Here is a 72,089-nt window from a genome sequence, read left to right as displayed (position 1 = left end):
TGTCTGCTCTACACCCTCTGTGAATGAGCTGTTACTATGGAAACGATACGTATAAGAACAAGCACCGAGCTCACTGATATGAACCTGCTGTTAGAGAAAATTTAAAGCCACCAATCAGGTTGGAGAATTCCGCAGTGCCGTGCTGTAGGTTTATACAGCAGAACCTCGAGATGTGAAGTAATGTTAAAGCAGTCCTTCCATTGCAGCCCCCTAAAAATATGACCGATATTACTCTTCCAAAACAGGCTTTCGCCGACTGAAAGAATATATTTTTTAATAAATTCATTTGAATCATTTGTAAACTCGCTTCACTTGGCTTTCCACCGATGCAAACAAGTTTTGAACGGCCCCGGCTTCACTGTATACTGTATTTATATATACAGGTAGAGAGAGAGAGAGAGAGAGAGAGAGAGAGAGGGAGTCTCTGTCAAAGGTAAAGTGCATGTTAATTTGTTTCATTTTTACTTTATATTTTGTATTAATATTTTTTATATGAATATTTTTGGGTTCATACACACAAACACACACACACACACACACACACATTTAAATAGTTCAGCTATATCACACAAGAGGATATACAAAGATAACACAATTGTGATTATTTTTAGATCAACGGCATGACATTGAGTGTGATATTTCCTTTATAAAACAGTTCCACAAACAGTTAAAAAAAATTATCAACAAAAAGTATAGGAGGTATAGGGTATATTTCCACTTATTATGCTTTAGAATATCAGCTTCATTGACTTACGGGTTCGAACCACAAATACTATTAAATAGAAAGCTAGTGCTCCATGTACAGTAGGGTGTGCAATCTATTATTCCACACACCAAGTAGTGCCCTTGATCAGGGGTTATTGATTGTTAGAACACTGGTGATGTAAAATGATACATATAATTAAACATCCCAGTGCTGTTCTACACTATCAGCACTCATAATCTCTCTCTCTCTCTCTCTCTCTCTCTTTATTAAGTGGTGTTTTTTTAAGTGCTTAAACTTTTTTTATCATTTAGCTTAATTTCACTTTACTGGTATTGTGCAATTTTTATATATAAGAGCTCAGAGCTGGGCAAAGTGAGAAATATTAATGAGCTGATTCCTTGGGGAATAGTCGATCCCTCTGAAATCCACTTTACACTTCATATACAACCAACCGAAAAATACATAACAGAGAGAAACAACACGCATAATTAACCGAGAACCACTTTTATTACTAGAACTAGTTTATTATCATTATTTATTTATTTATTTATTTATTTATTTATCTTCTTGCTCATGAAACTCTACAGTTTCTAGAGTTCAAGGTGGATGTGGGTCTGCATCAGGGATTGGCTCCGAGCCCCTTCTTGTTTGCTATGGTGATGGACAGGATGGTAGATGGGGTTAGACAGGAGTCTCCATGGACAATGATATTTGCAGGGAATGGGTGGAAAAAAGTGTCAGGTGTGTTATGTGACAAGAGTGTCAGCGAGAGTGAAAAGAAAGGTGTACAGGACAGTGGTGAGACCAGCTATGCTCTACGGCTTAGAGACACTGAAGACAGAATTGGAAGTAGCAGAGATAAGGTGTTGAGGTTCTCTTTGGGAGTGACAAGGATAGATAGGATCAAGAATGAGTTCATCAGAGGAAAAAACCCATGTTAGAGAGGCCAGATTGGGGTGGTTTGGACATGTTCAGGAAAGAGATTGTGAGCATATTGGTAGAAGGATGCTGAGGCAGGAGGTCTATAAGGGAGACCAAAAAGGAGATTTATGGATGCAGTGAGAGAGGACATGAAGTTAGTTGGAGTGAGAGAAGAGAATCCAGAGGATAGGGTTAGAGGGAGGCAGATGATTCACGGTCGCGACCCCTGTGATGACAGCCCGGTTGGGGGGGGGGGGGGGGTGTTTCTGGGGTTCATTTATTACAAAAAGTTTCTAAATCAAAGTTGTGTGCGCGAGCTTCCGTAAAGGGGAACAAGAATATGTTGAAACTAAGATGTGTGACTACTCAGGCAGCTAAGGCTCTGGGTTGGTGATCTCAGGATCCGGGTTCGAGCCCCGCCGTTGGTGGGTTTCACCCTCATACTACCAAGCCACACTTGCAGCGACGGGCCCGTTAAAGAGATTTTAATTTAACTTTTGTTAAATGTTAATGTTTGAGATATTATAAAACTGCATAATGTGTTTCCTCTAACCAGTTTGTCATGCAATTTCTTTATTCCAACACTGCACATTTATAATACAAGTAAATCTAAGTATTTTTAAACTGTAATTAAACTATGACTGTGATTAACTATAAAGATTAAAAATGCTAACCTATCGACAGCACTAATAACACAAATAAGCTTCATTAGATTTCTTTATACATTTGGTGTTACTTTGGAGAATTGAGCAAAACAGTTTTATTTTATAATGTACAAAGTTCCAAATAGCAAATTTCCCAAGGAAAAGATTTCTCAATATCTATAAAGAAATAATGATTTTCCATTATCAGACTCATTCTTGTTAGTACAGTATGATAATAATAAATGCTTATATTTTTCCTTCAAGGGGTGGAAATGTCCTCCACCATGACAGCACTGACTGTGGTGAGAAAAAGATTATGAAACAATCAGAATAAAAAGTTAAAGAATCGTCTCTTGTGAATCCATTACCTGTTTTTCATGATGGTATTTTATTATATGCACTGTTAGGAATAAACGTTCGACTTCAGCAGTGTTCATGGATTTAGGTCAGGCAGAACAGCAGAGTCTGAAAGTTATCATACTTAATCCTTGCTATAGGCTACGATTAGGGCTAGCTCAATTTAGCATAAGAGCCTCAACCCTGTGATGCTTCGTCCTGTCCACTTTTCCCCTTCCACTTAAAAAAATTCATATAACGAGCATTGGGGCAGCGTTAGTCCCTCCTCAATGGTTGTCCATTTGCAGTTCCCATATTTTACCACCTTGTGAATAATAACTCTAGGGAGCTAAATGCACGTTATCTAGAAAAATGTGTAGGTTGTAAAAGTGTTAATGACTCCAAATACAAATGGTGTATTGGTATAATTGATGTATGTGTAATGATTATTTGTTAAATTGCTAATATAAATAGTAGGGACTGTATCGCTTTCTCTATGAATGAGGTTCTCGTTAAAGGCACAGTCAAGAACGCTTACATATGTGTTTTAATCAATAGTCTTACACACTTATAAATGTTGGAATAATATTCTGGTCTCTCTTGCTTTAGCTCTTCAACAGACTCATCTCTTTAACTGTCATAAAATATGACTTGATGTTTAATCATGTTTATTGTCTAAACGTGTTTCAGCTAGCATGACCAATTCTCGCTCATAAAAATCTCAGCTGTTTGCAGTAAATCTCTAGACATCCACAAACCTAATTTCTTTTGAAAAAAAGAAAAAAAATCTTCTGTTCATCTGGAAGAATGCTTTAAGGCTTTCCGTTTTTTTCCTCCAAAGTTAGAGTGCACAAACATCATTGCGTTCATGTGGTTTAGTTTGTATTATGCTAAATGATATCATTGCCGTGAGCTGAGAGTTTGATGTCTAGTAAAATTTTTAAAGAAATATAGTACAAAAATAACTGAGTTTTTGTACTATAACAGAAAAAAGAAAATTTAACAGCATGTGATTTTACTCACTGAGTTTGTTAATAACTGATACTCACTCATCGTCTATACCGTTTTATCCTGTATTAAGGGTCGCGGGTGGCCTGGAGCCTAAGGAGACTTAGGGCTAGAGGCAGGGACACACTGGACAGAGTGCCAATCCAACGCAGGGCACACACACACACACCATGGGCAATTTGGGAACGCCAGTTAGTCTAATCTGCATGTCTTTGGACTTTGGGAGGAAACTGGAGAACAAGGAGGAAACCCACCAATCACAGGGAGAACATGTAAACTCCATGCTGTCTGTCCACACGGCCATGTGCTCGAGAATAAGTGAGAAACCGATCAAAACGATTGCATCCGTGTTAAATTTGATAATTATGATGTAAATCTTATGATGTCTTTGAATCAAATTAAACACAGAGCTTGGTCACAAACTGTCAGTCGTTCTACAAAAGAGGCGAGATGTACAAGATGCAGCCACCGTATTAAGGTTTAAATCGTATTTCTCAGCAGTGCACTTGTGTCTCCTCACATCCCAGTCAGTAGAACTTACTTGCTTAATGACACCCAAACTGAGAAGAGGATAATCTGTGTGTTTAGCACCAGGTTCAGACACGACGCTGTGTTAAACCGTCTTTGAATGACAGCCCTCACAGAGCTCAGACGGCGACCCGCACAAAATGATGTTTGCTTTACAGAGCCGAATGGTTCTGAATGCTACGCGGTTGCCATGGTTGCGCCACTAACCTAACACTGCTACATGCTAATGGGGTCGTCTCTCAGTCGTCCTCCCGATGGGAACTTCGGGGCAGAGAGAAACCCATCGAAAAATGAGCTATTCATGGTGGGTTGGCTGTTTGTTTAGGATGATAAAAGGCCATCGGGATGGACACTAATACCCTTTTTGTTTTTTTTAGAGATTATACAGATAAAACAGAAAAAAGAGTACAAAAAAACGCCACTGGATTTCTCAGCGTAGTATCCCTGAAACAACATTGAGTCGCTCTGTATTTGTCTAAAGGACCTTCGGTAGGCACCTGCTGCCTGGTTAATCTTCTCCAAACAGAAAATAACTGAGAAGCTGAAACAAAACACGACCGTCAAAGATCACCAACAGGGCCATGGGATTAGAACCTGAAATCTGTATAAGCCGTGTATAAGAGTGTGTCACTTTAAATCAGTACGAACATTTCTATCGTAATGGGCGGATTTTCTTCCTTGATGACTCGCTCACCGTTCACAATGCACAGGAGCTAACTGAATAGTTCGATGTAAATATGATATCTCCTTCAAAATCATCCAATCTCAATCCAGTTAAAGATTTTAGAGCGATGTGTTAATCAGAGCCAGCACGCTCGCCCATCATCAAAACACCAATCTGATTAGGGAACAGTGTTCAAACCTCGATACGATAAATGACAAAGGCATTAAAGCTGTTTATGGTGACTCATTTTGGTAAGCGTTTACTTAAGACGCTTTTCCTTTAATTCGTCACGAAGAAGAAACCAAAACGTTCAACTGTGTGTGCACAATTAATAAAGACAGCATTACATTATTGATTGCAAAACCCATCACAACTGGGTCTCATGAAGACCTTTCCTGGAAAGCAAGACCAAAAGTTACCTCTGCTCCGGAGAAGACGTTCATTGAGAGTTATCAGCCTCAGAAATCCCCAGTTAAAAAACAGCACCTCAGATTAGAGACGTTAAGCAGTCTTGACTGGTACTGTACACATTTCCCAAAAAGATTCAGTCCATTTGCAGATAATGAAGAAATAAGGATTTGACAAAAATCAGAAAAGGTTGCAAAACTTTCACAAGCCCACCACAGATGCTATTTTTTCATGTAAGTAAACGCAACAAGAGGCCCAAAGGTGGTGTTCCAGATGTTCATGGCAGCTGTTTATCAACTTGGAATGTTTCCTCTTGTCTGTAAACAGAAACTAAACACTGCTTTAGGTTTCTTGCCATTTCTATGGACAATACAGTGTTTATACAGGTCCGTTAATGATGTTTGTACATTATTTTATTCCTGTGTGATTACAGTAATAACGTATATTTAAACAATCAAGCAGATATTTCTTCAGATTATTCAATGTTTCCTCACGTCGGCAAGTCTTATATAACTGTATCTTTATATCATACGCCAGTAAAAAGTAAAACATCCAGGAATCATAATTCACAGTGACCGAGTGTCTGATCGACCAGCCATGATCATCACTGCAATGCAACGTGTCTTGTACGTCTTGCGACTTTGAATAGTAGAGGGATTTTTTTATCATTTTGATTCATACACATTCACATTTCATACAAACTTCCATAATTTCTTATGATTGTGTAAAGCTGCTTCGTGACAATAACAGTTGTTAAAATAAAAAAATAAAAAATTAAATTGAATTAAAGCAAGAAAGAGAGAGAGAGAGAGAGAGACCATTTGTGTGATGTGAACACTGTAACCATGACAACCTCCAACCAATATTGGCTATCTAACTATTCCTAGATTGCATTCAAGATCTGATCAGTCATAAAGACAAACTTGACTGAAAAATTAAAGAGAAATGTCACATTGTGTACTCGTGAATGTCATGTACTAGACACAGTTTTATTTTTAGTTACATCGCAACATTAGGAAATGTCCGCTAAATAAAATAAGCACTATTTTTAATACAGTAGGTCATCCTCATACTTAAGATTTTTATTTGTTACGCCTGCTCACTCATCCAATTTGGAACCCGATTAGTCAGGAAGTAAAAAAAATGCATTTAACAAAAATTTCTTTTTGCTTTTTTTTATAAATACTGTAACGAACCAAAAGAAAAAAAGTAAGAAAGAAAAACATGACATTAATATCCACAAATGCAGTTTTAGACTCAAAATAGATTTATGAACAGCTGCTTTACATCATTACAGGGACATTGCAGACATTTGAGGCAGACCACAGATACAGTGAATAAACCCTAAAACAAATATTAGATACAAAACCTTCACAGTCCATTGATATATGAATATGAACAACAGAATACTGTTTAGTGAAAACACTCCAACTTGTACAAAAACATCAAATCTTTCCTACTTAAGTACCGAGTGAAAAGCATGAGGTAGGTCATCAAATGTGATATTTTATACATGTACATTACTATATACTGTAGAAGCAGAAAGGAAAAGATGATCCAGCATTGTGTTGCGTCTCAGTTAAAGATATGCTCCTGATACTTTAAAGAGAGACACTACAGGTAGGAAGGTTGTTTTATCAATTTAATATAACATCATAGTTACCTAAACAATACAAGGACAAATATCTAAAGTTGACAATAATCGGCTACAATTGGCAATTCATAGCTTGTGCATTATTATCTTTATTAATTCATTTTTTTATTTTCTGTTTTTAGAGCCCAAAAATCTAAGCCGCCATCAGCAATGTCAATATTTAAATTTAAAATTTTAAACATTTTAAAATACAGTATATCGCAGAGAAATTTAAAATGTTGTTTATTTGTGCTGTTCATGGTGCAATCTATTTTTGAATAAATAAATTTGAAAATATTAGCAGTTATAAAAAGCTAAATATTCAGTTTTTGAGACCCTGTAGTGTCTCGCTTTACATCATTGGAGCGAACAATACCAGTGTTGTGATATCATGACATCATAATACATTTTTCTATGTATGAGAGGCGTTCAAGTCAAACCGGGACTTGTGTTGAAATTTCTGGTGAATTGACATTTACAAAAGACTTCAAGCACAGTACGGTGATGAGACTCTCAATCACAGTAAAACATCTGAATGATGTAAATGTTTTAAAGAAGGCGAGGTGGCTCAGAGCACACGACAGTATGGAACAGAGAGGAACGTCTGATCCGTGAAAACTGATGGAAATATTGTTGCTTACAGAAGAGACACATCTGTCCATGGAAACTGTATACACAATCATTCATTAACACCACTTGCATGTTACAGGAACTCAGCTGGGTGTTATTGCCACATTCCCCGTACAGACCTGACCTCACTCCCAAGACATTTTCACATGTTTGGGGCATTGAAGGTGTTCCTGTGAGGCCAGCGTTTTAGACGTGAAGCAGAGAGTCCTGGGAAAACTTTCTACCTTAATGGTGTCCAAACACTAGTGAAACACTGGGATAAGTGCTTTAGTGTAGAAAGGGATTATATAGAGACATATAGGGTTACAGTATATACAGAAGTATACAAGTGTTCTGTACATACTGAACAATCAAAAGTCCCACTTTGACTTGAATGCCCCTTTAGTAAGCATTGTGCTTAGACTCCACTGTTACTGGACATAGAATGTTTTATTTTTCCCCATTTCATGGTCTTTGAAGCTAAAGCTGAACTGGAGAGCTTTCATGGCCCGTGTTGGCACTTCGTTATACAATAATATAACATTAGCAAAATTATATACCCTAAAGCCATCTAGTATTGTGATATATTTTAGCAACATCGCTCCTAGCTGGATAAATATTTCCACAGGACCCTATGTAGTAAATCTGTGATGCTATTCACAGTGTGTAGAAACTAACAGTGTGTGTGTGTGTGTGTGACTCAGATGCAAATCCCTGATGCGAAACAAGTAATTTAGTAAGCTACTTTGCATTATTTATTTTTCAAAATACCCTAACAACGGCCTCTGGTTCCCAGGAGGTTACAGAAACCGAACTAGTGATGCGGATGATTCATGTGTCAAGGCAAACTGACAAGGCAAAACATATTTAGCATAAAACACAAGAAGTTTATTTTAATAGTGGTAAGAGTGGATGAAATGATGCCAAGGGTGCCAATACTTGTTTGTTTGTTGTGGATAAATGAAAAAAGATTTTTCAGTGAATCTGAAACATTATATTGCATTGACACTAACATTACCGAAAAAAGAAAAAAAAAAAGGCAGAGGGGATAAAACAAGAATTTTACCCGAAAACAGAGCAACAGTTTTGACCAACCAGGGACGTCAGGTTTTTAATGGTTTTGATGCAAATTCACAGGTTAAAGTACACCTTAATAAAGTCAGAATTAAGCAGAAGTAATGAATAACAGCAACTAATGCATCTCATGAGACAGTTCCTGGATTTTTTGTTAACCATGAACAGAATACAAATACCCTTCATTCTTTACCCGCACATGGATGTAACCTCTCACTCATTACTCACTCGTTCTCTGTGACTCTTTCTCTAGTTTTTATCTCCTGTATTTTATAGAAAGTGGACAAAAATAATAAATCGTAAAAAAAAAGTAACAACTATTGAAAAAGCCATTCTTAAGACAGAAAGATGATTCTGATTGGTTGACATTAGCTCCACCCAAAAGTCCCTGGTTGGAATACTCAGTACCCTAACAAGAAAAGTAATCAGTTATGACTTGTCACTTGGCAAATGTAAATGTTTCACCACAATGTCTGGTGAAAAAAGTCATTACTTCTTCACATAAAGTTCATCAAATACCACTCACTTATGATGTAACTAGCTGTGTAACAAATGGTGTTTTTGAGACAGAAACTGTACAAACTACCAAAAATATCTGGCACTAAAACAATCACAATCGTAATTCTATAGGCAACAACCTGACTCCTTAGTTTGCTGTACAGTGTAACTACAGTCTACGCTGATAAATACAGGCAAAAAACAAAACAAAACGTGAACTGGAACATTCACGTCGCAACGGCGAACAGCACTTTTGGTCCTGGGTTTGTTTGTTTATTTATTTATTTACTTATTTATGTTTTTTCTCTGTGGCAACCAAATGTCCTGAGGGAGCCAGAGCAGCACCAAGCAAGAGACGAGAGCTTCATGGGAGCGAGAAGGAAAATCACTGAGCAGTGACCGATCAGACGGCTTCGTCTGGCGCAGGGTCTGGTCTCGTCATACAGTGGAGTCAAATGCACGGTGTAATAGCTGTGATCCGTGATTCGTAACGCAAACTGGAAAATGTAACGGGAATGGGATTTAAGATGATGTGTGTGGCAGCCTGGGAAAACCCTCCACATGGTAAAATTTCAACATGTTTTACTATACTGTGTAATACTCCAAAATCTTTAAAATACACATAAAGATGCATGCACTGTTTTAGCATGTTAAAGTCTCTTTAAACTGTATTTAACGATGTCATTCCGTCTGCGTCATGTGTATTTCGACAGCTGGTACATTTACACACTGAGCTGTTGATAATGATGTCTGATTTTCTACAGCACACATACAGTACAGTAGTTTGAGCGAAGTCTGACATTCACTGTGTGAGGAAATCACACTCAGCTTTCAAGGTTGTACATGTCTTTTATATCTGTTAAACTAGCTCCATAGTGTGTTAAACTCTATACTCTATATGATCTTTACAGAAAGAAAGAATTGAATGTAGCTCAAAGAAAAATATTTGCTTCTTTGAATTTTTTTTGGTAAAATAAATTTGTGTTTTCTTCTTTCCTTATTTTAGGTTATGTTTTTAGCAGAAACTTTTGGTCAAATCCTGATTTTTAAGAATTTTTTGGCTGGCTTCCAGAATCAAGCTTAGATTAAGGTTAAGCTATAATTTCTTTTTTTTTCTGACAAATGATAGTCTTTTCGCAGTTTTTTTACTTTGTGGTTTCTCTGTAACATAAGCTGTGTTTTTTATTTTTGTATTTTTTGGCTTATTCACGAACTGAGAAAATGTAATAAGAGGAACGATCCTATTCCCAAATTAATACCAGGGTACTTCCTGTTTCAATAAACATTAAATGTGATCAATATAAATTGATCAAAATGAGAACATTCACTATTGACAATATAAAAAAAGATAACTGCTGGTACGGTATATAAATGAAAAAGGACATACAAAGTAGAAAATTAAAAATATATTATTGACGTCTTTTTTTTGGTCAAATTTGTTTTTCCTCAAAAATAATTTATCACTTTTCATCATTCTTCCAAAAAGTTTGCCTAAAGGGTTTTCCCAGTCCACCATACTGTACAACTTGCTTCTCTCTTTTTTTTTTTAGCAAGATATGTTTAGTGTTATAAATGTTGGCCAAAACGTGTCCTGGCGCTTTGTTTGAAAAGGACACAACAGATCAATTTTATGTAAAAATCTTTACTGGAACATTGTTTGTACAGTAGTTCGCTTCCAGAAAAATGTTCAGATAAAATCAGATTAAAAATGTTTGCAGTTTAGTGACACGCCCCCCTTTTCTAAGGAGATGCTTATCTTTTCCATAATGTGAATTTACTGGCTTAAAATATGAACACATCCTAAGGATGTCCATTTCTTTAATATGTCCGATGTTATTGTGTATTTAAGGTGTGTGTTATGCATCTCTATTCATTCTCTCATATAGTGTTGGGGGGAGCTTTTCTTGGCATTTGATGGACGGATCACGCACTTCCTGTCTGCCCTGACAGGTCAAGCTGAATGGGTTTATTCGTGTATTTATTCCTGATGGAATGATCACCCGGTCACGTTGACGAGCTGCACGTGAACGGCATATCAAAATCACGTTACTGACATCCTGCCATTTTACCGGGTCTCTATTTCCACCGTGATAAATCTGTGCTTGGCTTCCACTATAGATTTCTATATCTACACATATAATATTAACCGCTCCCCACTGATCCCGTTGTCGGACAATACAACCACAGACGTCCACCACACGAATGTTTGTACATACATACATACAGTGTTCGTGTCTGGTATACAGTATCTCATCTTCTCTTTAAAACATGGTGAATGGAATAAGAACTGATCCTGAAATTATTAGAAGTGCAATGCATCTCTAACAGTCTTTAGACCCAACTAAATTGTATATTAAAAAAAAAGAAAAGTACAAAAAGACACATAAACCTTACACAATGTCAAAAAGCAATGTCAGAATTTATAATGATGGCATCTGTAAAGTTGAATGAGGTACACATACCAAAAAAAAAACTGAGAAGGAAACAGACAAAGCCAAAAAAACTAACAAAAAAATGAAATATGTTTCATTATGAAAAACAAAGCACGACGACAACAACAGTGTTGTTATCTTGAGGTAGAACGTTGACTTCAACGTTTGGAAGTGCTATACGTTGGATACTTTTTCTCGTTTTTTCCCCCCCATAAACGAGTGTAGATGAACAGTGGTTCTTGGTGTTTGAGGTAGGGCAGCACCCGTTCTTCTTGTTTTCTTCTTGTTTTCTTCTTGTTTTCTGACAGAACACTCCGCTCGACACGTAAAGAAACCGAAACACACCGAACTGATGCAGAAAGAAAAACAAAATAATGCTTCATAAAACACATTCGTTCCGGCTGAGGTAGGTTTCTGTTGTAAACCCCAGGATTCGTAGGGGGATGCCGCCATGATTTAAAATCCGGAGGCCGTTTTAAACAAAAATATATTGATATTGTGGAAGAAAAACGTCCTGAGATAATAGGAGCAGTTTCAAATCCCTGGAGAAAAGGCTGAAGTCTTCGCTGGATGGGGTTGTGAAATCATTGGCAGGCTGACAGCAGGACTCTTCTTTTCTCTCTCTCTCACACACACACACACACACACACACACACACACACACACACACACACTCACAATAAAACCAAAAAAAAAAAAATGTGTCTTTGTGCTGCTGGTAAAAAAAATAATCTCACTTTATTTCCCTTCCAATGATGAATTCAGTCCGTGGAAGAATAACGCCGTACTCCCCGTTATCGAGTCCAGCGAATTCCCTGTAAATGTGTGTATTTAACTAATAAACTCTATGCACAATGAAAATAAAACAACTGAAAATAGGATATTTTTCAGTTGACCTGAGAGTGAGGAAATTTACTGAGTGGAATTTATTATTATTATATATATATTTTTTTCGAATGATGTTCATCCTTCATCCGCCCGGACTTCGGGACGATAGGGTACCTGGGGTTCCTCTATCAGGCTGAAATCATCCAGAGGAAGTGTGGACATCTGAGTTTCATTAAGTGAACTGGAGGCTAGCAAGTTTTCCATCTAAAAAGAAAAAAAATGTATACGAATATGATGCATAGCTCAACATCTACAACTGCATAACAAAATTATCAAATAACAATGGCAAAAAATGGCAGTGTTATACTTTTATACTATACTTTGGTGTTTAATTTAAATCTAGTATGCTGTAGGGTGGATAATCCCTTGTCCCTCACACCAAGTAGGGCAATTGATCAGGATTTAGAAACCATTCGGCCAGGTCCCCCAAGCGTAAAGTAAATTACATGTCCTAGGCAATAAAGGCACCGCTTTCGAGTTATGAGGATCCGTTTAGTATCGGCGCCAAATCACGTTGTAGAGAGCTGGGTCTGTCTCCTCTGATGTTTTTCATACAGTCGGAAAATGAGGTACATCACACTGATAAAAAATAAATAACACCTTCAAATAATCGGGTTTCTACAGCGGACAAACACTGATTCAGCAAAAAAACTACCTCTGGCCCTCTCTTGCTGAGGCATGCACAATGTTGCACAAAAGCTCACTAAACTTCTATAAAAATCGAGAAACTTTGGAAAAATGGAGAAGATTAGTCAAAGCTTTGGGGATCTATGAAGCTTTGCACTTGAATATAAAATCCCTAGCTATTTTTATCTATTGCTACAAAGACAGACTCTTGTAGTGGTGACAAAATCAAGATCATCTCTCTCTCACCATGTGTGTGGCATCGCCCGGACCTGAGACGAGTCTTTCCCTCTCATACGATCCAATGCACTTCACGCCGTTGCCAGCGATGCTGGACGCATGCAATCCATTGAGGGGCAGAGCTCCCTGTGAAGATGAGGAAGACTCCAGAACCACAGCTGCTGCAGGGACGTTTGCGTCTCGTCCCACCTGAGGAGCAGCCTGAGCAGTCTTACACACCATTAACCTGCAGAAAAAAGAAGAGAGAGAGAGAGAGAGAGAGAGAGAGAGAGAGAGAAATTGGCTCTTTTGTTGTAGTATAAATTAGCATTTAATACAATTTCTGAGGAAAATGTTGATATTGTCATTAATTTTATCTTATTTTCAACGTTACAGTACGACGCTACGCCTTTCCATTGTTTGTTTTCACATACTAAACAAAAGCTAGCTATAGTAGCATGTATACATGCAATATTTTCTAATAAAAAAATAATTTTTAATTGTTTAAATTTTTTTTATTTTCACTAACATTTCTGAGGAAAATGTTGATATTCTCAATGATTCTGTATTAATTTCAACTCTGAAATAATTTTTTTCTTCCTAAACTAAATACTAGCTAACCTGTTTACATACAGTAATACTCTGACATGATATACAAGATATTATTCTAAATGAATCAAATGTTTTTTTTTTATGCTTTTTGGTTTTAATTTTTGTTGTACTAAATTTAAATAATAAATCAAAGGAAAATGTTAATATTTACCTCAGGTTTGTCTTGTTTTATATGGCTACTACGCCTAAACAAACAACTAATGTACTGTTTATGCTAGCTAGCAAAACTGTGCAGTTCCACATCATACATTTTTTTAACGAATTAACCAAAATAATTTTTCAAATAACCTGTTTTAATTTAATTTTGAATTTTAATCATGTGAAACTGTTTGTTAGCTATATAGCTAGCTAAATCACTAGCCTCTCTAATTCATGGTCAGCATTCAAATTTTTTAGTTGCCTAGCAACAATGCGTTCATACGTTCAGCCATTAACCTTTACTCCAAATGCTAGACAGCTAGCTAAATTGAGCTAGCTAACTACAGTGTGTGTGTGTGTGTGTGTTTGTTTGTTTCCTCACCTTCCCCGGTAACTAAACATGAGAAAGAGGACGCAGAAGACAATGCAGGTGACTCCGATGTGGATACCAATAATGATCCCAGTAGCAGAACTTTTATTCTGCTCTTCCTTGACACAGTCACATGGAGTGTTCGAGACTGTACACACACACACACACACATTATAAGAAAGGACACGTCACAGCTTTTGTGCAAAATGTTCTGTCTCTGGAAACTTATATAAAATATAACAGCAATGTATATGCTTATGTAAGAGTGTGTGTGTGCTTGTGTATGTGGGTTAAACAGCCTACCTGACTTCTCCACTGACTCCTTCAGAGATACAAAGCGCAGAGTTGCATTTCCGTCTCCGTATTGATTAAATGCAAGAACCTTGATCTCATACACGGCTGCTGGATCTACAAAGAGAGAGAGAGAGAGAGAGAGAGAGAGAGAGAATAACAAATTAAAAGCAATTAGCACACAAGCTAGACATTGCAAAAGGTCTAAATGAGATCTTCTTTGTGTGAATCTTACAGTGCGTGGGAGTGTATTTTATGGGTTATGTATAAAATATCATATTCCATCTTGCAACCTTTCATCCAGCTTCTCCCCTGACTTTTTTATGATCTGACAGTTTTCTGCTTTCATAAAAAGTAAATAAGCATATCTTTACCCATTTTCTTTATCATGTACTGTAAATGACAGATACTCCCTGACATATGAAGGTTCGACTGACAATTTTTAGCCTTTACGATTACCAAATTTTGAATTGTGATTTTCTTCTTCCCTCCTTCGGTCTAATCAGAACCTAGAACACAACAGCGCTCAACAACAATTGCTGACTTATAATAACGATTGATAATTTAAACCAACTAATTAAAAGAAATAAAAAGGTATAATAACATATACAATGGCTTGCAAAAGTACTGTATTCAGCCCCCTTGAACTTTTTCACATTTTGTCACATTAAAGCCACAAACATGAATCTTCCACGTCAAGGACCAAAAAAAAGTGGTGTACACGTGAGAAGTGGAACGACAGCGTTTGTGAACGGCAGTTTTCAGATCTTGCCACAGATTCTCGATTGGATTTAGATCTGGACTTTGACTGGGCAATTCTAACACATGGATATGTTTTGTTTTAAACCATTCCATTGTTGCCCTGGCTTTATGTTGAGGGCTGTTGTCCTGCTGAAAGGTGAACCTCCGCCCCAGTCTCAAATCTATTGCAGGCTCCAAGATGTTTTCTTTCAAGATTGCCCTGTATTTGGCTCCATCCATCTTCCCATCAACTCTGACCAGCTTCCCTGTCCCTGCTGAAGAGAAGCACCCCCAGAGCATGATGCTACCACCACCATATTTCACAGTGGGGATGGTGTGTTCACAGTGATGTGCAGTGTTCGTTTTCCGCCACACATACTGTAGCGTTTTGCATTTTGGACAAAAAGTTCCATTTTGGTTTCATTTGACCAGAGCACCTTCTTCCACATGTTTGCTGTGTCCCCCACATGGCTTGTGGCAAACTGCAAACGGGACTTCTTATGGTTTTCTGTTAACAATGACTTCTTCTTCCATAAAGGCCAACTTTGTGCAGTGCACGACTAATAGTTGTCCTATGGACAGATTCCCCCACCTGAGCTGTAGACCTCTGCAGCTCGTCCAGAGTCACCATGGGCCTCTTGGCTGCATTTCTGATCAGCGCTCTCCTTGTTTGGTCTGTGAGTTTATGTGGACGGCCTTGTCTTACAGTTGTGCCATACTCCTTCCATTTCTGAATGATCACTTGAACAGTGCTCCGTGGGATGTTCAAGGCTTTGGAAATCTTTTTGTAGCCTAAGCCTGCTTTAAATTTCTCAATAACTTTATCCCTGACCTGTCTGGTGTGTTCTTTGGACTTCATGGTGTTGTTGCTCCCAATATTCTCTTAGACAACCTCTGAGGCCGTCACAGAGCAGCTGTATTTGTACTGACATTAGATTACACACAGGTGCACTCTATTTAGTCATTAGCACTCATCAGGCAATGTCTATGGGCAACTGACTGCACTCAGACCAAAGGGGGCTGAATAATTACGCACACCCCACTTTGCAGTTATTTATTTGTAAAAAATGTTTGGAATCATGTATGATTTCCGTTCCACTTCTCAAGTGTACACCACTTTGTATTGGTCTTTCTTGTGGAATTCCAATGAAATTGATTCGTGTTCGTGGATGTAATGTGATAAAAGGTGGAAAAGTTCAAGGGGGCCGAATACTTGTGACTTTTGCAAGCCACTGTAAACATAACTTTGTATAAACTTCTTCTAACCTTAAACTCCTTAATGAGGTCATGGAAATACTTACAAGTTTGCATGCTGCTGCTTTTTTAATTTTGAGGTACACAAAAAAAATCAAGGTGACAACTACCAACCAGGAAGGCGGAAGACTATCACGTTTTCAAACAGCTGCTCATGCAATGTTGGGGACAGCATCGGAAGTCCATCCCTTATCCTTGTGTGAGCTTATAAAAGCCAATGATAGCCTAGCGTCACTGTGATTAATATGTGACTATGGATATGCCATCCCTCCCCCAAGTAAGCATGGTCAATCTGCTCCCACTACACTCACGGTTCTGGCACACAGTAGCAGTATGATTATAAACAAGGAGTATAAAATGATACAGAGAGCAGCAGTGTGACTGAGTTTATATTTAATATTCTCTTTAATTACTTACCCATCAGAGAGATGTTGTAGTGCGTGGTGTTGCGTGAAAAGGTGACGGGACCCGTGTACTGTGTTTCATGGGCTTTGCGGTAATAAAGCTTAAAGCCGTCATGCTGACCCATTTTAGTGGACGCCTCCCAGGCCGCCTGCACCACGCTGGAGTTTACCGTCTTAGTGTGGAGATACGGAGGAGCGGGCACTGCAGGAATAAAATAAACACACAACGTACAAAGTGTTAACCAACGTACAGTTTAGTGAGAATAAAAAACATTAATCTGATAACATAGAGATTTTGGTAACATTTAAAAAAATATAAAGTTTCATTCAGTTTATTTTGTTAATCCTATTTAAGAAATGTAACTATAATAAACTTAGACCTCATCAGCATAAACAGCATTTTAGTGCCATTTATTTCCTAGACTGGGTTTATAGTTACAGACAGCAGTGGATCCTAATCCAGATTCCTTAATCAATGCCTATAAGCTTAAATATATTTATATATTATTATCTTGGACTTTCCTCCCCTCACTGTGTTATTCATTTCCTCATCCGGCTTATCCTGTTCAGGGTCGTGGGAAACCTGGAGACTGGAGCTGGGCACATGGCGCAGTACACACACAAACACACACACTTTGGAGAATTTGAAATTGCCAATTAGACTAATCTGCATGCTTTTGGTCTTCAGGAGAAAACTAGAGGAAACCCACCAAACATGGGGAGAGCATGCAAACTCCCCACATACAGACCAAAGGCTGGAATTGAACCCTTGACCATAGAGGTGCGAGATGACAGTGCTAACCACCATGCCACCGTGACACCTCCTTGGACTTATTTCTAAGTTATTGGCATTTATTGATGTTTTACACTGGACGCCCTTCCTGCCGCAACCCACCCATTTCTCCATTTGGGCATGGGCATTTACATGAGCATAGGCTTAGGGGCGTTGATGGGGCTCAAAACCCCTGATCAGCACCCTAGAGCCTCAACCACCTGAGCCACCACTCAAGTTCCCAATGCCTTTAAACTAAAAATTGATCAATTTAATTCAATAAAATTTAATTAGTACTAGGCTGGAGTCTAATGAGCTCTAATTTCCCACTTTCACAATTTTCTATCTGATTGCTACGAATTTACAAGATAAGTACTGTTGCTTACCGTAGTAACAAAATGCCATGATTGTGTTATTTAGCGCTGGTCTCACTGTAGGGATCCGTTGATCTCATAGCATATTTTAGAGCTACAGTACAGGTAAATAATAATCATTCTCTCTTCCCTTTTTTTTTCTTTCGCCTTAACATAGGAAGGCACGGCTCTTAAACTATAATGATTATTTATAGCAAAAATCGAGAAAGTGGGAACTGGCATAAACAAGTCAAATCAAATTTAGTTAAAAGAACCCATGCCTGTTTAAATTACAAATAGTATGAAATGTTTATTTCGTCACCTCTTAATATGGACGTTTTATAATATAATGATTTCTTCAGTAAATCGAACAGAAAAATAATTTCATAAATGAAGTAAATAAAGGCATGCATGCACACAGAAAGAACTTGCTCTGTCTGTTCTGTACGGCACGCTCCCGAAACGAACCCCTGTGGCTACAAGCAACATAATTAACTCCTCATAAAATAACATGCTATTTATTTAATGGCTTCAGTTATGCAATAAAACATGTTTATGTCTGGCCTTGATTTTACACTCATGTGTTTACAGAAGCTTATTAAAACAGAAGTAAAATTAATGTTGTGTAGACACGGTGCAATCAAATAACTTGCTAATTTTGCCTTTTTTTCTTTCTTTTTACTTCTGTCTTTTACACATGTTTCACACACATTGTGGGAAGCAAAACAATTTAACAAAAAAAAGAATATGAATTTTAGTTTTTAAGGGTACGAAAAATCCTCTTGGTCTGAAAATGAAAGCTAATTAAATTTAAGCAGTTCACACAATGTAATGTACTTAACCATAATTTTCTTCTGTGTGTGTGTGTGTGTGTTTGTGATTTACCTTCTCCGAGTGTGCTCTCCTGGGCCGTGGCCGAGGCTTTGCTCGCTCCACGTGAGGTGTAAGCCTTGACATAGAAGCTGTAGCTCGTGGAGGGTTCTAGATCAGCAACCACTTGCTGGAGGGTGACTTTACTCACCGCCTCCTGATACTCCATTTCTAGCGGGTCTGAGAACGACAGAGTGTACATGCTTTTATATCGAATAAATATATCACACATATATATATGCTGTTATGGGAAGTAAATCAACTAATCTCCCTGGGATAATAATAGGGAGAAACCTTTAGAGGAATCAGACTTACAGTAACAGCGAACACATCCTCAGATAGCAGGGATTGTTCAGCGGTCACCCCCCATCAACACATTTATTATGTCTTATACATAGTGTTTGTTAAAAGGCTGAAATTTCAGAGAGCTGTTGAAGTTAATATGCAGTCCACTCGTTATTGGAGGCTCAGGTACAAAACAGTTTATGGGAAGTTCAGTCCTGAACTATTGACTGACTGCAGTCACAAGCCATTAGAGAACAGCTGTTTGCATCAGCCGAGTCCAAGATCATCTTTATGGCCAAGTGGAACCGTCCCCAGCGGAGCAGTAATTGTATTATTTCCCCATTGTTTATGGGAGTCTTAGTGCTGCATCAGACGGTAATAAACGGTCTCGAAGCCGGCAGCGTGGGAGTCATTTACTGCGCTGTACTAAAACCGCGGCAGGAAAAAAATGAATTCTTATGCTTTTTCATTTTCCCGAAGTGTTATTCATTAAAAGTTCATAAAAGATTCATTACCGTTCACTGACAAATTCATGAAAGGTTCCAGCTTCTTATAGACGTTCTGCAGTTTGACACACATATTCCCTCTTTTGCTTTGGCCCCTTTGGCTCTTTAAACGACTAACGACCTCAGGCTTAATCCAGGGTGAAAAATATTTTAACGCACTGGATCTGATAAATATTCTCAATTACGATGCAATTTAACTGTTATTATTTTATAGACGACTCATCAGGGCTGAGTTCATCAAAAAGTGCCACAGTAATTATCGTTTAATAAAAAAGCAAGGAATGTTCCGAACACTCTTTCATCCTCTTTGCTGCCAAACTGATCAGATTTGGAAAAAAAGAAAAGGGTTTTGCTAAGATTTTCTAGCCTTATAAAAGTATTATAAATGTCAGAAGCACTCTGCTGTTTGGGTTCTTCTAAGACGTTTTAAAGCAGCAGTGACCTGGACATACATTGCAAATACATGTGAAGTTGAATTTAAACAAAATGGAGACCAGGGATACCATAGCAACCAACTATCAGCACCCTAGAAATCATCATAGCACCACCTGGAATACCATTAAAAACCACATACCAGCACCGTAGCAAAACCATAAAAAGTAAACAAAACCCTAGCAACCACCTCGAATACTTCAACACTCACCTACTGTAGCACACTTTACCAAAAACATTGACAACAAAGAACCACCTAGCAACACACAACCATCCAGATTCAACCTGCCAACAACGCGGCAACACCTATAATACACCTGATAACAATTACCTCCCAACACACTAATGACATACCCTATGTTATGTAATACCATATTTATATCAACCATCCAGCAACACCCTACCAACCACCTAAAATACTAGATTATTAGCAACCCTTTGCAATGCCCTAGCAATACAATAGAAAATAATCTGGAATACAACGGCAACCACATAATGACATAACTTAGCAACCACCCACAACCTAGCACACCCTAACAACCATTTTAGCCTCCATATGCCATCTCCCTAGTAACCATCTGGAAAACCATACTAAGTGACCTCTAATACCACAGCAACCAACTAGCAATCTCCTAGCAACTATCTGGAATACCACATTAATATCAACCACCAATCAAAAACACTAGTAACAATCATGTGATACCATACAGCAACACAACAGCAGTCACCTGGGTTACCATAGCAACCACCTAGCAACAGCCTGAAACGCACATACCATCATCCTAGCAACCATCATAGCCACCAGCTTGTAACATCAGAGCAACCACCTATGAAAACTTCAGCAACCACTTGGATGACACAGCAACGATCCGAGTGAGAGACTCTCTGGCTTTGTACCTGCAGTCTTGCGGATGTGCAGCACGTAGCCGATGATGTCCTGTGTGTTTTGGGCCGGTTCGTCCCAGGACACTTGTATGGACGTTGGCGAGAGGGCATCGGCGCGCACTCCGGTCGGGATGCCGGGTAACCCGTCGACCCACAGGACAGTGAGACGGGCGCTGGCCTGAGACGAGCCGGCGCTGTTCTCCGCTATACACTGATATATCGCTTCGTCCTCCTGACTGATGCTGGAGATGGTCAGAGTGCTGCAGAAACAATAAGAAGCCAAGCAGAAAGAAAAGAAAAAGAGAAAAAAGGCATGGTTTAGGTGCTGTATGTGCTTCATTTAGTTTAGTGCTTATAGAAATACGAACATCTCCCTATAGTGGATCTGCCTCGAGCTGCCTCGATGATGGATATTGTGTTTGATGTATTCACACGACTCGGATCGACACGATCAATTCTGAAAGCGCTGCTGCTGAGGTCACGTTTCTGCCTCTGATTTAATTCAGCGAGAGAGTGAGCGGGAATGTGACTGTGCTCTCAGAACAGCTAGGACATCAAACAGGCCAAAAAACTCTGATAAAAACACATGTACCTGAACCAAAGAACAAAACTGAGTGTGTGAGTGTGTAGTGAGAGGAAGCTACTCATTAATGCAAACAGTTTTAAATCAAGAGAATAGAGAGTTTCACTGGAGATGGATTAAAATCAGCCAAAATGTTCAAAAATTACAGATTTTTCCTAAAAATTTTTCACTATAATCATGATCTTAAAAAAAAAACATGTAGAAATTTTTAATAAAAAAGACAGAATTATAGATAATAATAATAATAATAATAAGTATTATTACACTAAGGCCTGTAACTCTCTAGCTGATTTAACTCCCGAATTATTAACCTTCCTTTTTAAAAAAAGAAAAGCCACAACGGACTGAATGTTATTTATTGTTTTTACAGAATAAGGTTTCACACGGAGACCCTCTAGACAAACTCTTAAAGGGGTAGTTAGATTTTTTCCCAGCCTGTTTTAAATGAACATTGAGGTGCATAAAAATACATTACAGTAATTCTTGGTGGTAAAAAAATTTCCTGTTCTGCACACTGATGATCGTGAATTTGTCAACAAGTACAGTGTAAGTAATAGGGGCCAAATTCTACAACCCTCTCTTACTTACAAATGATAAACTTTACAGTCGGTTTGCAAAATAGGAACATTTATAACAACCAAGGCCCTCTTGTACAGTACTTATGTGGACCTCAATTTTCGTTAAAGACAGATTTAAAAAAAAAATATTGAAACTATCCCTCTAAGAATGTAGTCCATGTACCTGTATATTGATGAATATCCAGCATTTTACCATCATTTATTTATTTCAATGCTTGTGCAAAAACAAAATACAACTTAGAAACAGTGTTTAATGCATCTGTAAGAACCATATGAGGAACAAACTATCACTGGGATAATTGTTGTTTTAATTATTTTAGGATTTTAAAAATTTACAGAGTACCCACAGCCTCTTATTCCTATGCATGTTCATATGTGATAGAGTATTATACAAATATGGAATAAATATATGAAATTATGATTAATTGATGTTTTTTGGTAATCCTGAGACAATAAATAAAAAAAATAAAATAAAAAAAGCTTTTGAAAGCGTTGATCAACACAATAAGATTTAAGAAAATTAAGGTGTAAAGTTAAATAGATTCTACTGTAGTTATAACTCAGCACTGTTGAACCAAAGCCATGGAAAAGATTCCTGGCTCTTTCACAAGGATTCTGAGAAATCTTCTAGACTCCTTATAAAAACCACCACATCATCAGCATCACCGGACCTCCAACCCCACCGCATGACCGACACTCACACACCACACAGGAAACCTGATAAGGAACAGCACCACTTATATCCTGCGATCTTTACAAAGCACGTTATCTCCCATGTGTGGCGTAAACTAAAATCGTTACAAGCCCGATACACAGAGTCAGCGACGTCTTATTTCAGCTATAACTTAATACAGAGCCTCAAGAGAAAATAAAACTGTCCACAGACGGACATTTAAATTAATGAAATTCTAATGCAAGTCTTGGGATTCGATCTAGAAAAGCCTCGGTGTCTCAGCAGAATAAAATGATATCCATAACTAATATAAAACAACACTCAAGTCAATCATCAGCACTCAGACCGTTTGAGTCGACTGTACGTGTCCTGACCTGTTGTTGTTCCTGAGCTTGACGTGGCCTCCAGGTTCCAGAATCTGCCCGTTCTTTAGCCATGTAAGCTGAGGGGTAGGCTCGCCCTGTGCCAGGCAGGTGAAGATGGCGGTGGTGCCCACGGGGCGTGCGATGGACTGAGGAGGCTGAACAAACTCTGCTGGAGCTGCACACACACACAATATCATTTTAGGTTTATTAATAAAACCAAATCTTACCATAAAAAGCTTTATAATGCAAACATAACTGTTACAGAAATTAATCCACATGGAGTAAGATGTATCAGAAGATACGTTTCATTGATACTATGTTTGCGATTGCATTGTTGTTCTGTGTGTGTATATAGACACTCATGTGATGCTGTTAATCGACTTTTGATTTTTGTGGCTTTGCCCCAGGTTTGATTCCCTGAATTAAAAATACGGGTTTTGCATCAGGAGGGGACCCAGAGCAAAACCTGCACCAAATCAAATGTTCAGATCGAAAGATCTGCTGTGGCGAACCCTTAAGTAGAGCAGCCAAGAGAAAAACAAGTAGATTTGGTCACGTGGTGGCTGCTGAAACGGCTACAACACAGCGCTCTTAGTCAGTGACCCCGCATTGACCTTCCTGAGAACCTGGAGGCAGTTTAACACTTAACCTCAAACAGTCTTCCCTAGTTACTGTAACCTGCGGTGTTCCTCAGGTATCAGAGCTTCAGCACAGACGTACTGCATCTATAATAAAGAGTTTTATAGACCACCTTATACTGTACATCACTGAGCAGTAAAGTCTTAGACACATGCAAATAAATGCTATAAAGCAAGTATGCCTTAAAAATATATATAAACTACAAAACCCAGAAAACAGCAACTAATGCAACAATAACTAATGAAACCTTTTATAAGGATATTAGCCACCAAGTTTTACTAAGCATCCTGCAGAACCACCTGAAGTTCTCCTGAGGAATTTATACATACATTTGTATTTAGGTATTTGTTCTGTAACATTTAATTTGTGGAATACTAATGTTTGGAGGACAAATTTAAAAAAATGTAAATGTACATTTAAATAATGAAATAATCCATATTTATTAAAATTTCCTCCACGTCTGATGACATTTTGACACTCTCGCAGTTATACCGCCTGTTCGTGTAAAAACAGCCCCCATGGATTTATCTCGAATGTACTGAAACAACCAGCCATAAGGAAATTGACTTACTGGAAATTGAAAAAAGATTTTTCAGCATCACAGACATTTCGCTGTTCAGGGCTAGCAGTACTGTAGCCGGCGGTAAACTAAGTTCATTCTACGGCTCAGTTAAACAAGATATTGCCTCTGGTCGAGGAGTGAGTTGAGATTCTGTACAAATCCATTTAAATTAAAACCTGACTTGGGCTTTAGGCTTTTCCTGGCTTCTATGGCAGTGATGTGAAATAAGCTTCCAGCTTCTTAGCATCGCCTCTGGAGTGCGACACCTCGTCTCGAATACAGTCCCGATCTCGTTTCATTACCTCCACCCAACCCACGTTAATCCAATACCCAATTACTCCTTAATTAGGTTGCATTTAGTTTAGGCGGAAACGTGCAATTGCCAGCTGATTAGCAGCTGCTTGTTTGATATTGAAATTTCCCCTCCTGCAATTAGATCTGCATTATATCATTTGCATCCGTAGCCGTATAACACAACACATTGTCAACCATGCGCGTGGTCTGATAGGCTTAATCAGTGATGCGATAAAACTCATACCAAGCTACATTTGCAATGTGACGGACACCATTATAGACCCATCAGATTTGGTTTAGTGAATAAGGCTCTCTTAGAAAAAGGGATTATGGTCGAGGGGCTGATAATGAAGATTCGCACTGAGCTTCTTTTCTTCTTCTTCTCTGGAAATGTCTGCTTTTAGTCGGTTGTCGTTCTGATTATTGTTCCTGCCGAGCCAAAATCTGACAGACATGCAAAAGTGATATTAGTTTGCCATGAGTCATATTTCAGTATCTGAGTTTAGCTTTTCATTTGAATTTTCTGCCCTGATTTATTTCCTAACAGACAAACATTAAAATCTCATTTTATCATCGCCAACTCGCTTTGCGTCCAGATTCTGCGGTTAACAGTTGTCAGGAATCGTCGCCTTGGTGAGGTCCGTTTTTAAAATGTTCGCTCCTGAAATGAGCCGAGTCGGTCATGTGACCTGCTGTAGGGTGTGGTGGTTGGATAACTCCGCTCACCCTGCACCACCAGGTGACCCTGAGCTGTTCGACGCAGACGTGTTCCGGGTTTGTTGGCTGCGCAGACGTAGACGCCTGAGTGTTTCACACGGACGTCTGAGATCATCAGGTTGCCTGTACCCAACACCTGGATGCCTTCGACTCCGATTGGACGCCCATCTGTCAGGGAGAGATAAAACGGGCGAGAGAAAGATGAACACAAGAAGCATAAAATAAAAAAGAAGAACATCGTATCAATCGGTTTGGGTCATGTTTCAGTAAGAGTACGGATAATCCTGCAGGGACGTGGAGAAGCTTTCATTCATTCATTATTATTATTCATTCATAATTCTGTTAATCATTTTTTCAGTCATCCATTCAGTAATTTATTAAATCAGGAATAAATTCATTGTCATTTATTTATTCATTTTCTTACTCATTTATTTATTCATTTATTACTTTATTCGCTCAGTCACTCATTCATTCTTTCATTTTGTCAGTCAGTCAGTCATTTGGTAATTCCCTCATCCATTCATTCTGTTACTTATTTATGTACTTATTTATCTATCAATCACTGTATTATGTCAGTCACTTATTTTACTTTCTCATTCATTCATTTTGAGACTTATTTATTTATTCATTCTTTTATTTTGTCATTTATTAGCTCATTATGTCAGATATATAATTCCTTCCTTCATTCCTAAATTTATTCATTTATTCATTCAGTCAGTCATTAGGTGTTTCATTACCAAATAGTTTAATCTACTGCCTCAGTCTTGGTCAGCTGGTTCTGTAAGGTTTGAGAGTTCTAACGCCACTGTACTCAGAACCTCTCTCTCTCTCTCTCTCTCTCTGCTTGATTGCTAAGACACTGGGATCCATTTGTTCTTTATGATCATCCTCTCACACCGGCACACGTCTGGACACAATCTCTGAACACTTTACTGACAGCTAGAAGCACTGTTCTGTACGATCTCGATCCTCCAGCGCACTGTGTCGGACTCCTTCACACAATTATTTAATTTCAATCAGTTCTTCTCCATCTACAGTATATAACGAATGAAGGAGTTGCATGGATCACAGAGACTAAAGACTGTATCTGTAATAAGAGGCCACCCTTCAGCTCTCAGCCCGTGTGATGCACTCGGTATGTTATATTTCAGTACGCACTGAACAAACGACGGAACGGAGGGCGTTGCTGAGCCCTGACATGCCCCTCCCTGTAGGTTACCGTTCGGGACGACGTTGCCCTGCACCACTCGTCGTGTGAGTGAATGGTTTGCAGCACACTCGTGTTTGATGCTGCAGGTGCATACAGCACGCTCCCTTCCTGAACCTGATTGAGGAGGTTTTCTCCACTAGGAGATGGAAGGTGGTGGACTGATAATCGACTGACCGCATGACCAGATGTCCCTCCTGGAGGCAATAAACACTGGTTGCCTGGCAATAGGTGCAGAGGGATGGATCCAGCATGGGAGGAGTTCAGTCTAGATGAGGAACTATCAGGAACGAAAAATGCTAAATGGGATTGTTTCTGATTTCTGTATAATAGTGTAAACAGTGCAATAAAATACATGTACACTCTAAACGATGTCTAAATTCTAGATATTTACATATCTTTGCATGTAAAAAACATGGAATTCTGGGATTGATGAGACCTGCATACAGGAATACCATAAATAAAAAAAAACTGGCTATTTTTTTTTAACAGCACATAATAAGTTTATATAGAATGTATACGGCGCTTCCTAAAAGCTGTATTTTGTATAATTTTGTCCGTTGGGTAATGACTGATTAAAAGGGTTTGATGTAAATACTGCCATAAAAGAGATCTTATACCATGAGATCCATCCAAGCTTTTCCCCTCAAGACAGTAAATCTTAGATGGATTTCACGGTTTAAGATCTCTTTTTACGGCTAGTAAAAAAAAACACAGGCTGGTTGATGCAGAACTCAGGAAATATGAGATTTGCCTGGTGAAACACTTAGACTAAAGGGGACAAAGGCAGAGAGAAGGAAAGACAGAGAGAAACACAGAGAGAAAGAGAGAGAGAGACAGAGAGAGAGAGGGGCTCTATGAGGCAATGCACAAATGTCAATGACGCAAGACAATTCCGTTGCCATGGCGACACTGCATTCTGTCATGTGATAAGGATACACTGGTGTGGGTGTGCGAGGTAGGGAGGGTGGATCGTTAAATTAGATTAATGTTAGATTAGGCTCCTATAGAATGTTTTCAATCAAAAAGAAATAATTATAAATATTGAACATGGCTTCTGTGCCACAGAGAAACAAACAAACAGACGGATACTATATATATATATATATATATATACAGGACCTGCCAAGAAATTAAAATTGCAATACAAACTTGTGTAATTATCTATTCACAAAATGATGCAATTTATTACATAACACACGCAGAGTCATTAATTCATGGAGTTTTGCCGGAAGGTCAAAACTGAACTGTATACTGAACATGACCTATAAACTCATAAGCATTGTTTTTTTTCACATGTGAGTGTGTGTGGTTTTGCTGACCAGGTGCTGCTTTTTAAATATTAATATGAATAATTAATATGAAGCACTTCATAGGCTGAAGTGACATAAAAATCCGAGCTGCCGTCACACATCACTCAGCGCAGGTCATGTTGTGAAAGACGCATTTCAGGAACGAATAAGCACACGAGATCAGAAATATATGAATTGCCTTCACGCAACTACTTCTAGTGCTGTTATATGCTTTCAGTTTACATTTAATAGTTAAATATTATAATTTAAACTTTAAATCGCAATAGCAATGTGACAAAATAATCACGAAGTGAACTTGTGCTGGGTGAAGGTTCAAATCCGGCAGCCACGTTAATATTACATTTAATATCACCAGTTCCTTTTAAATGGAAAAAAATATTTAGGTGTTCTTCGTTATAACGGCCTCTTACTTAAAAGAATATATTTTGCAGCAATTGACATTTGTTGTTTAAAGTAAATGTAGCTAGAAAAAGGTATTGTTTTGGATAAATGATTATGATTCTGAACTTAAAATGGTTGATTGTAGTTTTTGGGAACGTTGGAATGTTGATTATTTTTACATTTCTTTATTTGTCATTGGAAAGATTTATTTCTAAAATGCGGAAATGTCCCCCTTCTGTGGGCAGGGGGGATACAAACTTTTGAATGGTAGTGGAGATGTTTATCTGTCTGTGCAGTTTGTGCGCATAAAGCACACGTAAAACACACAGACACCTCCAGAAAACAAAGAAGAAAATACTCTCTCTCTCTCTCTCTCTTTCTCTCTCTCTCTCACACACACACACACACACACACACGCACACACGCACACTACTCTAGTCTAGTGTGTCTAGTCTGTTTCTCTCCCTCTTTGTTTTTCTTTCTCTCTCTCTAATCTAATGCACTCAAATCCAATCTCATTTTGTTCGCATTTAATTTGGGGGACGCCTGTGAGGCTCTGTGAGGCGATGTGAGACTCTGTGAGGCGATGTGAGGCGATGTGAGACTCTGTGAGACGATATCCACAATCTGATTTACCTCTGCAATCTCAGACGCCCAAGAGTAAGCGCGCCGGATCGGGTTAGCGTTAGGAAATCTCACACAGCGTCGCACCATGATTAAGTGTAAAGCGTGTTAATGATATAATCAGAGCCAGGAGTGTAAAAGTGCACACTTCAAAAAAGAACCAAATTTTTTCATTTGTTTTCATATAAAAAGCTTTGAAGAAGCTCTGAGGGCGTGGACATGTGCTACTGTTTCACTTAATTCTTTAAACAGTTACAGTCAGTAATAACCTGTCTACCATTTATATTGTATTTTTGCAAATTTCATTACATGTTTTTTTTTAGTATTAGGTTTCATTTCATTCTATTTATTCATGTATTTATTTATTTATTTTTATTGTATTATATTGTATTATTGATTTATTTATTGTATTTGTAATACAATAAAATGAAAGGAGCAAAAAAAATTGTCAAACTGAAATACATATCTGAACATGCTGCAAATTTTTAAAAGGTCATATTTTAAAAAATAAATAAATAAAATTAAATTTCCCCCATTTCCTGAAAGTAAAAAACCATGATAAACTTAACAACAATAAGAATAAAGTTATCATCTGATTATTAACTTATTACAGGCATGGTATGTTTTTTTTTTTTTGTGGAAAAATTGCAATGTAGATATAAAATTAGGGAAACAAATACATAAATAAACTCAAATCCAATGCAGATAACGCGTGATGTCAGATCGTTTTCCCTTTGACCGCTACAAAGTGCTGAGACTGGAGACTCCTTCAATAAATGTAATATAATAGCAAATCACAAAATATCCTCCTACAAAAAACTTCACCAATAAAAATTTATTATAACGAGTGCATTAAGAGTGATTTCAAGCTGTCAATCAACACCTTCTGACCAATCAGGACCCAAAAATCAACGGATTTTAAATTAGTTTATTACTGATCCCAGAGGATTGAAAGAACCTTTTAAATGAGTTCTTTAAGAATGTAAGACTTTTATAAATAAGAGTCTCCAGATATTTAACTGATGTGAACATCGAGGAATAAAACGGCCTTGCTCACCGAGGCGGCTCCAGGACACGATGGGGCGGGGATATCCCGTAGCCACACACTCCAGGATGGCCGTCTGGTGCACGGTGAGAGTCAGGTTCTCAGGGCCGACGAGGATCATGGGGTCTTTGTAAACAGAAGACTGTGAGCCTGCAGAGAAAAGACACAGAGAGAGAGGGAGAGGGAGAGAGAGAGATAAGGTTAAGGATGGAAAAGACAAATGAAGGCAGATAATAAAGTTAAAAATAAGAGGAGAGAAACAGAGGAGGTGTTCTGAACAGTTTAATGTTAAAAACAGGTGCTAAAATATAGAGATGGTGGAAAACAATAATTTCAGCTACATATCACAGTTCTTTCATGTGGCAATTCATTAATCGCTACAATGACAAAAAAAATCTATTTTTTAAAATGTATTTTTTTGCATTTGAAGTAGCAACATTTTGCAGTCCCTCTATAATCCTACAGGGGGTGCACTCCAAACTATTCTCACAATGCAAGAAAACATCCTGTGTGGGAGAAGAAAATTAGTTGCGAAAGGTGTATAGAATTGTAACAAAATGTTTTGTCTAATTTAGCGCAAACCGTCTCGCGACTGGCTAGCTGTCAACAAACAATCTTGTCCTCGTACACAGCTCCGGCGTTGTGAACTGAAAATAAATAAAGTGGCTCGGGCGTCGTCAGGCAGCAGTATTCCAGCCAATCAGCAGCAGCGAGCGTCCATGCTTGATAAAGTGTTAGTGCTTTTTAATATAAAATGTGTTTACTCTCTTTATTTCTTTTGATCTGATATTAATGTGCCCATGTTCCCTTTCTCAGTCTCTCTCCATCCCTCTAGTCTGTCTCCAGGGTCTCACCAGGACGTGTTGGAATGGTTTATGCTCTTTGAAGTGACAGATGTATGTTACTCCTCCTTTAATATAGTACGTAACAAGCGCTTTGTGTGTGTGTGTGTGTGTGTGTGCGTTACTGATCCATACCTGAGACAGTGAGCCGAGCTCCAGCACTGTGTTTGACTCCTGCACTGTTGTGAGCGACGCAGCAGAACACTCCACCATCCTCTGGGCGAACACCCGTAATCTGTAACACCCCTGTGGGTAACAGTGTGTACCTGCACAACAGAGAGAGAGAGAGAGAGAGACAGAGAGAGAGAGAATGATTTACAAGGGCATGATTGCATTCGACAGCTTATCAGATCAGCGTCCATGTAAACAGTGCAGATGGAAACTAATCACACTGATCTCAGTCGGATTTAATAAAAATATTCTATGGAATTAAAGCTAAAAAAAAGAGAGAAAAAGAGAAAATGAGTCCTATCCTGTTAGTAGATAGTTAGTAAGACTTGGCCGTAGTCTGATCTTGTAACAATATTCTGACCTCAAACGCATTTCCAAATATCACATGAACAGATACTGGAGACAAAATCCTGTTCAGACTCAACACTGTAAATAAAATGTCCAGTTACAGCGAGCTCTGTGAGACACTGTGTTGTAAACATTGTCCCTCTGCACAAAACCTGTGTGTGTGTGTGTGTGTGTGTCGTCATACCTCTCGTCACCTGTATCCACAGCACGCCCATCTTTCTCCCAGCTAATGACCGGCTCGGGCAGCCCGTGGATTTGGCACTGAAAGCGCGCCACACCTGTGAGGTCGGTTCTCACTGAGCGCGGGTGCACGTGAAACTCCGCCATCGCTGAACACACACACAACACAAACGGCGAGGATTAATCACTCCGCTTTTATGTGTTCTTATTACAACTAATATACAGAGACAGAAATAACCACTTTGTTTGCACTATGCAAAAAGACCCATTTGTGTGTGTGTGTGTGTGTGTGTGTGTGTGTGTGTGTTTGTTTTAAGGGATGTAATTTGGACCTATATGGGTTGTAGTGACATAGTCTGTAATTACAGAAAACACACACACACACACACTCATCCACAGTTGGATTAATGGAGGCCAGTTAACCCCAAAAGCAGTCTGTAATTAACAAATCTGGAGCAGCGACACCCAGGTGGCACCTTAACAAGGGAGCGAGATACACACGCACGGATAGAAAGGAAAAGAGAGAAAGAGAGAGAGAGAAAGAGAGAGGGTAGGAAGTTAAGAAAAAAAGAAGACACAGGGAAGAAAGAAAGAAAGAAAAAAAGAAATGAATATAGAAAGTAAATAGAAAGAAAAAATAAATAAATAAATAAAAAGGTAAGAAAAGGTGAGGAATGTAAGAAAAAGGAAGTTACACTTGAAGAATGAAAGGAAGAAAGAAAGATATGAAAAAAGGTGGGAAGAAAGGAATAAACAAAAAAAAGAAGGAAGGAAGGATCAAAGAAAGAAAAGTCCTCAGCATCAGTGCGACACAATCCACACAATAGGGTGGGGCGAGGTCAGGGGCGGGGTCAGGGGCGGGGTCAGGGCGGAGCCCGAGAGGAGGATGTATGACAGTACTGGTGTTAATTGAAGGCTGATCTCAGAGCTGTGTTAAAGGCCTGACTGAGTTACAGATCACACAGCATCTCTTGGCTGGTCTCGGGTTCGCGGCTCCACGCTCTGTCTCTGGGGGAGGGGGCGTGACCCGGGGGAGGAGCCGCCACACAAACCTAATTAGCACCAGGCCCGGCTCTTCGCAGCCTGCGACACAAGTGTGCTTCTCCAAATGTCAGCTATAATTACCTCGGGCTGAGCAGACTCACTCGCCAGCGCTCTTAGCCTAACTAGAGCTAAGCACACACACACACACACACACACACACACACACAGTCTATCTCTCTCTCTCTGTCTGTAACGTTCTCATCTTCAGACTGGTTTAGATTCATGGCTACAATAGCTGGAGATTCGGTTAGTTAACAGGACAGGACGAGAGCGAGAGGAGAAACAAGAGCGAGAGGAGAGACGAGAGCGAGAGGAGAGACGAGAGCGAGAGGAGAGACGAGAGTGAGTTCTCAAAGGAACAAGAAGAATTTCATATATACTGTAGATATAAACTGTATATATAATTTGATGCAGAAGCAGAATTCTTTGTTTGTTCCTTCCTTTTTTTTAAATTACATTCTATTAACATATAGATAGATAGAGTTCTTTCATAGTTTGTACAGTTTATATTTATTTACAGATATTTTATACAGATGTTTATAGATTTTATACAGATGTTTATTCGACTGATTAATTCCACTAATCATCATTCCAGCAGTTGTATTTTATTCACGTTATTACATTTTGTATTTACACTAATAGCGTATTTAAATCACTCTGCGTGGGTTAAAAGCCCATAGGGATAAATCATTTTTTTTAACTTGACTTAACAAATATTGAGTGTTCAATTTTTCTGAATTTTTTTTTTACTCCCTTTTCTCTTATGGGTGGAGCCAAGCAAAGTGGGTGTGGCCTACAGTGTGCAGTTCAATCCTGTTTTGGTCCAAAAATAAAACCAATCTCATCATCTTATTGATCAGTCATACACACTTTGTCTTTAAAGTTTTGGCACCTGTGTTGCAACAGATTCACAAGACAAGGAAGCTGAAAACTGAGTAACAAATGTACACAGGTATACACACACACACACACACACACACACACACACTCTCATAACCCCTCTCCTGGGCCTCGGCCTCTGCCCTCATGCATAAAACATTCAGCCTGCAGAAGTTCACTTTTCTGCTGCCATTATAAATCCCTCTGTCTCTGTCTCACACACACACACACACACACACACACACACACACGCACGCCTACACACGTCAGTTTCAGGTTCGATGAATAGTCTAGAAATGGCAGCCTCAAAATGCTATTTTATATCCTTTATTATTATTCATGTCACAGGCACACACACACACACACACACACACACACTAATTTTATATATAATACATATATATAGTAATGTATAATGTATTTATATTGGCCTCATGTAATTCTGGAGAAAAACTGAAAAAATAAAGAGAGAAAGAAAAAGAGAAATAGTTTTTAATAAATTCTTAATAAACACTGTTGTTGTTGTTGTTGTTGTTGTTGTTGTTTTTCAAAATTACATGAGAAACTTTCAGTCATTTAAAAAAATATATATAGTGACAAAAGTATCAGCACCCATAAAAAATTTACATGATAAACATATTTGAAGATGAAGGAGAAATGTGTTTCTTTACAATTTATGGAAGGAGTCTCCAGTCTCGGTGTATCGTTATGACAGAGGAATCGCCTCGTGCCTCTGGGCGACAAGCTGCGGTTTTATTTCTTATTAGCATCAAAGGCGGGGACAAAGCGAGGGATGTGAGGGAAAGATTGTTTATACTGTAGACTGTTTATACTGGAGCTGCCACTGCATAAGCGAGAACTTACATTAAATGTGACTTTAAACGGATTTAAAAAAAGTATTAGATAATACATTGTAAAAAGTAATTCTTGGCTGAATTGCTGATGTATATTTGAGAGATAAAGACTTCAGGATGTGCTGTTATGGGAAAATCATAAGTAATAACAGTAACAGTGCAGCATCACATCATCACATCATCACATCATCACATCACTGTGTTTATTGTTTCCTGATGACAAAATGGCACAAGTGGTTTATTAATCTTTCACGCATTAGATCGTTTTAATGGATGCAATGTAAACAAACAAACAAACAAATATAAAATAAATAACGATAATTATGATCTCATTATTTGATCAACATGATCACTCTCTATCCATCCATCTATAACCACTATAATCATATTTCTGTATATATTTTTAATACTGGTGTCTATACTGATAGTATGTTTTACCAGCTTAATAATAAAAATCGCACTTTCATTAGTTCTTTGTTAAATTACAGAAAAATGTAATATTGTCTGGCAATAGATTTTTCATCAGCCTTTCTTTCATTATGCCTCTAAAAGCCCATTAATGGCTAGAGCAGCTAAGATGGTTAATATCAAGGACTAAAATATACAATGTGTGTGTGTGTGTGTGTGTGTGTTTACTCTTCACATGTCTTCCATTAGCAACAATACGCTTTTCACACATTCGGTCATGGTGTAATGCGTCTTCCTTTATTTGTGTTCTGTCTATTCCTCCCGTCAGACAACCGGATCTTCATTTTCCTGCGCGGTCGCCGTTGCTAAAGCGTTTCTTTTCGGCTCTGTGTGAGCTCCAGTGTCCTAAACACACTTATATACTGATTGATTTGACAGCGCTGGAGCGCTATATGCTAAATAAAGTGAAACAGATGCATGCCATTAGGACTGTCAGGCTGGGACATGGGAACCTCAATAACACACACACACACACTCGCACACACGGGTTGCATGCATGCACACTGAATATAAATGAGCGCATGCATTGTATTTCTCATGCAGGTGGCTATAATAATAATAACAACCTTCATTACTGTATGTTCAAAAAGTGTTCAAATAAATTGTTAACCTGTATTTAAACAATTATTATATTTTTGCACATGAACAAAGACTTTTCAACTTTTTTTACAATTATTTTTATAATGTTTTATTAATTCATATGACTAATTAATTAGTTTAATAATTAGTTTTTATTTAAATAATTTGTTTTTTCAATGGTTATTTTTAAAAAAAGAATGAAAGGAAAAAAACTATTTTATGCTTGAAATTTGCAACAAAAAAGTTTTAAAAAAGTGTTTTTAATTACTGCATAATTATAAAAGAAAAATTTGTTTGAATAATCTTAAACTTAAAATCTAATTTTGTGTCTATTAAACTGCACTTGTGTTTAAACTATTTCCATTGTTTTATGATAATATTTTAAAATGCCAAGAAATAATTTTTAACAGTGTTGATAACAAAAAAAAGTATTACTTAAAAAAATATTTTACTGTCATTGTTCCATTAAGTCAGACTTAAAATGAATCCTGATTATCCACAAGAGTGCAAGTAGGAAAAAAAAAAAGAAACATGCTTTTCTTTATCCAGCCTCGAGAGCAGCCCACATTCAGCATTCAGACCATTAAGAGAGCAAGGCATCATGGGAGAGCCAACTAATTAACACCTTATTGAAATGAGGCCCATTTTACACAAAGGAGAAGATAAATGTTATAGAGTTTTTATTGTATTCTCTCTCTATAATGTAAATATTGCCAGGCGCAGACTTACACGAATTTCATATTTGGTTAAAAGAGAGAAGAGTTACTATAATTAATTAAACAGAATAAACTGGATCTGTAGAGATCTTTTCATTATTCATTATAGCTGCATGAGTCACAAGTGGCCTTGTAAGGCGAGAGAAAAACACTAGGCAAGAGGGAAAGACAATGAGAGAGAAAGAGAGAGGGAAAGACAATGAGAGAGAGAGAGAGAGATCTGGTTGTTCTTCCTCCACACTAACCCCGAGACCCTCATCACTTCCCACAGCACACTGCTGTAATTACAGGCTCAGGAAATCAACTGACAGCTAAAATGCCTGGAGGATAAAAAGGAGACCTGACTGAAAAAAAAATATACAAATTAGTTCATTAAGTGGGATTTTACATAAATTGTGGGTGGTATGTGAATACTGAATACTGAATGGTATGGAATACTGAAATGTACAGCATATGAAAGTGAAGTGAGATTCAACGAATACTGATGTGCATTGTTTACTGACGTACAGAATCCTGAAACCTACGAGATACTGATATGTACAGAATGCAGATGTGTAAGGAGTACTGATGTGATTGGTAACTGAAGTGTAGAGTATGTGAAAGTGTACCGAATACTGAAATATACAGACTACTGATGTGTACTGAATCTAAAAGTGTACAGTGGAAGAAAGGGTACTGAATACTACGGTGTAGGGAATACTGTGTGGAGTGTGTATGGAAGTGTACAGTGTGTTAAAGCGTACAGAGCTCTGAATCGTACTTAATCATACTTAAGTATACAGAATAATAAAGTGTATAGTTTACTGACATGTAATGAATATTGAGGTGTAATGTAGTGTAGATGTATATACAGTACTGAAATGGTCAGTAATGAAGTTTAAAGTATATAGAAGTGTACTGAACACCGTAGGGTAGAGTGTGTTATACAGAATTATACTGAAGTGTACTGCATAAGGAGATGTACAGTATAGTGAAGCGTATGGAATGCTGAAGTGTACAGAATATTAAAGTATAGAGTGTGTGAAGGTGTACAGAGTACTGAAATGCATAGGGTACTGAAGTGTGGAATACTGAATTGTGAAATATCTAAAGTGTTTTAAACACTGAAATGCACAGGGTACTGAAGTGTACTGAATACTGAAGCATGCTGGACAGTGAAAAGTCCTGGATGTTTGAACTGTACAAAGTACTGAAGTGTACAGTATATGAACGTGTACAGAATACTGTACAGTGATCCTGGAGGACTGCCAACGCAGGTCCTCTATGATTTACTTGGGCATGTCTCTGATTCTTTTATAATCTAAGGGAAATTCACATGTTCCATGTTTGTCTGTGATCATCCCCATCTCCACACACTTAGCTCTGTATTTCTCTCCCCCGCTGCAGTGAGATTCGCTGAGCTCAGTGATACAGCCTCTGAGAAACAGCTTAACAAATGGTCCCCATGCTTTTTTCTTTTCTCCAGACTGTCAAATATTGAAAATGCAGGAGACAGCTGGAAGCGAGTCACTATTTAAATTCAAATGGAAGATTCATTACTTTCTCTCGTTCCCACTCGGTTTGTCAGCTCGGAAAATGAAAGGCTCGAATCTCACGGGCAGCCAAAACACTTTTGAATAACAAAGCGGACGGACATTTGGCATCACAATCCTCCATAGCAAAATTACTTCCCCATCATTAGCGCTCCACTGGTGAGATCTATTCACACACACACACACACACACACATACACACACAGACATTAATTGTGTAAATCTCTATTATCCCCTTCTGTGCTGGACTGCGTGATGTAATCACTCTACTGAAGAATAAACACCGATTGCTCAATGTTGCTAATATTTTTGACAAAATAACACTAGGAGCAATTTTAGGAATGAAGCAAAGCTGATGTACTGGGGTGTGTGTGTGTGTGTGTGTGTATGTTAAATCTGATCTTACCCTCTACCTTTACATTTACATTTACATAACATTACATTTTCATTATTTGGCAAATTTTACATCAGAATTACTGCAACGTTAAAACACCATAAAGCCAACACTGTGACCAAACAGATGAAGCACGGAAGTAAAATTAAAGCTTAATTCTAACGGTAGTTATCTAATCAATCAGCCACTTACAACAAAGCAGCGTAATTACATATTTACATAATTACATAACGTCCACAACATTCAAATTAGTTCCATTCCGAGAGCGAGAGTCCAATTGGTTCGTCCAACAAACATTGTCTAGGTACTGGGATATGGAGTAAACTGGCTGTACACAGTATATTACAGTACAGTGTTCTTTAGAATCGTTAGAACATCTCATGTAAAAAGAATGAGCAATGTCTGCCATCTTTTCACCCCACTTTTTGTCTGCATCGTTATTACTTGCCGCTTCTCAGCAGTACCAGCTTCATCACCGCTACTTTTACGCTCCCTTTCGGACATCCTGGGATGCACGCATGTGACAGTGTATGCCGGACATGTGATATAACTTAACAAAATCATCTTTTTAAATTGATTATTTACTTTATTTTCGTTTTCATTTAAGGGGTAAAATGTCGCAGTTCCTCTATAATCCAACAGGTGGTGCACTCTAAACTATTTACACCTTGGCAGGCAGCATGGCGTTCTGTGTTGCAGGAGCAGATTATTTGCTATGATTATTTAGCATTGTAACAAAAACTAATAAAAAAATCGTGATACTTACAGAATCGCAATACAAAGCGAACCGACATCTAGGTATCGTGATGATATCGAATCAGGTGATCCCTGGTGATTCCCTTCCCCATTGATTACTACTAGTTTCGGATGCAGAGATTAATTTAAAATAAACCTAGCACTCTAAGTATAAGCTGTTAAAATATGAAGTGTGGGTGGTGTGTGTTTAGTCAAGCAGGAAATCCAAAGTGCTGTTCTTTTTCCCCCCATTAGCACACTACTGCTGCACATTCACTTATACACATTCACACCCTTAACCATCTGCCACCCGGACGAGGCAGTATGAGGCCAAAACGGCACAGGACCAAACCACAGAGCCAGAGACGGGATGGTGTGGGCTTAAAAAGAAAAAATCCTGGTCTGCTCAGTGCATTATTGTATTCAATGCAATGAAGCAAATTTTAAAAAGATCTAAATACGTGTAAAATATGTGTAAATGTTGGGTTACTACCGACTGTGAGCGTTGTGAGCGGAAAAACATCTCAAAACATCCAGGACCAAGAGGTGTGTGTGTGTGGGGGGGGTCGGAATCTGATGTTACAGTGGACAGAGGATCACCAAAACTGGCAGCTGGGAAAAAAATAAAAACAGGCGACAACCAATACACACACACACACACACACACACACACACACACACACATTCACGCACACATTTATACACTCTCTGAGCTTATCAAAACCTCTCCTCCTTCCCATACTTTTCCTTTCACACATATCCAACACACACACACACACCCTGGTCTGCTCCGTCAGCTGAAATGACAGCATTAATGAGCTTCTTCTCTGTTCCTCTCATCCTCTCAGCCCGAGCCAACTGGCACACACCCGAGGGAATTCTTTACGCTGAATTGCAGTCATTAATCACAATCTAGGACAACGTGGTGCCATCGTGTGTATGTGTGTGTGTGTGTGTGTGTGTGTGTGTGTGTATGTATGAGAGTGAGAGAGAGAGAGAGAGAGAGAGAGACCAGGGACCCCGGAGATCACCAGGAGATGGGCCAAACTGTGAGAGAATGAGAGAAAGAGAGGAAAGGAGGGAATGACAGCAGGAACCCGAAATGACAAAAACCCACCCAGAGCACCTCTCACCAGGATCTCACCACAGCCACACAATACACACCCTTCCTGTGTATGTGTGAATGCACAAGCTACTGCCTAATGTATTCCCGCCACACATATTCAGCACACACACGTACTTCAGCGTGAATGCTTCATCATCAATAGACCTTTCGCAGTCACCCGGCTAGCGTGACGTCCGTCAGGACAGCGGACGGCAGAAACGCATTAAACCGATGTTAAATACGGGATACTGGGTATTTTTCCGTTGATAATTACGCTCAAGGTGTATTCGAAGCCCCAAATAAATGATATACCTATACTTGATTTCCCTTGGATTTTATTTCTTTTGTTAGCGTTAGCTTTAACGTTAGCTCATTCAGTACTTCTGTTGCAAATGAGAAGATGTTATGGTGCACTATGTAGGGTGTACAATCCCCTGTTCCACACACCAAGGAGTGCCCTTGACCAAGGGTTAGAGAGGAATTTGGGATTCAGCCTTGTTGGAGAATCTAGTTAGCTTTGTAGCTAAGGCGATTCAGAACGACCTGTAAGTGATGGCTAGGTGACAGTGTGTTGTTTAGGATGACATTGACATTATCAGGAGTGTTTTCTTGCTGAAAGAGCTTTTGTGTCTGTTTATTTTATTTGGGTTTTGGCGTTGCCATCCAGTAAATAACGTCACTTTTGCTGTTCAGAAGTGGGCGGGACCAACCCTGACAGATGTCATGACGTCATGTCCAGAAGGTCTATAACTAATATATTTGTTTTTTTGCAACATTGTTAACAATTTTTGATTGGATTTTTATTTTAAAACTATTTTATATTTAATTGATAAAATGTAATTATTGATTTATTATTTAAATATATAATTATTATTATATATTATATAAAATACATATATAATATGTTGTGTTTATTGTTAGTTTCTATAAATTTTTAGTTTTTCTGTATCATAAAGAGCTGTTTGCTTTTTCATTTTCTAAGATTTCATTAGTTTGTATTAATATACTGTACTGTATATGTCAGTTTTCTTCATTTCGGCTTTGACCTCCCGTCAAAGGGTCGCCACAGAGGACCATCTGATCTGTACACAACTTGGAACAGTTTGTTTGTTTGTTTGTTTGTTTGTTTGTTTTTAACAGGCTTGGAACCCAGTGACTGTGTGTGCGGCATGTCTCACACCCGGATCTCAGATCTTTAGATCAACAACCTAGAAATTCGTCCAATCAAGAAAAACATTATTAAAGACGTCATTAATGGTAGTCAAATGTAAACACTTTATCTAAAAAAATATATATATATATTTTGCATCATTTTCATTTTTTCCTCTATTCTCAGAGACTGTTTTCTTAGGTTTTATTTCAATTTAATTTCATTTAGATTTACAAAATGTTTTTGTGATAATAGTGGCTGCGACCACGTGCTGTGAAGCCGAATCTCTGATGAGTCAGGTTCAAATCCAACCCAACCTGAACGTGTAGCGATAAACACTGTCTTGTTTTGATAATATCATAAAGCGTAATCTGTTCCTGACACGAGTCTCACGCGCTCATAACAAAATGCATTTAAATGCAAAAAAATATCTAGATTTAAATTTGAAAAATTACAATAAAATCTGCTGCACCATTCTGCACCTCAATCCTAATACCTCCACCTCTCTTTCCTTCTGTCTATCAGCCCGAGACAGCTGGGTTTGCGCTCTCGTGTTTATTATTTTTCTTTGTCATCCCGTTTTCTTTTACTTCGTCGAGCCCCCGAGCTGCCAGCTGACGGAGGGCACCAGGGAAATCATCTCAAGGCTACGCCCCCACACATACCACTTAATCCATGTGAATTCATGCTAATGCAAAAAAGCTCTGCCCACACACACACACACGCACACACACACACACACACGCACAGCATGGGGCCTGCCCTTGCAAAACCACACTCCTTTGGGAAAGCGAGACAAATCAGACAGCCGGGAACAAATATAATACATGAGCCAAATGTGCGTTCACATAAGGTGTATACAAACACACACACACATACACACACACACACACATAAACACCATATAGATGCTCTTTGTACAGTGGGATTACAATAACTGACCACAGTCCATCTGTTGTGAAGAGTTTCTCAGCCACTCCTCCACACCACCTCACTCACATTAGAGCTCAACTCTTCAAACACCTTCAGTAAATATATTTTATGTAAATATATATCAAATCAAATCTGGAGCTAATGTATTAGTTTGTGCTTTCTTATCATGATCACGTTGTTACTACAGTAGAATAACGCATGACATTCCCACTTTAAAACAGAAAAAGGACAATTAAGTCAAGGCAATATAGTGCTCAGAAATAATAAAAGAAAACTATGCAATATTTTCTTAATAATTTTGTCAGACCTAAAGCATTACAGTCAGTACTTTTACAGTACATGCACAGATACTGTAAGTGAGGCGATGGTTCTACTGTGGCTGGTTTCGCTCCTCCCAGTAGACAAGCAGAGCAGCGGGATCAATTTATTGACCGAAGTACGTCAGAGTCCGCGACCATCCTGTAGGTGGCGATATGCTTGTTATTTTTTGTGCCCCTGGTTGACCTATTACATCACAGACCAAAACATTCGACAAACAAGTTATATCTAACAGACATGGAAACTTTACAACGCTGTACATTTCACACTTGTTACATTTTGTCAAATTACCTTCAACAGACACCTCCAGTTTATTTAGCATCGCAGCGGAGATATCAAGATCCTACAATTGACACAGCTGGAGTTTGTGTAATTAGCGAGCTGTGGTTCATGTCAAGACTTTTCTTTGCGAACTCGCTCGTAGTTGGATCGTTTGATTTTATTATTTATTTAATAAGCTTTACAGACGTTTGTGGGTTCATTCCCTGAAGATCAATATTTTCAGAACTAAAAGGACATCCGGGTGGATTTATTACAGCCAAGGATCAGCTGTACAGTATAATCAGGTCGTTGCCCTCGTCATTCAAAAGGAAAAGAGGAATGATTTTGCTTTCAAGTAAACACCATCCGCTTTGTCTTTTGGTTCCATCAGGTGGATTTTGAATAGTTTGTTGGTCTAGTAGCTCATGTTTTGGGGCTTCTCTAATAGTTTTTTCTTTCCTTTTCTTTGGAATATCATGCTCGAATGTTATGGTGATAATATATATTTCAAAACCTACAAACATGGAAAACACATCAATAACAGAGAGATGTTCTACAGTCAAATTAAAACATGGTTTATTTACACGTTTTTCCGTTTGTTTAAAGAGTTAACCGCTTTGGAGATCAATCAAGGCTCAAGTATGAAAAGCACAGTTTGTCACAGCTTTCCAGCAAAGTTCAAGGTTATATTAATGATTTCCAGCATAGAAGCAGTGCTGCAAACTGTGCACAGAAGAATCCCACAATGCACTGCAGCTCTGGATGGCTTAGAGGTCTACAAGGCTATTAGCGAACGCATTAGAAGCTGATCTATTCGAGCAAAGTGTACTGAAAGCTCCATAGACTGAAGGACTAAAGCGACGCTGCATCGGAGCTCTTAAGCTAGACAGAAAGCGAGGTCTGAACCCCACTGCGTCTCGATCCACAGCTTGTCAAACGCCTAGTGGGTAAAATTAGTGCGATTTGTCAATTTTTATTAGAAAACAAATCACCATTAATTATAAAGATAATAAAAAGATGAGAAAAACAAGCTGGAAATAATAATGTCAGGCATCAGCTATCAGAGACGTCAGTATAAATAACAGAAACCTCCGTCTGTCACTCAGGTCACTTTGTCTCAGAGAGAGAGAAGTTTATATTTACTCTGCATCGCATAACAAATCTAATCACCTCCAATCTAATCTAATCTAATCTAATCTAATCTAATGATAACACTCTCTATTCTTATGTTGCTATGTGATTTAGATTAAATAATCAATACTGCATCTTTCTCTAGTGGATTTGTTTATTAAATTCAATTTAAGTGATTATTATTATGATTATTATTGTATTTCTTTAGAGAGAGACAGAGAGAGAGTTAGGGACAGAGAGACCGAGACAGAGCGAGAGAGAGAGAGAGACCGAGACAGAGCGAGAGAGAGATTTAATTCCTACTATATTACCTGTCACAATGCGTCCACATACACCTCCAGGACAATAGAGTGGCATTTACCCAACCACCCACCCACCCACACACCCACACACACACACACACACACACATTTTTCAGACCAGTGAAACTCTTTAGAAACGTCCACGACTGAGCCGGAGGAATAAACAGCTTTGTTTAGGAATGTAGGATTTAAATCTTTTTAAGTAAAGATCTAAATCTTCTTTATTGTCACTTTAATTGTTTATAGAAGACACCCCCTCTACACACACACACACACACACACACACACACACACACACACACACGCACACACAACCCCCTCCCCTGCCACACACATACGGCTCATAAAATCTCTTAAAAGTTTTTCAGCCAAATGTTTCCCAAACAGCCAGATATTTCTGAAGTACAAGAAAAACAACCGTAAGATTCTGACCAGCAGAGAGAATTAGGATTATTTCTTATTCCAAATCCCAGTACAGTCTCGACCAAACTGTAACAGACTGTATGATAGCGAGTGTGTTTCCAATTTCAGATAATACCGCGGAGATTTCCTGCATCAATCTGCATGATCAGAAAGTGCAAAAAAAACAAGCAAACCAGTAGCAGCCCATTCCACCATCACCATTCCCTAATGCGTAGCGTCCTGGGAGTCTTATCATCCTTCTAGTGGTGTGATTTACACAAGCGTTGAAGCATCGCTCACACTTTGAGCTCTCTCACTTTCTCACTTTGGTGAAACTTTGTCAGGACGTTTTTTGGTCTGACATTGGAAATGAGATCAGGTCATTTTGTACTAAGACACATGATCTTAATCTACGATGGGTGGATTTAGTCTGTGATGATGAAATCAAGGAGAAAACCAGGCTGTCTAAAATCAATTAAGGAAATTCAGATTTTAAAAAATTTAATGTCTAAATATGGCACCTATATTGGGTGTTCGAGTCAATCCAGGACCAGGGAGTAAAAACTCCCTTTATTTCTCTACTGTATATAACCCCTGATACAATAATGCACTTTGTCCCAGTGTGTCACCCAGTGCTTGGATACCATCAAGGTTGAAAGTACTCCAGATTCACGTCTGAAACACTGGCCTCCCAGGAGCTCCTTTAATGACCCAAACATGTGGGAATGTCTTGCAGTGAGGTCAGGACCGTACAGGTGAGTTCCTGTACTTACATGTGCAAGTGTTATTTTCGAATAATTGCATGCACAGTTCACACAGACATATGTGTGACTTCCGCAAATTGACAAGTTATCTGTCGATTTTCACGGATTAGATGTTTCATTCGCTAAATGTTTGTGGGAACGACCTTAGTGTGGTTCGAGTCCCCTTCGGACAGGATCGTTATTCGGTCATGCGGCCTTCTTTAAAACAATTGCACCGTTTAAATGTGTTACTGCGGCTAAAAGTCTCATCACTCTTCTGTGCTTAAAGTCTTCGGTAAATGTTAATTACTTTTATACCTTCATTTACCATAAATTGAATCACAAGTCCCAGTTTGACTTGAACGCCCCGAGGAGTAAAGCAGGTTAGTAGATTAGACGCTCTGGGGCGGTGTGGGAGTGTGTGTGTGTTTGAGAGAAAGAATGAGAGAGAGAGTGAGAGAGAGAAAGAATGAGAGAGAGAGTGAGAGAGAGAGTGAGAGAGTGAGAGAGAGAGTGAGAGTGAGAGAGAGAGTGAGAGAGAGTGAGAGAGAGTGAGAGAGAGAGTGAGAGAGTGAGAGAGTGAGTGAGAGAGAGAGAGAGAGAGAGAGAGGGTCATAAAGTCTTGACAGCACAAAAGACTGGAATGTCCCCTCCAAGTTCAAGGTTCAAGCTCTGCAGCAGCAGGAGGTCTAAAACCATCTGAGACCACCAACACATGACGATCACGTTTCACTCAGCACGCAAATCCCTCGCTTCACCTCACGTTACCTCTTTGCTCTTCATTCACATTCTTTCTTATTAAAAAAACAGCTTTCACATTGTAGCGTCTTGTAATGTTTGGATTTATGTAGTGAGAAACACATGCATCCAATATGAACAAATACATCTAGTAAAAATTATTTGCAGAAACATGCTCATACCCTCATACTGATACATAAATACAGTACTCATACACACACACACACACACACACACACACACAAGTCCAGTTGATTGCGCACAGATGAAACGAGGCCTTTCTGCCTTTCCCAGAATCCCCAGAATCCTTTGCTAGCATTCCAGCTCTGCTTAATTGGTTCCTGTGGAATTCAGTCTTGGCCTCTGGGCTGACAGGGGTTTAAACCCTCTCTGACCGTTTCAGGTGTATTATCCGTTTTAAACCCTGAAGCCAAAACAAAACAAAACAAAACAAAAAAAAATCCCTCACTCCGTTACAGAGTCTCCTCTCTGCTGCGTGTGTGTGATTCATGTTTAATCTGATCATTGGCCGGTATGAAAGATTTAACACGTAATAATGGAGGAAGAAAGAGATAAGAAAGACACTAAGATCACATAAATCTCAAGCTGAACCGCTTAAACATCCGGATTTAACATTTCAGTGGATTTCATTAGCTGTAACTGCTCTCAGGTCAGCCGTCACTCTTTCATATTTAAAGCGAAATGAGATCCAACCTGTCCATGATAAGCATTAATCCTAATGTATCTCTGAACCATTGAACGTTTCGAGTGAAATATGACCCAATGACATGCCTCTGATTTACTGATTATTGAACATTACTGAAAATAGCATTTCTGACTCTCACATTTAAAGCCTGCGCATCATTAGACAGACATATTAATTCTGTACATCATTATACATTTACATTGTATCTTTAAAAAAAAATTTTTAGGAATTAAAAAAGCCCTGATTTGCTATGATTACACCCACAGCTGTTACTGAACCTCGTGGGGGAAAAGTCTGTGTAGATGCTGCTGTGAAAGAAGAACGAACATCTAATGCAGATGTCACTTTGGTAATAACGAGCCATCATGTAAAGAGCTTCTGACTGCAAATCTGATTATTAATCTGTCTGATTCTCTCCTTAGGGCTGATCCTTGGGGGAAAAAATTATTTATTCATTTAAAATGTCTGTTTAAACGACAATTAAAACTGTACTACCGGCATTTTAATGGTATAAGTTTATTCACAAACGTATTGTTCTCATGTTGACTTTTAGATTAAAATAAATATTAAGGCTACGAACAGAGACAGGAAGCTGCATATTCATTCATTATCAAACCAAGGTGAATCCGAATTTATTTCTGCAGCACCTTTTAAAAAAAAGAGTTTTACAATAAAAATAACAATAAAAATTCCATTTATAGACAAACAGCATTCTAACACAACAAAAAAGAAATCAACAATTTTACTTAATTCACTAACTAAAACCAGTGAGAAAAAAAAAGTTTGGATCAAACACTAAAAAACTATATTATGTAGAACTATATTATGTAGAGACAGTCTTTATCCCCTGTTCTTATGACATTACAACAAAGATAACAGGAAAATCAGATATCAGATACATGCGAAAATGTCTATGTCTATGTCTCTGTCACTGTTGGCGATCTTTAATATTCGAGACGGAAACAGAAATTAGATTAATCCTTTGTTATACAAAGGTCCAGAGCTGGACAGAAGTGTAAAACGTGGACACTAAAGGGTTAATGATACTGAATGGAACGTCATCCGTCTGCAAAAAACCCCCCCAAAAAAACCTGAAACCATAGAAACCAATTTCTCATGAAAGCTCGTCACGTGAAGTATTTTTCCTTAAAGCGTTATGTAGAAGTGCGAGCGCGTTCACGTCACGGCTGCCATTTAGACTTTCAGACTTCACTCGCTTCATTTTGGCTTCGTCCACACGTAATCAAAGTCAAAGTCAATGCCAGCTGCCCTCGGGGGACGTGAGAGAGAGAGAGAGAGAGAGAGAGAGAGGGGGGACGGGGCATCAGACAACGGGGAACAAGCACAAAGGAGGGGGAGGAGTGCAGGGAAAAGAGGAAGGAGGGATTTTGGGTGAAGGCAGGAGGCGTATTCTGCCTCAGTGCACACGGAGAGGTCACCAATCCCCCACGCAGTCATCAGTCCCTCCTCTTCACCATCCTGGGCTGACCTCTGACCCTGCTATCTCTACATAAAGGCAGGGATGGAAAGAGGATGGGGGGTGAGGAAGAGAGAGAGAGAGAGAGAGAGAGAGAGAGAGGAAAGAGAAATCGATGATGACAAAAGAGAACTGGGGCCGAGCCAACGAGTGAATCTGTTTTCTCAGAGAGAGAATGGAGGAGGTTGCTTAATGAAATCTATGTCTATTTTTGACCTATTTTTCAAACACCCCGCTTGTTTCAGACAGTTGCGTCGTCATTTCCTTCAGCCCAGATGGGTTGATGACGCACACAAGCCTGTTGCTGATGCTCGGTGTAGGGACTAAATAACAAAATTAATTATCAGGCTAAAACTCTTGCTTGCTCTTTTATAGATTTAATGCACAGCAGCACAGCATCAACAACACACAATGTGGTGTCTCTTCCGTCTGTCATCAGAACACCCTCCACAAGTCCACACAGGACACCCCTGTGCACCATACTTTCCACTCTGCACTGCGATTGGCACTCCAAACACATCCACGGTGTCATGCACAATGTGTCCTCTAGGGGGAATGAGCACAATCTGAGCTCAAGTTCAACTGCAACACTGTTTACTTGCCTCTTAGACCCAGTTCAGCCTGTGCAATCAATTCACCCTGTGCAGTTAAAGAATCTGGACTCGACCTCTGTCTGGAATTGGGTTTTCACTATGCTCTTTCACCAACACAGCTTCATTCATACAGTAGTTGTTGGTTCTTGACATCTACCCCCCCCCCGCAAAGTAAAATTCATAATGTCATCATCAACTTAATCCTAAATACCCACACCATCATCCACCAACTAAACCATTCACACTAGACCCAACACCACCCAAAAAAAAACGACGCCATCCATCCTGCAACTCTCAACCTAAGAATTTATTTACAAGCCAAACCCTTACAAATCCACTCCACACCCGACAACCATAAAGCTCACCCATACATTCAGACTCTTATAAAGCAATCCGTCAATCTAAATCCATCAACCTAACCAGCAAAATCGACGCTTCAATAAAGTACTGAACTCTTAAATCCACAACATCCATCCATCAACCCTGACTGTAAAAAACACGGCAACCATTGCAAAGCTCTTTCCATTCCTAGCTAGTATCTAACTAACATCCCCGCCTAGCTTTCTCTGTGGAGTAATCAGTAATGGAGATGAAATAAAGATGATGAAGAGATGCTTTGTTCCTCCATTGGTTTTGTTTTGGAGGCAACGAATGTCATCCCACTGACTCAAATAATAAAAGACACAATTTCTCACTAGCACTGTTTTTTTTCTTCTTCTTCGTCCCAACACGTATAACCTGGAGGTTTAATGATTTAATGTTAAGAATCAAAGCCGCTGTAGACGTCAGCTCGATTTGTAAACCAAACACTTCCTCTCCATATGACCGCAGAATACTAGATTTAGGTCATTACAGTTTATACACACCTCACCGTGCACTCTTCACTCTCTACAGTACACACCATCCACCATAGGCTAATAACATCATGAGCTAAAACAGGCAGCAATGTTCATACGACTATACTGAAACTACTCAAACTTCACAGATTTATTTGGATTCCTCTGAAATTTTAACATCTACAACAATCTTCTAGCTGCTACACGACACATCCAGCACAAAGAGGGAGGACAGGAAGAGACCGCTTTTTATTGGTGGACAGCCCGGGCCCTATAAAGTGGGTTTAACTGCGCTGGACGCCATGAAGGAGCCGTTAAGTGTAGTGGGGCATGGTGGGGGGGCTACTTCAAGAACCGCACCAAAGACGGTCGCTGCAGTCAGGGGCTTTGGGGGCAATAATTCCATCAGTGTTTTTACTTTACTTAACATGAGAACTTTGAGTTTATATAAGGGACTTGATAATCAGATTATAATCATAGCTGAGTTAGATTTCCAGTATAGTAAATAGGAGTATTACACCTTGTTTATCAAGATGGATTCTATATTTGTAAAATTAGATGAAAAATATGGCGTTTGAAAATACAGTTAATAAATTTAAGATTTAGATTTCATAAGAGTAAATCCTGTTTTTATTTCTAGTACACACTAACTAACTAAATACCCTTTTTTACAAACCTTTTTTTTTGTTAAAGAAAGAAAGATTAAAAGGAACACAACTAGCCATTTAATTAAGGCAAAAATAATGGCACCCTATAAAATGAGGAAAAATTTGTATCCAAGGTAGCTGCATCGCTGCAATGGCTGAGCTGCATTATTGGAAGGTTTCCTGCACATTACCCTTCATATCAACAGACGAAACCAGTTTTGACACTTTGGACTCAACCAGCTGAATGGTGTACAGTTGCCAGGCAGATGTCATACAGTCGTCAGGTACTTACAGTACCAGTAGCCCCTGCTTCTCCGATTGCTATTCGCAGGGTGCCACCATTAGATGGCACGTTTTTTTTAAGAACACAAACACAAACCAATGTGTTCCATTTTACTGACAGTTTTGAAGTTAGCACAAGTTGAAATCAAGCTTGATTGTTTCATCATGATGCTTGATGGGTTTTGCAAATACACTTAACGATCCAGTATTATTTTAGAATGTAAAAAATAAATCTGAATTTACGTCCAAATGTTTTGACAGGTACCGTTTACATATACAGTATATTTGTCATGTGTTAAACCCAGCGTCTTTTCAGCACTCAGCATTACTGTACTGTGGTTATATAAGCTTTATAATTACACACATGACATTGTAGAGTAAATCTATAATCTATAAGACTTTTCGAGTCATGTGTCAAGTTACGTTCATGATTGGATAAAACACCATATTAAAGGTGCCATGTACAGTATGTGTGCTGACTGATTCTTTTTTTTTTTTACCAGATAACAAATGAATCATGTTATTGGTGTATAAATAAATACACACATACTCTCACTCGAACCAGAGTAAAGGTCAAACACCAGAGGCATTTCAGATTTTACACAGAACACAATATAAAAGCATGTGCACGCACGCACACACACAAACATAAAGGACTGGAACTCTCAGTAAAGGAAAAGTTGTTCCGCATCGGCGTGACCCGTGACCTTGCCTTTGACCTCGCTACTCTCCTCTTTAAACCTCCATTACTGAAGAATTCCCCCCAGCGAGCGTTAAATCCCACACAGTCACGCTGGGGAAGACGGACCTGTGGCCCCTTTTCATTTATTTGTTTGAAAAAGGCTGGGGTGGTCCGGAGACATCCGGACTGGGGCTGAATTCATTACCTACCACCTTCCCTAAAGAATCCTCACGCGGCCCACACAAGGCCTCTTCACAGCAGCTCTGTACTCGCATTCCTCATCTGTACGTGACAAAAACGTCACCTTAATATATTCCTACTGTTACTGTCTGTTTCTGGAGGTGTCACTGTTTTAATAAAACAAATAAAAAAAAAAAGAAGAATTTACAAGAATGTCGACAGGAGGCAATACAGCTTCGTCCCAGTGGATTTTGAGGACAAAGATTGAAATGATATGTCTTTTATTGAGGGGACAAAGTCAGGCAGCTGTAAGTCCTTGCCCCTTTCGCTTCTCCGCTATGTCAATCAACATAGTTATTAAAATGTCCAAGAGGAAGAGAGAGAAAGAAAAAGAGAGAGAATACAAATAAAATTAAAAAACAAGCCAAATGGAAATAAAATATCAGACAAAGGGCAAAAAAATAATTCAGCATTTACTCTAATGTAAGGTGTCAGTTACAGAAACAAGCCTGGTTACAATCTGCTTCTGCTGAGAACAGAATAGAACACTCAGTGCTGTGCTGTTATAGGAAAATAATCAATGTCACCATACTGTAACCATCCTGAATTATCCAATAACAGCATGTTTTCTTTCCCTTACATCATAGCATTTAGTCAATGATTTAAAAAACCTGTATTAAGACACCCAGTATGTAGAGTAAATGTCACGTGTTTATGTTTAAGCATTCAGATGGGTCTCGTGTGTGTGTGCGTACAAACAAACAATATGCAAAAAAAAAATAGTTTAGGCTGCAAAATTCCCCCTAATGTGACCTCATATAAGAAGATCCCCTCCCCCGACTTGTAGCTCAGTCCTGCTGTTCTTTTCACATAGAATAGACACTCATACAATCACAGAGGGGAGGATTAACATACATACATACATACGTTTGGGAAAACCTCTGAGACTCATGTCAACTTAAAAAATATATGAGACCTTAAAAGACATTTAACGTCACACTTTTTTTTTTTATCTATTTACAATTATGGTAAATATCATGGAACACCCAAACAACATGTTAATTCCTGTTCTTGCCAACTTTTTCTCCCTCTTTTAAGGTTAAAAACACAGCATATGCTGCTACAGAAAAACTATAAAATCTGTCCTGAAGACTGCGACTGACACTGAAGACTTCTTCCACAGAACACATCAGAACACATCTCCATATCAGTAATTAATAAACATTTTTTCTTTGTATAAATGCAACGTTTAAAAAAATTTTATTGGGTATATTATTGGTCGATAGATTTATTTACAGGTTTGCTGTACCAGTGCCTGTGAATGAGCTGTTACTATGGCAACTATTATTATTATTATTATTATTATTATTATTATTGAAAAAGGCTTAACTAATTCCAGTCATTAATAAGATCAATTTAGATGGAATTTTGTTTGTAAAATCCAGTGATCACATCTGTTCCAGGTACCCAAAATTATTACCAATATTACAATTTGTTGAACAATATAATCATATTTTTGCATTTTAAAACAGTCAATACTGTTAGAAAAGACATGTAAATGATTGAAAATGTGAAAAAAATGGACATTTAACCTCACGTAAAATTAATTTATCATTTAAAATGATCTAAATGTTATATGTTTATTGGAAAAAAAATATATTAGCTGAAGATTTTCAGATTTTTTTTTGGCAGCGAAACACAAATAGTTCATGTGTATGCTATTTTTGATAAAAGCAGATTGGATATTATTATAATACACTTTTTCCTCTCTGGCCTGAGCACATCTGCTGTATATTCAGCTGGCTGCAGCTCAATCGCTTCATCTCTCTCACCTTCATTTCAGTCCGGTCTGATCCTTTCATCCTGCCCCGTGAGACTGTAATGGGGAAATTGGCAGCTGGTCTATTTTTCTTGACAGCGAAATGATTTCTCACTTTGGCACCACAAAGTAATAACAAGCCTGACCCCATTTCTATGCGTACGGCGTCCCCTGACTACATCACGTACAATACATAAACTGTCATGTCTCCAAAGCTACATGATCACATCAACCTGAAAGAATCAAGCAGCGCTGACTTATCGCGAGGCGGGGAAGGAAGTGAGCCTGTTTATACTGTAGCGCTGCTGATTAATTCTCTATAATCGCAGCTGTCGTTAACATTAATGTTAAACATGTCGTTTAACATTGTTGTGTCGTTTATAATCATTGATATGGTAAAGCGTTCTGTACGGACACATTTATTTGGCATTTATTTCTTAGTTAGTGAGTTAGTTAACTAAAGGAACGAAAGAAGCTAATTCTCCCCTAACAATGGTATCGCTAATGTTGTCCAATTACACTTTAAAGCAACAGAACAAAGAGATCATTATCCACATTAGACCCCTAGACGCTAATAGGTAGGAAACTGCTCTTTGATCACATGCTCGGTGATGAGACTGCTAATATAAAGCTAGGAGGTGTCGAATAGCACGGCTCGGTCCAGTGTAACCTCTACATGCTGCACTGAGATGATGAAAAGCTTCCTGAGAACAAGCTAATGAGGAACCTTGAGCAAAAAGAGAATAGGGAAAAGAGCGAGAAAGAGAGTGTAAGTGAAGCACAGAAGGAAGTGTAACGAGCAAAAGAAGAAGGGGAAATCCATCAAAGAAATAACTTTTACAAAGATAAGTGTTTCCTGAGAGGGCCAGGCGATTGAGGGAGCCCACAGGGGGAGCGGACCTTCAAGCAGCGCCCAACAGATCACCGTCAAAAATGGAGGACAAGGAAAAGGCGGATTTATGGAGGAAAGCATGCAAAAAAAAAAAAAAAAAGTGGGTGGAAGAAGGGGGGGGGGTCGATGCAGGGGTCCGTCTTTATCTGAGGGAGACTGTGAAGAGCCCTCACTAATCACGACTCGCTTTACAGCTTTTTCTCAGGGGTGTTTCAGGGCTTGTGTAACGGCCCAAATGACTAGGAAGTACAAATTGAGCAAGAGCTCCTGAAGGAAAAAAAAAAAAAAAGAATAAAAGACAGAAGCGAACAGAGACAGAGAAAGAGGCGCTTTGATCTAGCAGGAGGCCGAGGAGCAGATCTGTGTCGCTTCACTCCGAGTGGGAAAAAAGGCGTCCGGTGGGCCGTGTGTGCTCCTGAAAAGCTGAAAGAGACAGAGGGGGAAAGAGGAAGGCCTCTTAAATGCTAAACACAGCCGGCTGGTGGTGAACCATTAGAGGAAGAGTGGAGGCCCATGTGGCTGGCAGCATGCCTGGCACTCTGCAGAGGCACTGGTGTCAAAAATACATCATTTGCTTATTGTTCGCTTTAGTCTGGATTCAGTCTGGTGACAAAAAGCAACTTTGGTGAACGAAAACTAGAGCGGTGCTGGAGTCTGGATTCTGATTGGTCCGAAGTCGAAAATCACTCAATTTTCTGGAACAGCAGCTCAGACACAAGTTCACTTCCACTTCACAGGTTTATACTAATGCACTCGTTCTAATGCGTTATTGTTTCTACTGCAACAAGTTACATTAACATGGGTGCTCCACATAATCTAATATAACATGAGATAATTAACACGTTCTTTAAAAGCTGTTATTTCATGTGCACATGTTAAAGTTTATATGGTAACATTCTCTCTCAGGAGATGTTTGTTAAATGTGACGGACCATCCGTAAGAACACTTTCCAGCTTCTCGGTTAATGTTTATAGCTGCTGGAAGTTAAATGAGAATAGGAACAAAGCCGTCTTCTAATCTTCTGCAACATGATACAACTATATCCAAAGACGCCATCCAGGAAGTGAAGAAAAGTGGCTCTTATTTAGTGATCTTTAGTTTAGATATTTAGTTGACCTTATCTTTGTTTTAGGTATGAACTAACAGTAAAGACAACTAAGATGAATACCTCTTCTAAAAATATGTCTCTGAATGAAGACATACTGATACAAAACTAAGTATAAGGAAAGTAGTAGAAATAAAAAATATATATTTTTGAATTTTTTTTTTTTTTATTAATAAAACCACGTAAAAATAATCTGATTTTTTTCCCTTGTCTAAATAAACAACTGCATGAGGCATTCCATTTTCACATAGTTTATTGGTTTTAGGGAGGTCTTAATGTCATGAGACAGGTATCTATCTATCTATCTATCTATCTATCTATCGATGTATCTATCTATCTTTCTGTTTATCTATGCTTCACTCTTCTACTCTCATCATATCTTTTTTCCTCTCCAATGGCAGTTCTTTACAGCGAAATGACCCTTTTCATATGGTGTCATATTGCCCCATTGCTCTGCTATAATGAATTGCAACTACATACTCGGACGGAGAGACAGAAATATAGACGGACAAAAGAAACAAAGGGAAGTGACAGGATGAAAAAGGCCACCGTCTCTGCCATCTTAAAAAAAAAAAAAAATGAAATATGGATTTTGCCTTATGTTTGAACAATATCCAGAGTGGAAGGTACAAGACCCTCACAAAGCCTAATGATCCACAGATCAAACCCCCGACTTGTCCCGAGCACCTGGAGGCGCTATTAAAGACTCATCGATTGCAGATGGAAGGAGATGAGGACGGTGGAGACAATTTAGGCTCTTTTTAAAAGGGACAAGAGACAAGATCACAGCTTCAATAAAGCCCTTTGTTCGAGATACAAAAAAGCAAAGAAGAGTTTATTCAAAGGGTTTACGGAGCACTTCAGTGGCTCAAAGGAACACACAGACACACACAGACACACACACACACACACACACACACACACACACACACACCAGATGTACATATATCACAGAATGCCCCTGGAGAAATGTTAAAGTGCATACATAAACTTTAAACACTAAAATAACAAGAATGGTTGTTTGGCTCAGATAAAAATCACAATTATCCACTCATTTTAAAAAGAAAACCTTTTTAGGATGTTTTTTTTTTCAATCATTTGGACATTTTACAGAATAAAGATAAAAAAAAAATTTTTTAAAGCAAATAATTTTTCTATAAATATTTTTTTTAATCACAAATATTAGTGCATTTGTTTAACAAGCATTTTTTTGTAAACAATATTTTGTAATCACCATTATTTAACCCTTAAATTAACAATATTTGTAAATATATTTTTGTAAATATATAGATTTTTTTTTTATATAAAATTTTTCTCAACATACTGGGCAACATTCTTTTATAAAAAAAAAGTAAGCAAAAAAATAAAGTGTAAAAATTTAAACAATTTTTTTTTTTTTAACAATTGTTGAACTTCAAAAGCTAAGCGTTTTTTTTTTTTTTGGTTTATTCATTTAATAAACCAATTTTTATTTATTTATAAAAAGTAAGTTCATGAAGTAGCTGTAAAAAAGAAATTAAACATCTTAAAATATTTCTAAGAAACAGATGTCTGTTTTCAAGAACTTAGAAGAAAAGATATTTAAAGAACGTTTTAGATAGTTTGTGTTTTTTTTTATATCCACAGTATATTAAAACAATTGTATATATATCTGGCTATATTTATAGAAGTTTAGATAATTGGAGAACCTTAAAATTTCTAGTGATGTTCAAATATATTTTCAGATATATAAAAAGGTTTCAAGATGAAAAATATTTAGAGATTCTTTGAAGCTATCAGAGATTTTGGAAAGCTCTGGAGCTGTTGGACGTATGAATGTTTGTTGGATAAGTGGAAAACTTCAGGTTTGTTTGGAAATGTGTAAAACTTTGGATTTGTTAAAAGACACTTCATTAACACAAACCCCTTGTGCTCTTTGAGCTCCAGTCTTCAGCATGGGGTCAGAAGGTCCCAAGATGGACACCAAACTGGAAACCCAAAACCCTGACCGTAATTCACAGAAGACGTGGCAGTGAAAGAAGCCACTGTGGCCTTTGAACTTGAACTTGAAAGGAAAGAATATCAGTTTTCCTGTTCTACAGTTTCCTCCAGTCATTCCCTCTAAAGAGCGTCTATTTAAATGTTCCTGATTAAAAGTTTTCTTTTTTAAATAGTATTTCATACTTCACATCATTCAGTTCTATTCTATCGAGAGAATGTAATGCATGAACCGGCTACAAAGCCACATACAGGCTACATACCCAGGAGGCTGTTCTCAAAGCGGGTGAACAAATTTCAGCAGTCCACAGTATGTCAGGGAAGAAACCAGGAAATTAAACCAAGGCTTAATATACGGTTAATATGATGCCTCCACCATCATGCTTCACTCTGACCAGTGAGTGATGTGTTTCTCCTACCAAGTGCCAGAGGATTTTTTTCTATGTTTTTTTTTTTTCAAATAAGCTGTTTCACATAAATTTGAAGACAAAGACATAGCAAAAATTGTCTAAAACTGTTAGCTGGTCTTTTACTTTGTCCTTTTAATTGTTTATGCTCTTGTCATTGCTTGAGCTTGTAATTACTGTTGCGTGTGAATGGAAAGTCTTACCTGGGGTCCGGGGGGTGGGTTAATCATGATCATGATTTAACAGCCTGCACGTTAAATCGAGAAAGCCAACACTTTATCATGTTTTATAATAGTAAGTAATGATAATTCATCATTATGATACAATTTCGGGAGAGATTGAACTGGCTGATTTTGATTATCTGAGGGTTACAACCACCGTGAATTACACTGTACTAATGTACCAATTGCATCTTCATCCAGCCAACTCTTAGCAAAAACTCCATAACGTGATAAAAAAAATCTTATTGGCCATCCATGAGTGATATTTATCCAGAACTTAAAGCTCTTTGCTTTTTCCAAAATTAGATGTACGCTCAAAAAAGAAAATAAATATATAAGTACATTCCTGTAGATTTCACATTCTGATATTACAGTGTGCCTGCAGTATGTTAGTATAATAACATAACACATTATAATAACATAACACGTCGCTCTGGATAAGAGCGTCCACCAAATGCTTAAATGTAATAAATCACTGGACATAATTCATTTAAATAACTTGAACATAAATATCCTATTGTTTATTTTTGTTTAGTGCACATAGTTTTCCCTAAGTGCCCTCAATTTCAACATGATATTTTTTTTCTGTGTTATTAGTAATGAGATCATGTGACCCTTTTACACACACAGGTCGACTTTATCTAATAGCGTTCTAGAAAACTTTCACAATTAAAATGTTATCTGTTACTTTTGAATATGTAGTTTTGGATAATATAAGTATTTCAGATTGGTGCCTCAAAACAAGCTGATTGACGTGTACGTTTATTATATAAATTTCCAATTAAATCACAAACCAATCTGGAAAAGATCGAGGGTTTTTAGATAAAATAAGGTTTAATTTCTTCCTGTGTCCCGAACAGAACATCGTCTGGTCTAACGACAGCTCTGTCTCTCGTGTTTTTCACTTCTCCGCTCAGCGCCTTGTCTACAGACACTTTCCGACTGAAAAGCCACGACAGAATGCAGAGAAACGTGCCCTTAACTGACTTCCTGTTCCCCCTCGCTCCTGAGAGGACAGACGGCTCCCGGGGACGCGCAGCCGCCGCTGACCCGCTGTGTCTGGAGCCGGAGTGTGTGTAATGTCTCAGTGGTGTAGTGTCTACTCACACAGGGCAAAACTCAGTCATGCAGCTTTCTCTGTGTGTGTGTTTTAGAGTGTGTGCGTGTGTGTGTGTGTGTGTATGTGGGTGTGTGTGGGTGCACTTTTCAATGCAGGACATTGTAACATCATATATGCCACAGTATGAGGTTTATGCTCGTATTGTCAAAATGAGACATGGCAAATCCTGTGTGTGTGTGTGTGTGTGTGTGTGTGCATTTCAATACAACACCGTAACATCATAGATCCAATTAATGCTCATACAGGCAGCATGAAGCATGCTGAGTTAATGTGAGTGTGTGTGTGTGTGTGTGTGTGTGTGTGCTTCCTTTTTATTGCAGGATATTGTAACATATGCCACAGTATGAGGTTTATGCTGATATTGTCAGAATGTGACACGGCATAGCCTGTGTGTGTGTGTGTTTGTGTGTGTGTGTGTTTGTGTATGTATGTGGAACAGAAAAGCGTCAGTAAACACATTTCCTACTCACTGGCAGCCTGCACTTTGGCCTTGCGGCTGACGACCAGCCCAAAGGAATTCTGGGCCACGCACTCGTAATCACCCTCGTCTGAAGAGCCGTCAGCCCTGCTCCTCTGGAAACGGCCAATCAGCAGTGAGCCGTTAATGAACGTGGCGTAGTTCTTATCCTCCAATAAGAGCGCTCCGTTCCTCCTCCACTGCGTGGTGATTGGTGGAATCCCTTCCACCTGACAGTGCAGCATCAGCGGCTGCTCCTGGACCGCGATGATGTCACTGGGCTCCAGAGTAAAGGACAGCTCGGCTCCACGGCTCACACCTGCACACACACCAGTCCGGAATGGAATCATCTCAACAATAAAGAAATATAAGAAATAAGAACAAAACAGTGTTAAAGCATTAACACGGCCAAGAGTCTAATATTAACAGACTGGAAATCTCATTCGACTTAAACTTTTCAGAGGAAACTGTGTCTAATATCCAGATGTGGAGATTGTTTACATATTTAGGGTCCATTCCCTCTTCATAAATAAAGCTTAATTAATGAAACAAGAAACAAAAAAACTTGTTCTGCACAATTAATCATGATATGGACCTCTGCAATAATAGCCTCGAAGTAATATACAGTAGGCATAATTGTGAATTTATGTAATGTACAGTATTTTCCAAAAGTCTAGGAAAAGAAGTTGCAAGAACTTAGGAGTGGTGTCGTCCTAAAAATTAAAATCCACTAATAAATGATAGACATGATGTTGGATCTTAAAAGCGGTGTATTAAGAGTTTTTGGTTTTATCCGTGTGTCCTGAACAAACTTCAGCTTTGAGGTGAGAAAGTTCTCGCTCGCTTCCTCCTCCCTCACCGAGTTATCAGATCTTCAAGGGTGTGCGCTTGAAACGGCTAAAGCATTAACAGTCGAAGTTTGACTGATGTTGACGCCGGAGGTCCGCTCGTGCTGACCTTTTGGCCTGTACGCCGCTCGACACCCCGCCCCCAGATTCCTGCGCTCGCTACCACACCAGCAGTGTCTGAAATCCAGTCCCGTCAAGTGTCTAAGTGTGTGTGTGGTGGCTTTATGCTATTTGTTTTCTCATGATTCTCAATTCTGGAATTTTTCCTGGCTACAAAACACAACCTTGACATTACCGCGCATCTTTTATCTGAACAAAGCCGCAGGATCCTCAGCGTGAGAACGATCTCGTCCGTTCAGAGCGCGGCCGTAAAAATACGGCTCTGCTTCTCACTTTGAATAACATTTCCGTATTCGTACACGTCCTTGAGGCACGCTCAGTGCAAGGACTCGGACACACAAATACACACACACATACACACACACACATACACACTGATCTTCTCACCCTTCTGCCTCAGCCTGTGCTGCCGTGTTTTGACTATCCTTGCTTAGAAAATAGTCTCAGGCTCACGGCTGTCGATCGTGACTCTAAGAAGGGTCACACAAGCTGGCTTTCACTTCATTTTCTTATCAATTTTGTCATCTGCTAGTCCCGCCCTGAAAGTGACAGTGACGTAGCATGTGACTCCTGTTAAACATGTGCATCTCTTTCACCTTACCCACTGCTCCTTGGCAGAGGACCTCCTACTACAGAAGGGAGCTTACACACGTGCACACACACACACACACACACACACACTCAATTGCTTAGTGTCGCTTTCAATCTCCTGTTGGACAGGAGACAAAATAATAAGTATTGCCACCCCACCAACTCCAACTCTATTACTGTATGTGAACTCACATCTTTCTGATCCCTCAGACACGACCTTGATGATGAGCTGATCCTCTCATATCAAACATGACGTGGTGACATCACACACCTCTCTCACTTTCTCTCTTTCATTCCCTCTTTTTCTATATTGATCAACAGTGGGTTCAACAGAATAAAATAACAGTCGATTCGACTCAATAGCCCTGATATTGATCGTCCGGTTTGTCTCCATATTCAGGTTCTAAAGTATTAAGAACTACGAAAAAATTTCTGATATGCCCCGTAATGCTGTTTACTTGTGGTGGGTTTTTTCCTCTTAAATGTCATGTCTTATACATACAGTAAGCATAATCTTTGTTTCTTGCAAATTTTCTGCACCATATTCCAGGCCAGTAGGTGGCGATGTTGCACCAACAGCCTAGAAGAAGCAATGCGCTTGTTGAACATGGAAAGTGGAAATGGTTCATGTTTTCGGCAGAAAGCGTGGTGTGTTAAGAAATTTGTCCGTTTTAAAGATTTTTATGTTTGAAAGTTTATCTAAACAGTTCTAAGTAGTGTAAACCGATTCTTAATCAAAAGCTGACCAACAAACTGATTGCGCAATACAGTACAAAAATCTGTTAATTTATAAACTTGTACATTTCATCTTCTCATCTTCACTCACTCATCTTCTATACTGCTTTATCCTGTGTTCAGGGTCGCGGGGACCTGGAGCCTATCCCAGGAGGCTTAGGGCACGAGGCGGGGTACACCCTGGACAGGGCGCCAATCCATCGCAGGGCACACACACATACACACACACACTTACACACTTATTCACACACTACGGCCAATTTGGGAACGCCAATTAGCCTAACCTGCTACGGGTACTTCGGAAACCGGGGGCTAGCTGGGAATCAAACCGGACCCTAAAGGTGCAAGGCGTCATTGTACTAAAAACCTCTAGTTTTTAGTACAATGTTTCTTTTACTGCAGGAAAATCTTTCTATATTCCTATTCCATCCTAATCTTTCATTTTTAGGTCACAAACAGTCATATAAGCATTTCACCGCATATCCGACTGTGTGCAGTTGTTTCAGTCGAATCTGAATTTGAATGCGGGTCAAGAGCTTCCGTTAAAGTTCACATCAAATCTCAGAACGGGGACAAAGTGTGATCTCGGTGACTTTAAGCGTGACGTAGTTGTCGGGGATTTCAGAAACAAAGACACTGCAGTGAGCAGCGGATCTGTGAGCCGAAGTGCCTTATCAGTGAGCGAGGTCAGGCCGGTCTTAGCTGATATAAAGTCCATGGTTTCACAAAAAGAAGTACTCCTTAAAACTCGGGTGAGCAGAAAGGCATCTCAGCACATAATATCACAACATTCTGAACTGTGAGGCGGATGAGCTTCAACAGCAGATGATGATGTGCGGTTCTACAGTGGGCAAAGAAAGACTGAAAAACTTTCTCTCTTTAGAGTTTTCAACACAGATCCTCAGATTGCTCTCTCTCTCTGTCTCTCTCTCTCTCTCTCTCTCTGTCTCTCTCTGTCTCACTCTCTCTCTCTCTGTCTCTCTCTGTCTCACTCTCTCTCTCTCTGTCTCTCTCTCTCTCTCTCTGTCTCTCTCTCTCTCTCTCTCTGTCTCTCTCTCTCTGTCTCTCTCTGTCTCTCTCTCTCTCTCTGTCTCTCTCTCTCTGTCTCTGTCTCTCTCACTTCCGCAAACCTTAATCACTGTTCTAGCATTTTGCCTGCTTAAATTAATTTTAATTACAGTAACAGACTCGTGAACAGATTGCTCTTTGTATCCTTTCCAAGTTTTCTTAGAATTAGGTCAAAGCAGCGACACAAAGATTGTAATTAAAATGAACCTGTAATTAAAGTCGTTAATTTCAGGTTTACTTTTAAACATCAATACTGTCTTCATATCAGCCTTTTGTCTTTACCCTTATAAAATATTTAAAGGTTTGTCAGAAGGGGAAATCAAAGACCATGTAAGGATTTAAACATTTTAATTAGAGCGACCTGATAGCCTGATTAACCTAGTGGGGAAAACGATTTAATGAGTGCCATTAAAAACAGAGAAAATTTGGATTGGGGTTTAAAAGATTTTATTTAATCTGATTTTTTTTTTTACTTTTTTAGAAATTTTTATTAGAATGAATTTATATCATATTTACATAGTATAATTTATATATTTATAAATGTAAGTATTTATGCCCCTTAATTACAGTGTAAGTGTGAAAGCTTTAGATTAGTGTACGGCATGATTGTATTATATTTTCTGTTGTTCTAAAAAAAGGATGGTGACCTTTGAAATTCACTATTTAGTAATGTTTCCCTGCTTTGTTTTTTCTTTTTCCATTTTAGGATGGCCAGGGATTAAACAAATAGATCCCCCTAATGTGACCTCATATACAGTAGGAAGATCCCCTCCCCAAGTTACTCAGGTCTGTTGGTCCCTGAGAGGCGTGGCTCAACAGTAGAGGATTTACATAGACAGTGAAACAGCGCATTTGGAAAAGAAGTGAGATAAAGGTTTGAGGGACAAAATCTGAGGGGTATTTCAGCTGGGGCATTTAAATATTGCATGGGCAACAAAAGATATCAGTATTTCATTTGGAAAGAAAAGCAGTAAATCTCTCATTTAAATTAGTTCATGTTTGTATCATATGTCTCATTCACTCCTTATATCCTTATTCTAATAATAATAATAATAATAATAAAAATAACGCACAAGCCTGCAACATTCAAACTGTTTTTTTATTACGTTCTTTAGCAGAACCTGATTAGTTTACATACTTTACATGTAACCACTGTTTCTGTGTGTATTTTTGTTTCACTGACCAACTTTATTATTTTTGTTAGATTATGGCAGGCTGATGAAATTTCCTGGTTTTGTTTTAATATGATATTAAAATCTAGATCAAAATATGCTTGTGGAGCTTTAAAAGTCACTTTAAACTCTAACAACTGTCTTTAAAGGGAAATAGGACACCAGATAATGTCCGAAACTAAAAGGAATGGGATTAACACCACGGCTGAGCTCATGCTCACTCGTGGTGTAGAATCAGGGCCGTGTCCCTAACAGCTCCTTACAATAATCTCCACCGTACTCGGGTGAAATCCTGACTTCTTCACTGCGCTACTGTATATCTCCAGTTAAAAAGCTGTTTATCTGGCAGAAATTATTAGTGTTGTTATAATAATTACGAAAGATTTTTTTCTACTTATTTTAGAACATGATATTTAGAACATGATAAAAAATTTAATTAAGGCATTAGTAAGAGAGAACCAGAATGTTTATTTTTGTTTGGACGTCTATGAGCCACCGTATATCATGGGGGTGTGCAGTAGTGATGCGCGGGTCGTCTGGTAACCCGTGGACCCCGCGAGTAACCTGCGGGTCGGGTTGGGGCGAGTAAAGAAATTAGCACTTTATTTGCGGGGCGGGTTGGGGCGGGTCATTAAAAACTAAATTAAATAAAAAAATCCATGTATGTTGCGTGCAATTCCCTATAGCCTATATTAAATATTTGGGAATATCTACTTTCACATTTTATTAAGTTCTTTGATAAGGTTCCATCACGAAAGCGTAGGCTGTAAACTGGAGGCCTGCCCTATACAAATCTAAAATTAAAAATTGTTTAGCCTAGATTACAAACACTGCTTTGTAAATGTTTAAAATGTGTAGCATTATCTTGTTATTAATATGACCTGATTTATCGTTCATATTCATAATCATATGTTGTTGCCAGTTTACAGGGCGATGTTTCCAAGCACTTTCAGGCTGAAATAAAGGCTGTTTTCATTTGAATTACAATACCTAGTATGTCTATTTAATGGTTGCGGGTGCGGGGCGGGTTGTAAAAATAGATACAGTGGTGCGCGGCGGACTGGGGCGGGCCAAATAATTTCATAAAAGCGGGACCCGCGGGTTGGAAAAATACCCGACCTGCGCATCACTAGTGTGTGGGAATGTGGGAGGGGGCTCAAGGAGTAAAATACACAGTTACAGAAAATAAGAAAATATATTTTAAATTTCTATGTAACATACTTATACACATATACAAATACAATTGCATATACAAATAAAACATATATAACATATACAAATAAAATTAACATATACAAATAAAATTGGCTAAGGACACTTAATCCCACAATTCACCTATCTTTAATGAATTTATTCGCTTTTTTAATCCCTAGAACTTGTTGTGCACTTAAAGTTTAGTTAATTTAGATTTACTCTTGTGGTACACTGGCTCTTGTGGTACACGAATTTCATAATCGTTTCGTTGTGTCACGTTGATTATAAAAAATAAAAACTTTAGTTGAGCGCCGAGCGAAGTAAACACACTCGCTAGCAGAGTTCGGCGCCTCATAGACAGGCCGGAGCAAAGAAAAAAAGATACGAGCGGAGGTAGAGGAAAGATACATAGCGGAGGCTGCTGGGTCTTAGTGCGCGTCTCTTACTGGTATAATCAAAATTTCACTATATCCGTGCACGCGTGTACTGTTTACTATAACAGTGTGACCACATGTGTGTGCGTAAAACACATTTTATTTTGTGTCTGTATACACACTCTTTCTCTCTGCTCTACACAGAAACACTGCTCTGTCGTGATTCTTTTCAAAGGTAAAGTGCAGGTTAATTTGTTTTATTTTTACTTTACAGCAGTGATTCCATTAGTGTGATTTTAAAAATTACATTTGGTTTTCGAGTGTTTTGAAATATGCGCCGCTTCCGGAACTAATTATCCAAGGTTCCACTATATCTATTTGGCAGATGTAAAGCATACACGTCTACAATATGTTTTTTGTGTTAGTCCATCAACAAGTGCAACCATTCGATGAATCTAAGAACCCTTAATCATTCAATTACAGTCTTCTGTAAGCAGAAGGGAACGCTTCTTCTAAAAGTAAAGTGAAAAAATCCAATTGAGATGCTGTGGCATGACCGTCGTTTATTCTTGAAAACCCTCTAGTGTGGCTGAATTAAAACGATTGTGCAAAGAAGAGTGGGCCAAAATTCCTCCACAGTGGTGTGAAAGACTTACTGCCAGTTATCCCAAACCCTTAATTACAGTTGTTGCCGCTAAAAGTGGCACAACCAGTTATTAGGTTTAGGGAGCATTTATGTTGTCACAGAGCCAGGCAGGTTTGCACTTTGCGTTTTTCCCTTAATAAATTAAATTAACATTCATAAACTGTATTTTGTATTTCCCTGGGTTATCTCTGTGTATTTTTTTAATCTATTTTTTTAGTTTGATCAAAAATCTGTTTGTTTGTTTAATTTATATTTTGTGATATATTATTTCCTAATCAGCTCGGTCTCCAACTAGAACCCTTTGAGAAACTTAAGCATGTTTCATTGTCCAGCGACCCCTTAAAGAACCTCTTAAGAACCCAATGTCGAGCTTTAGATTTCAAGAAAATTCCTTGATGATGATGATGAGGATGATTTTGCAACATGTACAATGGATAATTAAGAGTTCTTCAAAGAACCTGCTACATGGAACCCTTTTTTAATAAATTGGTTGGTCCAGAGTGTGAGACATCTCAGTGGAAAGAGGCATCCAAGAACTTTTGAAGGTTCTAGGCTTTTTAGCTCAAGAACGTGTAATGAAATGGTGTAGGCTTTGATTAAAAAGCCAGAACCCTGGAGAACGCAGTTCCATATTACCTCCTGGTGTGTGAGGGTGTGAGGGACATGAGCTGTCAGTCAAACTGAACAACAGGCACAAGATGGAGGCACGGTATTGATGTATAATGTTTCCACATAACGTTTCCCGTGATGTCGCAGCAGGCTAAGAGGGTTCTCCGTGTGTCATTTCGCTCCCCCGACATTCAGAACAATGCAGCGCGCTCAATCAGAGCCTGTGTGAAAGATAATAACTGCAATCTGCTCTACACGCTGAAGGACAGGAGAAACATTTCCACACAGGAAGCAGACGCACGCTAAAGAGTACTGAAGGACAGTGTTTGTGTGTGTGTGTGTGTGTGTGTGTGTGTGTGTGTGTGTGCTAAATCTAATGCCTCCATGATACTAGGGAAGGAAAAATATCTTGTCTTATGGGAAAAAAAGACAAAAAAGTGGTTGACATTATACTGCAATTTGTGGCTTTATTTGCACGTGAGAATGCACGTTCTTTTATTTATTTATTATTCTTTTATTTTGATGTAATGTTTGTCATTTCTTTTTTTCATTAAATTTTTTTAACCATGGTTCACTTGATACATTTATTTAAATTGTTTAAGATTCCTTTTCTTTTCTTGATTTGAGTTGTCAGTTGTCATTTTTTCTTTAATTTCCATATGATTTTTACTTGACTTTTTTCAAGTGTGATGTTTACTTGACTTGTTTATACCTTTTTACATCCTGTTAAATCACAGTTTAATCATTTGAATGTATGATTTTACATGACTGAAGTTTATTTTTAATGTGATTTTAGAAATGATTTTTAACGATTCACTTATTTTTTTTATTTTTATTTTAGATTGTTATGATTTTTCAAAACTTATTTTGATTTTAGCTTCTTTTTTTTTAAATGTAGTGTATGTGGGCTTATTTTGCAATTTTTTTAATTAATATATATATATTTGTATGTGAATAATTTATTTGTGTTTTTTAGGATAACTGTCATGGGAGCACCAGAGTGTCGCTGGACTTCAGCACCCATCACATAACCAGTCACATCACTGATCACTGCGAGTTCATTATTTGAGTTTTGTTCCTGATTGTGTTGTACCTTAATCTTTTATGTCTTATACATCACTGTAAGTTCCAGTTTGTCTTTGTATCACGTCTATTGCATTGTTCATGTTATTGTGTTTCTTGTTAACGTTAAGCTCTAGTCACTACTTAGGGTTGAGGTTCTAATCTTGTTCTTGTTTATTTTGGTTTTAACAAAGCTTATTAAAGAGAAGAATATACACTTTATACACTTCCTGGCCAAAAAAAGTAACCATTTCGGAAGGGCCATATTATTTGTTTGCATCAAGTAAAGAAAACAACTAAGGACGTGTGAAAACCCTGAAACCCTGGAACCTGGAAGGATAGTGCTGAACCATCAACAAGGGACATCACTTCAATGCTTGGTAAAAAATGTCCAGTTAAAATTAGAGCTATGTTTAATAGTGAAAGTAAAAGAATTTCCATACACACACACACACACACACACAATGTGATGAGAACTTACAGGACCGGAACTAAACAGCTGTGTCCATAAGAAAACCACTTGTTAGACGGACTCATGGAGCATAAAGACTAGACTTTGGCGCGTAAAGGTCATGTGGTCTAATAAGTCCGGATTGAGCCTATCCCAGAGTGATGCATAGTGTCCACTGTACAAGCTTCTGGAGACAGTGTTATGATCTGGGGTTGATCAGTTGCTCAGGGCGAGACTCAGCAACGTTATGGGGCAATAAAATGAAGTCAGCTGACCACCTGGGATTACTATCTGTATTTGTGGAGTTTTTAGTTTTTTTGAAATAATCTGGTTATCATATTGTGTGCTTTTATGAAAGATAAAGGTGACTGAATGAAATCTTGGAGTGTGTGACTTCCTTGACCCGGCGGTATATGATGAATATAATTCACTGTGGCTTCTCTATTCAGATTGTATGTACAATATTCCTAAAGCAGCATGCACACATTGTGAAGACTTAAAAAAAAAACTGTTCTATATGGTGAAAAAGTTCAACCAGCACACACATTTTTAAATCCATTAAAATAAATAAATATACAAATAAATACACCAGACAGGTATGCAAATCTTCAGCAGACAATAATATATGCAAAAGCCCATTCTTTAGCGTATCACCACACAGACTCTCAATAAGGACACTACAGCGAAAGCACAAACATGCTGCAGCTTTACAAAGTAAAGAAAGCTTATTTCATATGCACGCTGAAATAAACACCACAACACGGCAGACATATTACAATAAACCGCACACGCTTGCGTTCATAAAGCGCTGACACCATCAGGATCGATGCTATCTCACACAACTCTTTCACAGCCATGCTTTTACATATGTTAACACAATGTTGCTTTCAGATAATGCTCTGTGTGAGCTGTAAAGTGCCGTGAAAATTTATTCGCCCCTCCTGATTTCTTCTGTTTCATTTTTTTGCGTAGCTGTCTTGTGTAGTGTTTAAGATCTCAAAAAAAACCTATATGTTCTTCTTGTTTTATGTTATTTTTCAGTAAAATGATCTGAAAACATTTAACGCAATATGTCAAACACGTAGTACTGTCAGACATGGGTGGCGAAAAACAAACAACGACAGCCCCCTCACGCTTGAGTGGACGATATCACGGACTTGTGCAAATGCGGTGCCCAAGAAGCCTTTCACCGTGCCCAAAACCAGAACCAATGGAAAACAGCAATAAGAACCAGTGACTAGCCCCAACGGTTACTTAACCATGAGATGATGATGATGATGATAAACATGCAACAACAACAACAACAACAACAACAACAACAATAATAATAATAATAATAATAATAATAATAATGGCAAAGAAATCAGGAAAGGAGTGAATACTTTTTCACTGCCCTGGACCACACTGAACCGTTCAGAGAGAAAAAAATGCTAGATGCAACAAAATATTCTTTAAGGTTTCTTTAAAAAAAGATTTTATCTTTTTTTTTTTTTCAAGAAATTCTGAATTACCAGGGTTTTTTTTGTAGTTTTTGGCATTAGAGAACCATTTAAAGCTTCCTTACAGCACTTTACAGTGTAATTACAGTGTATATCTGAGGATCTCTTGGCAGAAAGCAGAGATATTGTGCTCCTCAAAAAATGCATGTTTGTACAGTTGAGAGTTCTTATCTTCTTATCCTATTAGGTTCTAGTTTAAAAATGTTTTTTGACTGGGTTCCTTTAAGATTTAGGCCATATATTGAATCCTTATAGGGAAAGCTTTGAAGGAAAGCTATTCCACACAGACCTGTAGAACATTCTTAAAGGGTTCTACAGGGTTATGTGTAGAACCTGAGTCTTTACCGGAGTGAAAAATGAAACGAGTGTAAGGTCTTTAGATGTTACCCTTAAGCTTGAAACCACGAGGGCTGTCCTCAATCGCAATGTTCAATGCAAAAACAAACTTTTCCATTGTGTTCAGGACCGCAAGTGATCCAAACCGAACCAGTAGCTGTATGTGTTACTATTATTAATAGTGATAAATACATATAAAGTACAATGGCGTAGTGGTTAGCACTGTCAACACACACCACCAGGGTCCGGGTTTAAATCCTGCCTCGTGTGTGTATGCGTGTGTGTGTGTGTGTGTGCATGTTCTCCCCGTGCTTGGTGGGTTTCCTCCGGGTTCTCCGGTTTCCTCCCACAGTCCAAAAACATGCCAAGTACGCGTTCCCGAATGAGCGTTCCCAAACTGCCTGAAGTGTGTGAATGAGTGTGTGGGTGAATGTTGACTGGAGGTCCAACCACCGTTATAAAAAAAGGAAATAAATACAATGGTGATCACCAGTGGCATCCATGATCCCTAGTTGGAGCACAGAGGTTCCTAGATGAAGATGGATAAGCAAACAAACAAGAAATAAATAAATAAATAACTAATTTAATTAATTAATTAATTAATTAGATCACATGACCACAGAATGATCAGGATGTGTAGCAAAAACAATTATAATACAGTGTAATAAACCCCAATCAGGTGTGTTTATGTACTGTATGTGTGTGTGTGTGTGTGTGTGTGTTTATTAATGTGTTGGATTATCTTATTAATATCAGGAGAGATGCTTCTGGTCCAGCTCTAACTCTTCTTCTAAACAGGCTTTGATGAGAGATAATACGCCAAAAAAAAAAAACCCGGGATTAAAGGCGGCAGTGCGGAGGTGATGGTCACCCGCTCAGGGCCGCGTCCCAAACCGCTCCGTACACACACACACACACACTCCATTACGCGGAGACTGAGACCAGGCATGAAACCCCTCCAATGATGCACACACACACACACACACACACACACTCGGTTCGGTTCGGGTACAGAGAAGCTGTTGGAGTGATGAAGACGTACCGAGAGCCGCAGCAGCAGCAGCAGCAGTGATCCAGATGCCGAACAGACGCGCAGCAGCCAGGAGGCGCCTTCCCGTCGCCATGTTCATCACCTCCCCAAATGTGTGCGCAAACACAAAGCCACACCGTGTAGAGAGGAGAGGAGAGGAGAGGGTGAGTGAGTGAGTGGGAACGGCTTCCTCTCAAATCTCCTGCGTCCTACGACAGGCTCGGGACCCCGGGAGTCGCGCGCCTCCGCGCCATAATACACATCCACCGGGAATCTCCGCTTCTCCTTCCTCCCCGTATCTCTGCCTCCTTATCGCTCTGTTTATCTCCGGTAAAGCTCCGGTACCTCCTCACACGCACACAGCACACACCGCGACTGACGGTCCAATCTCTCTCTCTCTCTCTTACACACACACACACACACACACTCTCTCTCTCTCTCTCTCTCTCTTTCAGGAACAAAAGACGCGGCCGAATGCGAGAAATCAGCGACAAGACTGCCACCTTCCCCTCAAACAATTCATTCTGCCCTACCAATATTATGAGACTGGGAAACAACAACAACAACAACAATAATAATAATAATAATAGAAATAATGATGATGATGAACCATCAATAGTAGGTGAGTCTTTGATCATTCTTTGACTCTTTGAAGTTTATTTATTTGTTTTTTACATTCAGGTTATAATTAGTTCTTAAACTGGTTCATTTTGGAAACCTCCCTATAAATCCCAGGGTTTTTACACACATTTGACCCCAAAATAAACAAAACAAGGAGCCCAATATACAGTATATATATTTAAGAAGAAAAAAAAGAGTCTAAGAGGTTTTAGTATAGGTAATTAATCAAGAACATTCTTGTTTGTAAAAAAAAAACAACAACAATGAAACAACCATTTGTTTGGTTCTACATCAAACCTTTAGTGAGTGAGAACAACCACAGAACCAGTAAGGACTGTTAAAAAAGTGAATCTGAATTGGGCAGTATGGTGGCGTAGTGGATAGCACTGTGGCCTCACACCTCCGAGGTCCAGGTTCGATT

General features: G+C 38.6%; 1 protein-coding gene across 1 annotated transcript; it reads right to left on the bottom strand.

The window, feature by feature from the left end:
• Positions 1-12,158: 12,158 nt before the first annotated feature.
• Positions 12,159-71,403, bottom strand: igdcc3 (immunoglobulin superfamily, DCC subclass, member 3). Its single transcript, XM_053492236.1, has 14 exons — positions 71,060-71,403; positions 59,326-59,631; positions 31,632-31,776; positions 31,064-31,194; positions 30,099-30,236; positions 25,526-25,684; positions 23,314-23,479; positions 21,118-21,365; positions 19,013-19,177; positions 17,016-17,204; positions 14,616-14,720; positions 14,325-14,460; positions 13,223-13,439; positions 12,159-12,553 (listed from the first exon to the last, which is right to left on the bottom strand). Exons 1-14 carry the CDS (start codon positions 71,145-71,147, stop codon positions 12,425-12,427), a joined length of 2,322 nt encoding a protein of 773 aa, XP_053348211.1. The 5' UTR covers positions 71,148-71,403; the 3' UTR covers positions 12,159-12,424.
• Between the last annotated feature and the right edge of the window lie 686 nt (positions 71,404-72,089).

The sequence above is a fragment of the Clarias gariepinus genome, chromosome 3 (assembly GCF_024256425.1).
Source record: "Clarias gariepinus isolate MV-2021 ecotype Netherlands chromosome 3, CGAR_prim_01v2, whole genome shotgun sequence".
In the NCBI taxonomy this organism is placed as follows: Eukaryota; Metazoa; Chordata; class Actinopteri; order Siluriformes; family Clariidae; genus Clarias; species Clarias gariepinus.
The sequence above is the reverse complement of the archived record's forward strand: the minus strand, read 5'-3'. Positions and strand labels throughout refer to the sequence as shown.

What these genes read in the sequence shown, in the direction of transcription:
- igdcc3 (XM_053492236.1), bottom strand. Translation starts at nt 71,147, where the DNA reads ATGAACATGGCGACGGGAAGGCGCCTCCTGGCTGCTGCGCGTCTGTTC. An exon ending in GGCCAAAGTGCAGGCTGCCA is followed by an intron (nt 31,777 to 59,325) that starts GTGAGTAGGAAA and finishes GTGTGTGTTCAG; the next exon opens with CGATGGCGGAGTTTCACGTG. An exon ending in GCACATCCGCAAGACTGCAG is followed by an intron (nt 19,178 to 21,117) that starts GTACAAAGCCAG and finishes TGTCGTTCTCAG; the next exon opens with ACCCGCTAGAAATGGAGTAT.